The sequence below is a fragment of the Elgaria multicarinata genome, chromosome 3 (genome assembly GCF_023053635.1).
Source record: "Elgaria multicarinata webbii isolate HBS135686 ecotype San Diego chromosome 3, rElgMul1.1.pri, whole genome shotgun sequence".
NCBI lineage: Eukaryota > Metazoa > Chordata > Lepidosauria > Squamata > Anguidae > Elgaria > Elgaria multicarinata.
The window spans coordinates 161,924,069-161,996,157 of record NC_086173.1 but is presented as its reverse complement, the minus strand read 5'-3'; the positions used below and the strand labels follow the sequence as shown (position 1 = coordinate 161,996,157).

Below are 72,089 nucleotides of genomic sequence, written 5' to 3'. Positions count from 1 at the left end.
ATTTGATATGTTTAAAAACAACTTAAACAAATGCTTACATCTGCGTAAGTTTTAAAGATGAAAACATCAAAATTGGCACAGTAATACATATTAATGAGAGCTTTAAGCATACCAAATTTGAATCAGATTGGGTCATAAGTTGATTTTTTATGATTTTTTACATTTCCCCACTTTAAACCCTTTTCCTGGTATGCAAAGGATCTTAGGAGCGCTGCCTTAAGATGTGATTTAGCTAACAACAACAACAACAATGGCGACAACTAAACGCTGTAGAGGTAATTCGGGGGAAACAGGTACGTGGGAGGAAGCCTTAATTGCTTGGAAAGCCATGACGTGGGTTCATGATGGCACAGTGTTGATTATACGACACAGCAGCAACCGTGCCAACTCCAGTGCTTCCTGCTGAAGCTGCGGGAAAAAAATAGTCAGGAACTTATCCTGACTCTTTTCTCTGGAGTGAGCTGAGGACATGTGAAACAACATCAAGACAGCCGCTTGCAGCGGAGGCACGGACAGGAGGTGCCTGGTAGAAGGTGACTTTTGCCTTCCCCCAGGAAGAGGGCAGGGGTGGCTCTGGTCCATTTATGGCCTCCCAGAAACCCCACACTCCCTCCTCAGCATTGGGATTACCCAACACCACCACAGGGGAGGGAAACTCTGGGGTTTCCGAGGGACCCAGAGCCATGAATACATCTGCCCTTGAATGCTCGTTGTACTTAGATTTAAGAAGTTAATGCACTGACTCTCTGATTGGTGAGCTTAGAGATGACACCACTTTGAAGAAAATTGTATCATTATTAGCAGGAACAGATATATTGAACTGCTAAGTATGCCAAGCTGGCCTCAGGAGGGGGTAAAGTTCTTAATTTGTCTAGTGCAAGTATATGCCCCTAGAATTACTTTTATCAATACTTATTAGTTCTATTGCATACTCGTATGTTGCTATTACTGATTTATTCCACCTTATTTTAATTATTGTTTGATCATGTGCCTGACTTATTTTTCATGGCAGTGTGGGGTGATTAGTACATAATCAATTCATATTTATATTCATCCGAAAAGCGACTGCAGGAGAGGACAATTGGGAGCCTAAAAGTTGCCACAAAGGGGAAGAATTAACTATTTTTCTCCACCCTGTAAACTGGATGTTAAGCACATGCAGATAGAAGCTGTTGCTTGGCCTCGTAGATCCTGGATATTCTGTTCTGCAAACTTGCATTTCTTCCACAAGGTGTGTAAAGACACACACTCACTGTAAACTGGGGGCTTCCACTGGGTGAGCACGATATAATGGATGAAAGTGAAGATGACAATAGGGTGACCCTATTTGGGAACCCAAAAAAGAGGACACCCTGGGGGTGAAGTGGTTTGCTCGGGCCTCTGGAAAGGGTGGCATTCCCCCCTCCACCACCTTAAAGGTCCCAATTGGAGCAGAGGAGGGGAAAGTGTGTTATTTCCACACACCCCACTGCTGCAATTGGGGCCTTTTCTATAATGTCTGGGAATGACACACATTCCCTTTTAAGGCCCTGATTGGAACACTGGGGGGGGGGGTGTTGATGCACTTCCAGAAAGCGCGTCATTCCCTCCTGCCGTGCTAATGGCGGGATTAAAAGGGAAAACATGTCTTTCCCAGACATTATAGAAAATTACCAAACTCCCCCAACACCCAGTCTCTTCCCAAAGTTTCAGCCCTCACCTCAAGCCAAAACAAGAAGTGTGCTATTCTTTTCTTCTTTTCTTCCCCCAGGTGTTTTAAATCAGGTTGTCTCCCTATCCAAGGTTTCCTCCTGCTGTGAACTACAATTCCCAGCAGCCCTTGTAACCCCAAGAAGAATGGCCAACAGCTGGTCTTTATGAAGTGAGCAAAAGTTGTTAGCAAAAGCTCAAGGAATATGAGACCTTGAATACTGACAGCAGAGCTCCAAATTTGGCTTCTTTGTTGCCCTTGGAAGTCAACTCACTGGCTTAGTTCAAATGACACACTAATCAAGGGTTGTTTCCCATTCTGGTCTTATTACCCCCCTCCCAAATTAATTAGTGTGTCGTCTGAACTCAGCCACTGACTGCTTTTGTGCATGCGGTTTCCTCACTTGCAGGGGCAGCTGTTTAGCTTCTGATCTTTAATCCTCGGCTACTTGGGGTGATCCAGGTTAGTTCAAGTAGGACCTCACACCTCCAAAGAAAACAGAAGCAGAGATGGGGTGCTCTGTGGCTAGAAGGGAGGGAGGAATTTGGCCAGGAAGACTAGCAGGTACAGAGTGAGGCATTGTGCAAGCTTTTGAATGGAAAATTGTAGTGGAAAATCAATTTTGTACTGATAATGATCAAAAGTTTATCAGAGGGTAGATGATGAATGCAAGAAATTACTCAACAATAAGTTTCTGGAAGCCAAATCTGTGTGCTTCCCACTTGCCATTTGCCTCACCCAGTACATCTTATCACCTTCCTAGAGAAGAAGGCTCTTAATGGTTACTAGTCCTGATGGTTCTATGCTACCTCCAGTATCGGGGCAGTAAGTCTACGTGCACCAGTGGCTGGGGAACATGGGTGGGAGGGTGCTGTTGCACCGTGTCCTGCTTGTGGTTTTCCTGTGGGCAGGTATTTGGCCACTGTGTGAATAGAGTGCTGGACTAGATGGACCCTTGGTCTGACTTGATGTTCTCGTTGTTGTCGTCCCTATTATTACACCTAAAACCATGGCTTTAACCAAGGTTTTTTTTTGCCTTATTCACCATGGTTAAAGCTGTATTTTAAGGTGTTTTCTGAACAAGGCCAATAACACTAATTCAATAGCGCAGTGTACGGGTAGGTTCATGTCGGGAGAGGCCTGCTGGATCAGACCAAGGTCCATCTCGTTCATCATTCTGTTCACACTGTGGCCAACCAGCTGCGACCAGGGACCCACAAAGCAGGACATGGGTGCAACAGCACCTTCCCGCCCATGTTCCCCAGCAACTGGTGCACACAGGCTCACGGCCTCAGATACCGGAGATTGCAGTGCCTGTCTCACATTAAGCAGTCACACCAGATGACCTTCTGAGGACTTTCAGTGGTGGGCTGGAACATAGGGGAGGATGTGCTCCCTAAGGTACCTTGGACCAAGACCATGTAGGGCATTAAAGATTCTTTTTGTTCCTTCTTTAGTACAATGCAAATCTTGTGAGGCAGCCCATGGAGGACAAAGAGACCCCTGGCCCCAGCTCCAAGAGAGCATCAGAAGGAAGCGGGGAAGCTTCTCGTGATCTCCAAGTAAGACCCTGCCTCACTGTGCTGTACCTGTGGGGCCCAGGGGTCTTGATTCCCATTCATGTTTTGGCCAGGAAAGGGGCCAGCAGCTTCTCTTGGGCTGTGTAAAATGGTGACTCTCTTGTTGTGATTTTGGGCATCAATGTGTGTTTTTTAAATTTGTGCTGGGAAAACTTTGGCACCTTGGGGGTCTTTCCTGCGAGCTTTTACTCCCTCAGCTTGGTCCCACTCCTCATTTTTGGAGGGTAAGGAAGGATTTGTTTTTAATCTTTGAGGTCTGGGGTTGTTGAAACTCCTTCCTGGGCCATGGCTCCTTTTCCCCTTCCTTCGCCTCAACTTTCCCCTCGCTCCTCAGGAGGAAGCAACTGAGCAGGGAAGAAAGAGGTATGGCTTTAGACTCCCCTTGCCAATGGGAGAGGAGCTCAGAGAACTTAAAACTGGATAAATCCAGGGAAATCCTGACAGTTGGTCACTGCGATGCCACCACCTCTCACACAAGGCTTTGATGCGCACACCTCCCTCAGGCTAAGCCCCACCACTGAAACACCTAAGGTAGAAAGAAAAGTATAACTTTTCCCTTATAGCAGAGGGAAAAGGTAAGGAGATTTGGAAAAGGCTTTTCTGTGACTATAGCAGGTTGAAGGTTTAATGTAATGTGTTTATTTATGAACCAATAGAGCAGGAGACGCAGCCAAACTGACGCGTGGTTTGGTGGTAGCAAAATAAAGAACATGTTTATTGTAGTTTACAGTTCTTAGTTCCTTCAAATTCTATTCTTAATTCTTAAGAATACTGATAATAACCAATCTAATAATAACAATCCTTAGTCCCTATGATCGTATTTTCACTCACTCCTCACACAGCTCCTGACAAGAAATCACACAGCTAAACACATCTACTCTCCAAACCCAATCACCAGCCGAACCCCTCAGACCACTCAGCTCCCCCGTATATAGACTCCTCCCCCTCCCCACCAGCCACACCCACTCAGCCCAACATTCTGTACTCTCTAGACGTACTCATCCAGACATTCCTAAGGGAATAGAAACGTGGGTAACTCCACAATCACCCTAGGCTAGATAGACCCATGGTCTGTCTCAGTAGGAGGCAGGTTCTTGTGTTGTGCTCCCTACTGATGTAATGTCACTCCACTCTCTAAGAGGTCCCATCCACTGTCGCAAGAGGATTTGGAGGCAAAGGCTGCAGATTATCCCAAAACAGAACTTGCTCCATCTGACTGCAAGTGGAGGCTCACACAACTGCTAACAGAGGAGGAGGAGGAAGTCGAGGATGATGGAGAGGGAAGCCTGCTGGGTAAGGATGGATCATGCCTTTTTAATTCTGAGATCAAGGATGGTCTTGAGGCTCATTCTGGTCCATGGCTCTTTTTCTCTCTCTTCAGGAAGCTCATAAAAGGCTTCATCCCACATACCCATTTCCCTCGAATTATCCCCATAGCATAAAGCTGTCGTTGTTGTTGTTAGCAAAATCACATCCTGGGTGGCGGCACTCCTAAGATCCTTTGCATACCAGGAAAAAGGTTTAAGGGGGAGAAATGTAAAAAATCATTAAAAACCAACAGGTGACCCAATCCGATTCAAATTTGGTATGCTTAAAGCCCTCCCTAATATCTAGTACTGTGCAAGTTTTGATGTCTTTATCTTTAAAATGTACTGATGTAAGCATTTGTTTCATTGGTTGTTTAAACGTATCAAATCCTCCTCCTGCGCCCCCAGCGGCCGCTCAGAGAACAACAAATGATTTGCTCTTAAAGGTATAGTAAAATCGGACAGTTCTTTCAGCTAAGAAGCACAATTAAAGCAGGAGGCATGGGAGTGCTTCACTGTCAAAGCAGATTATAAACTGGAAAACTTCGGAGTCCTTTGCATGCAATTTGCAGTGATTGCGCAGTATAACAGTGGTGTGATGAAGCTATTAGAGTTCATCTTTCATAAGAAAACAGGGAATGGGGGAGGATTGTGGAAATACTCCTTGCTGTTTTCTAGCTCATCCTCTCTCTGCTGGGTGGGAAATAATTTAGAGGGAGAAAATGACACCGAGACACCTGGGGTGAGTGTTTTGGGGCTTTATTTCACCTTTGGATTCTCTCCTTATTCCAGCAGGTGATGGGCAGGAGAGGGGGAATGAAGATGGAGGGTTAGAAGGACCTGTGGAAAGAGAAGTGGAAGGTGATTTGGGGAATCGAGATGGTTCAAGGAGGCGAGAAGGAATCCACACCGGGGAGAAACTGTGTGAAAGCTCAGTGTGTGGAAAGATCTCCAGACCGACAGGTTTCGTACAGAAAACAGGCCCTATACTTCGGAGAGGGGCAACTGCTTTTGTCCCAATGGGCCCACTTGCCCCAGTGCGGCATGTCAGTGCCCACATGCCAGTGGCCGATTTGGTCACAACCCCAAATAGCAGGGACTTTACCACTCTCTCTGTCACATCCCACCGATTTGTCCAGCCCACTCCCTCAACTACGCAACCCATTTACACACAACATCCCCTTTTGCAAAGGACCAATTCTTTCAGCCAATTAATTCGTACCCACTGCACAAGGATGCAGACGGCTCCTTCATCCTTGACATTCATTCGCTCAAACACCCCATCAACACTCTCTGCTCATATGATGCCTCCAGTCATTCCCACATCCATACCTCCCATTCAGACACGTGCCGAGATGACCCCTATTTCTCTTGCTGCACAGGGAGAGGGACTGCCCCTTTCTCCGGCCACTGAGAGGCACGCAAGCAATCTGGCTGTAGAGGAAGAGACCGGGCCTCTTCACCAGGCCAGAGTACCTTGCTCCATGGGTCAGGGCTTTGGGGGCGGTGGAGAGGCCTCCATCGAGAACTCAGGCAGCGGTGTGTTGGGACCACAGAGAATGAATCCAGCCAGCACTATGGTGGTTCCCCAGATGTCACAGCTTATTACACATCAAAGCCTTCACACTGAGGTGACACCATATCAGTTCCTGGATTTTCATAACTATTCCAAAGCAGGGGGGCATGCCTGCCAATTTTGTGAAAAGGTTCTCAAGACAAAATCAGCCCTTATTTCACATCAAAAAACTCACAATGTGACAAATCAATGCTTAGAGTGCGGAAAAAAATTCAGGTGGCAATGCGAGGTTATTCTACACCAAGGGACGCACTCTGCTGAGAAAACATATGAATGTGTGCACTGTGGACGGCGATATGGAAGTAGCCAACTGCTCTCTAGACATCAAAGGAGAGTGCACACAAATGCTCCGAGCGGAGTAAATGATTCACTTGCAGAAGAAACATTGTAAGACATCAAAGAACCCCTTGCAGGCGAGTGATGATAGATATACTTAGCGTGCAGGAAGAGCCTTGATGATAATTCATGCCTTGCTGAACATTGGAGAACTTACACCAGGAGGAAACCACGATAGAACTGTTTGGAACATGGCACAGACTTCAGAAGAGCACATCTTATTTCACATTAAATCAAAAAATGCATGGGGCAAAATATCCCCTCTGTTACCTCCCACTACACTTGGATAATTGACTGAGGCTGTGCATCAATTGTCAGTTCTTCCTGAGCCTTCAAAGGTTATTGAATGAAGCAGGGGCTTTTTAGTGGTGGTCTTATGTGGAACTCCCTGCCGGAGGATTTGCTGCATTCACGTGTGGTTGGAATTGCTTGTATCAGCTGTATGTTTTTAATGGTTTTAATAATAAAAATGTTCTCACTTTCATGACAAGCTGAAGAAAATCCAGAAAAGAAATGTTTTCCCCACAGCCAGAGCAAATGCTGCTACCATTGTTGTTTTTTGAAATCAGGGCATCCTTTCAGCGGAGAGGCTTTATGCTCAAACTATAGTTCTGGCTTTTATTCTAATTTTGTTCATATCTGCGCTGTTATATATCAGGGAAAGTGAGTTGATCTCAGAGGAGGAGGAGATCTTTGGAAGGATGTAAACTGTGACTGTAGCTATTGCTCCTTTTGGGATGCATATTATGTTTGTAATGGTTTTGGGGTTTTCTGTTTTTGTTTTTACTCATCAAGTTGAACACCTTTCTTTCTCACTGTAGTTCCCTCCCTTTTAAATCTTTGCCATATTAACTAGGGTGACCAACTGTCAGGATTTCCCCGGATTTGTCCTGGTTTTTGTTCTTTCGATAGTGTCAGGGGAGATTTTCTATAATTTTCAATAATGTCCTGGAATGACACACCTTCCCCTTTAAGGCTGCCATTAGCACGGCAGGAGGGAATGACATGCTTTCTTGAGGCACATCAGTCCCCCACCCCGAGCTCCAATTGAGGTCTTAAAGGGGAAAGTGGGTCATTCGTGGACATTATAGAAAAGGCCCCAATTGGAGTGGATGGTGGTGGTGCAGAATGAAATCCTTTCCCCTCCTCCACTCCAATCGGGTTCTTTAAGATGGCGGGGGAATAACGTACTTTTTGCAGGACTCAGAAAGCTGCTTCCCCCCACACACACTAGGTGTCCTCTTTTTTGGTTTCCCCAAAATGGTCACCCTAATATTAACCATGGAAAGATAGGATAAGGAATGCCACCTATTTCAGCAGCCTGCCCAACTCATGTGAACGCACATTCCAAAGAATCGTAGAATAGCAGAGTTGGAAGGGGCCTACAAGGCCATCGAGTCCAACCCCCTGCTCAATGCAGGAATCCACCCTAAAGCATCCCTGACAGATGGTTGTCCAGCTGCCTCTTGAAGGCCTCCAGTGTGGGAGAGACCACAACTTCCCTAGGTAACTGGTTCTATTGTCGCCCTGCTCTAACAGTCAGGAAGTTTTTCCTGATGTCCAGCTAGAATCTGGCTTCCTTTAACTTGAGCCCGTTATTCCGTGTCCTGCACTCTGGGAGGATCGAGAAGAGATCCTGGCCCTCCTCTGTGTGATAACCTTTTAAGTATTTGAAGAGTGCTCTCATGTCTCCCCTCAATCTTCTCTTCTCCAGGCTAAACATGCCCAGTTCTTTCAGTCTCTTTTCATAGGGCTACTACTGCTCTAAGTGACAGGAAGACCCCAGGTCCAATTCATGCCACCTACATTTTTAAGAATCAGGGGCTGGGAATGAACTTGATCCATCTGAAAACCTGGAGAGATATTGGGAGATGACAGTGGTGGGCAATTCAGGTGTTGCCTTAGACAAGGGTAGGCAGTACATGCAAGCAGGAAGGTTTTTTTTTTATTGTTATTACAGTCAGAAAAGACACTTTATTGTATACCCTGGAAAATGACCCACATGTTTGGCTTCTACTTGTCCGCATAGCTTCAAGGGACTTTAAATCAAATGCAGACTGATGGAAGTAAAAGGGCACCATGCTCGCTTATGAAATATAGACAGGCAATGCTCCAATGGTTGTAGGGAGATAGAGGATAGTCCCCATTTTATCTTGGAGCTGTCTAATAGCTTCATCACACCAAGGTTATACTGTGCAATCACTGCGAATTAGGTGCAAAGGACTCCGAAGTTTTCCAGCTTATAATCTGCTTTGACTGTGAAGTACTCCCGTGCCTCCTGCTTTAATTGTGCTTCTTAGCCAAAAGACCCAACCTATTTTGCTACTACTTTTGGAGCGAATCATTTGTTGTTTTCTGAGCGGCCACTGGGGGGCGCAGGAGCAGGATTTGATATGTTTAAAAACAACTTAAACAAATGTTTACATCTGCGCAAGTTTTAAAGATAAAAAACATCAAAATTGGCACAGTAATAGATATTAAGGAGAGCTTTAAGCATACCAAATTTGAATCAGATTGGGTCATACGTTGATTTTTTACATTTCCCCCCTTAAACCCTTTTCCTGGTATGCAAAGGATCTTAGGAGCACTGCCTTAAGATGTGATTTAGCTAACAGCAACAACAATAGCGACAGCTAAACGCTGTAGGGGATAATTCGAGGGAAACAGGTACGTGGGATGAAGCCTTAAAAGCTCGGAAAGCCATGGGGTGGGTTCGTGGTGGCGCAGTGTTGATTATACAACACAGCAGCAATCGTGCCAACTCCGGTGCTTCTTGCCGAAGCTGCGGAAAAATAATAGTTGGGGACTTACCCTGACTCTTCTCTCTGGAGTGAGATGAGGACATGTGTAACAATGTCAAGACAGCCCCTAGGCCTCACTCCGGAGTTGCAGCGGAGGCACGGCTGGATGGTTCCTGATAGAAGGTGACTTGATATTGGTCACCTTCCCTCAAGAAGAGTGTGGGGGTGGCTCTGGTTCCTTTATGGCCTCCCAGAAACACCATACTCCCTTCGCAGCATTGGGATTACCCAACACCACCACAGGGGAGGGAAACTCTGGGGTTTCCAACACAGCACCAACCCAGCGCCATGAAGACATCCGCCCTTGAATGCTCCTTGAACTTAGATTTAAGACGTGAATACACTGACCTACTGATTGGTGAGCTTAGAGATGACACCATATTAAAGAAAATTGTATTATTATTAACAGGAACAGATATCATATTGAACTGCTAAGTATGCCAAGCTGGCCTGAGGGTGGGGGTGGTAGAAGTTCTTAATTTGTCTTCTGCAAATACATGCCCCTAGAATTACTTTTATCAATACTTATTAGTTCTATCGCATGCCTGTGTGTTGCTGTTACTGCTTTATTCCACCTTATTTTAATTACGTTTGATCATGCGTCTGACATTTTTCATGGCTGTGTGGCAAAGCCTGGATGGTTAGTAAATAATAAATTTATATTCATATTAGTCCAAAAAGCCACTTCAGTAGTAGACAATTCGGAGCTAAGAAGTTGTCACATGGGAAGAATTTTCTCCACTTTGTAAATTGGATATTAAGTAGGGTGACCATATTTTGGAAACCAAAAAGGAGGACAACATGGTCGGCCCCCAAGGGGGCGTGTCCAGTACCAAGGGGGCGTGCCCACCCAAACATAGCCTTGGTCACATGACTGATTTTACAGCACACATTTAAGACAAATCTGTTCTACAAAATAATTTTAAAACCTCAATTTTTAAAAAATTCCTAAAAAAACCAATGGATGAATGGATCTGTTTCAAATTTGGTATGGCTAAAGCTCTACCTAAAACCTATCATGGTGCAAAGTTTCATCTCTTTATCTTTAAAAATTACGATTTTAAAATAATAATTTTAAAACCTCAATTATTAAAAAATTCCTAAAAAATCAATGGATGAACGGATCTTTTTCAAATTTGGTATGACTAAAGCCTTTCCTAAGAGCTACCATCGTAGACTCTCAGCCCAACCCACCTCATAGGGTTGTTGTTGTGAGGATAAAATGGAGAGGAGGAGGAGGAGGATTATGTACACTGCCTTGGGTTCCTTGGAGGGAAAAAGGCGGGCTATAAATGCAATAATAAATAAATCGGCCTGAAATCCTGGAGGGCCATTGCTAATTGTAGAAGACAACGATGGGCAAATAGGGTCAGTTGGTCAGTTGATGAAGGTAAATGACCAGCATATCAGAACAATTAGCACAATAAAATACAGTTAAAAGGGAGAGATTAGAAGTGGGACTATATGAACGGTGATGAAAGAAAACAAGAGAAACCCAGCTGAAGAACCTTCAATAAAGTTGATTTATCACCTCTCTTTGACAGAGGATGGCTGCTGCACGCAATATAGCTGCTTTCGCCTGGGCAAATAAGGTGTGACCTGTGACCACGGCAAACAATGGCTGAGTTCGGATGACCTGCTAATTGTTTCCCATTCTGTTCCTATTACCACCCCCAGTTAATTAGCGTGTCATCCGAACTCAGCCAATGTGTCCTGACAGAAGATTTTCAGGGTCAAAGTACACATGACATGTAAGCATGATGGCCTTTTCCTGGAGGAGAAGGCAATCATAGAATCATAGTATAGTAGAGTTGGAAGGGGCCTATAAGACTATTGAGTCCAACCCCCTGCTCAATGCAGGAATCCACCCTAAAGCATACCTGACAGATGGTTGTCCAGCTGCCTCTTGAAGGCCTCTAGGGTGGGAGAGCCCACAACCTCCCTAGGTAACTGGTTCCATTGTCGTACTGCTCTAACAGTCAGGAAGTTTTTCCTGATGTCCAGCTGGAATCTGGCTTCCTTTAACTTGACCCCATTATTCCGTGTCCTGCACTCTGGGAGGACTGAGAAGGGATCCTGGCCCTCCTCTGTGTGACAACCTTTTAAGTATTTGAAGAGTGCTATCTTGTCTCTCCTCAATCTTCTCTTCTCCAGACTAAACATGCCCAGTTATTTTAGTATCACTTCATAGGGCTTTGTTTCCAGATCCCTGATCATCCTGGTTGACCTCCTCTGAACATGCTCCTGCTTATCTGCATCCTTCTTGATTTGTGGAGGCCAGAACTGGGCGCAATACTCTAGATGAGGCTTAGCCAGGGCCGAATAGAGAGGAACCAGTACCTCACGTGATTTGGAAGCTATACTTCTATTAATGCAGCCCAAAATAGCATTTGCCTTTCTTGCAGCCATATCGCACTGTTGGCTCATCAATGGCTACTGTTGGCTCATATTCAGCTTGCGATCTACAACAATTCCAAGATCCTTCTCATTTGTAGTATTGCTGAGCCAAGTATCCCCCATCTTGTAACTGTGCATTTGGTTTCTATTTCCTAAATGTAGAACTTGGCATTTATCCCTATTAAATTTCATTCTGTTGTTTTCAGCCCAGCACTCCAGCCTATCAAGATCACTTTGAAGTTTGTTTCTGTCTTCCAGGGTATTAGCTATCCCACCCAATTTTGTGTCATCTGCAAATTTGATCAGCGTTCCCTGCACCTCCTCGTCCAAATCATTAATAAAAATGTTGAAGAGCACTGGGCCCAGGACTGAGTCCTGTGGTACCCCACTCGTTGCCTCTCCCCAGTTTGAGAAGGTTCTATTGACAAGTACTCTTTGAGTCCGATTCTGTAGCCAACTGTGGATCTACCTAATAGTTGTTCCATCTAGCCCACTTTTAGCTAGTTTGTTAATCAGAATATCATGGGGCCCTTTGTCAAAAGCTTTGCTGAAGTCAAGATATATGATATCCAAAGCATTCCCACAGTCCACAAGGGAGGTTACCCGATCAAAAAATGAGATCAAATTAGTCCGACAGGATTTCTTCCTGACAAATCCATGTTGGCTTCTAGTAATCACTGCATTGATTTCAAGGTGTTTACAGATTGACTTCTTTATAATCTGCTCCAGAATTTTCCCAGGGATGGATGTCAGGCTGACTGGTCTGTAGTTCCCAGGTTCCTCCTTTTTGCCCTTTTTGAAGATAGGGACAACGTTAGCCCTCCTCCAGTCGTCCGGCACCTCACCCATCATCCATGATTTTGCAAAGATAATAGACAAAGGTTCTGAGAGTTCTTCCGCTAGCTCCTTCATTACTCTATTCCTAATAGCTACCTCCAGTATCCGAGGCAGTAAGCCTGTGTGCACCAGTGGTTGGGGAATATGGGTGGGAGGGTGCTGTTGCAACATGTCCTGCATGTGGGTTTTGAACCCCATTTTTCAGGCTTCCCTCAATGCCCCTGCAGGCTTCCTGCTGCCCACTGTGGCTCCCCTCACCTATTCTGCCTGGCTTCCTGTCGTTCACGGGACATGAACATGATAGAAACAAAAGGTCTTCACTTTGTCCACTATCCAATCTGAGTCCTACATAGAGAAGCCCCATTAACATTTATTTAAGCACGACTCACTTAAGTCTCATCCATGTCAATGGGTCTACCCTGTGCAGGACTGAAATTGGACACCCCCTTTGTTTTGAAGCAAGTCAAATGGCAGCACAAAATGGTGTTCATAGAAAAAACTAAAAATGGAGAGCTTCCCCGGACCAACCCGCAGGCTTTCTTTCTAGTTCACTCGCTCGGGCTTCCTGTTGCTCATGAAGGTGGTGGCAGCACATAGTTAAATTATGGACCTCACTGCCACAGGATGTAGTGATGGTCACCAATCTGGATGGCTTCAAAAGGGAGTTGGATAAATTCCTGGAGGCAAAGGCAATCAGTGGCTACTAGCCCTGATGGTTGTGTGCTATCTCCAGTATTCAGGGCAGTAAGCCTATGTGCACCAGTTGCAGGGGAACATGGGTGGGAAGGTGCTGTTGCACCATGTCCTGCTTGTTCAACTCTGGCCGATGGCTGGTTGGCCTCTGTGTGAACAGAGTGCTGGACTAGATGGACCCTTAGTCTAATCCAGCAGGGCACTTCTTATGGATAGCAGCCAAAGTTAGTCTCAGGTAGAGCAGACCCTTCCATTTCACTGCAGAAATGACCAACACCTGGCCCCATTTAAATGAGCAAAGACATTGAGGTGAGAAGTGAGGATTGGAAGGAAGGAGGAAAACTATAAATCCCTCTTTGTATCCAGCAAGAACTCAGCCAACAACACAGTCTGAATATCCAGAAGAGAACTTCAGGGTTGGGCCTTTCCACCCAGGTTTGTTTATTTGGAATTTAACTCACTGGCTGCTCTGTTGCAGATGTTCTTCCTCACCTGGGGTGGTTGCTGCTTTGTTCCTGGTTGTGGCTCCGTCCTTGGCTGTAGACCTTCCTTGGCTTTTGGGGAGATATTGGTGAGTTCAAGGAAGATTGTGCCTCTCTTAAGTAAAACAAAGCAGAGTTAGGGAACTCCCTGGTTAGAAGGGAGGAAGATGACCAGCAAAGCAAGGAACTACAGGAGGAGTCACCACTCCCATGGCAGCATGAGAGGTGAAAGTAACTTAATTTTTTTACTTACCTCTGTGTAAGCCCACGCATCCCTAAGTTGTGTTAGAAACATGGCTTATGAGGGGGAGGGATTAGCTTTTCCCTCACTTACTGTTTTACCAAAATTTCATCCCCCCACACTGGGATGATGGTTATTATAAAAATAAACATATCTCTAATTTAATTAGGGCTTTGAGTGCTTACAAGAAGGTCAGGTAGTCACCATAGGGAACATCTGGCTTGACCCTAAAGTGGAGCTTTATCCTGTCTCCTGGGTAGAGAAAGGATCTGGTCATACTAGGCAGGGCTCCTGCAGCTTTAACAGTTGTGATGAAAAGGGAATTAAAGATACAGGAGCCCTGTACTCCTTTTCATGTGATCACCCTACAAATGGACATGAAATCCATTTGGATTCCACCAATAATGTAGAAAACGTTAAAAGAGAAATTAGGGATTTGGATTTGATAGTGATAGAGTAAGCAAAATAATAATATTGTCACATACTTTTGCTGGGGAGGATATTGGAAAACATTTTATTTTTGTTGTTTTTTGGTGGTTTTTTTTTAATTGCTTGGTTCGGTTTCTCTCTCCCTCTCCCTCTCCCTCTCCCTCTCTCTCTCTCTCTGTGTGAGTGTGTGTGTGTGTGTGTGCGTGTGTGTCTGCCTATATGTATTATATTTTGCTCTGAAGTGTCTTTCATTTATTGGTGTTTGGAAAAAATAAAAAAGGATTTTTTAAAAAGTAGCCCTGTCCTCTTTTCCATATGGTGACCCTAGTTAATTGACTCCCTTCCCTCTTTTTCATCTCCCACATTTCTCTAGTCCAGGGTATCAGTTCCTTGGGATTCTCTTGTTTCTCCAGCTGACAAAGAGTCGATGAACAGAGATGATGGGGAGGAAAATAAGGCAGAAGAACAAGGACAGGAGGGGCCACGAGAGTCATCGGTGTTGGGAGTACGAGAGAACCTTTCCCAATGTGGGGGACTGGAAGCTGCCTCAGCAAGTTTGGAAAGAGCAGAAGGTCAGCAGGAAATCCACCCAATGGAGGAAGCGGAAGGCCACAGTCAACTCAGAGTCAGAGCTACTCGCAGGAGGAAGAAGAATTTATCCAGTGTGGAGATGCAACATCATTCTCAGAGGATTAATCCCCAAGAGCTGTTAGGTAAAGTTGCCTAATTTGACTTCTACTGACTTTTTCAAATACATAGTACAGCAACCAAAACTGTTTCCACCTATAATCTAATCTAATCTAATATAATAATACCACCAGCTTTATCTCTGCTGCTGGGGTTCTCTTACTTCTCCAGTAAATAGTCGATGATAAGAAAAGATGGGGAGAAATATAGGGTAGCACATCTAGAATTCTATTGGAAGCACAACTGTCTCAGTTGAGTGTGAATGGCAGTGTGAAATAGTTGCAATAAGGTCACCTAGAGTAGGTCATCCTTCAGCGATCCTGGATGAACCATCACAGGGAGTCAGAGTATGCTGTTCATTCCCTGGGATCATAGAATCATAGAATAGCAGAGTTGGAAGGGACCTACAAGGCCATTGAGTCCAACCCCCTGCTCAATGCAGGAATCCACCCTAAAGCATCCCTGACTGATGGTTGTCCAGCTGCCTCTTGAGTGGGAGAGCCCACAACCTCACTAGGTAACTGATTCCATTGTTGTACTGTTCTAACTGCCAGGTAGTTTTTCCTTTAACTTTAGCCTGTTATTCCGTGTCCTGCACTGTGAGAGCATCGAGAACAGCTGCTCAGTCCGTAGGAGTTAGTTTCCAGGAACGAACGGTGGCCAGGAACTCTATGTGAGGAGAAAAGTAGTTTAGATGAGTGGTCTTCAACTGGTGGGTCGTGACCCAAAAGTGGGTTATGAGATCAGTCCAAATGGGTCATAGCAAAGCTGTTGCCACCATGTTGGGCATGGAGGAAATTGTGAAAGTGAGTCCCATGTTGGGAATCCAAGGTGGGTCTTGGAGCTGGACCAGTTATGGAGCACTGGTTTAGATGAAAGAATTAGTGAAGAGAACACACAACATTTAGGAGTTTGTCATAAAAACAAACAAAATCCCCAGCCACTGTACATGCCAGGACTACAGTCTTGCATTTGGGACACAGGGACGAAGTGGGCAAATGAAGAGGGAAACAAACAAGCCAGGATTGAGAGCACAAACCAGGATTTGTTCAGTTGTCTACCAGACAACCCTTGGATAGGGCTACAAACCATGGGCCTTCATGGGCCCAGGCAGATGCATCCAGTACTGAGACTGACCCCTGTCTGAGTGCTCTGGAGCCTTCCGAGAGAAGTCCGGCCCCAGTCTGCCCTGACCTTGACCTTTCCTCTTCCCCCCTCCCAGCTGCATTAATGGCAGCCACCATTCACACAATGGGAGGAAATATGCTATTATTATTATTATTATTATTATTATTATTATTATTATTATTATTTAGTTACATTTATATACTGCCCCATAGTCCAAGCTCTCTGGTCCAGAGTGGAGGGAGAAAATATGCAATTAATCCAGACTTTGTTAAATTGCCTTTTTCTTTCCCACCCCCTGCACCAATGGAGCCCTTAAAGGAGTTATTAAATGGTCTTTTAAGCTCCCCATTGGTGGGGGAAGCGAAGAAATGCAATATCCCCAAGACTGGGGAAATCTCATTTTATTTTTGCATTTATATTGCGCCTTTTTCACTACAAGGAACCCAAGGCAGCATACTCCATTTTATCCTCACAACAACAACCCTGCGAGGTGGGTTGGGCTGAGCGTCTGTGACTTGCCCAAAAAATACTCAGTAGGATCTCCGGACTCCCAGTCCAATACTTTAGCCACTACACCACACTTGCTGGAGTGTAGTGGTGGTGGCCACCACTAGAGTCGAGGGGAAAATCCGCTATGTCCCCAACCAGTTGCTGGGGAACATGGGTGGGAGGGTGCTGTTGTACCATGTCCTGTCTTGTTGGTAACTGGCCAATGGCTGGTTGGCCACTGTGTAAACAGAGTGCTGGACTAGAAGGACCCTCGGTCTGATCCAGCAGGGCTCGTCTTATGTTCTTAACCTTGGGGAAATCACATTTCTGCTCCCCTGCTCCAATCAGGGCCTCAAAGACCCCATTAATGTGTCAGGGAAAGGCAGAGCCTGATTTCCAGGGCCTCCAGAAAGTGCACAACTCTCCTGGCACACCCGGAAATCACGTTTTGCTGCCTTAAAGGCGGTCTTCATGCACGATGAAGAGGACTTTTAAGGCCCTGATCAGCATAGTGGGGGAAGGAGGCAAAGCATACGTTCCGGGACCTTCAGAAAGTGCATAATTCCCCATCCGCACTAACGGCCCCAGAACAATGTTGTATCTAAACCCTGAGGCTTCAGAATTTTCTTTAATGTGTGGATTCTGATTCTGTGCTGTAAAAGATTGATTGAATCAGGAAACAAAGATGTTGCTTTACCCGTCTGGCAGATGAGCAGACACCGACTCCAGAGACCCTGTTTGGCCAACTGCAAATGGAAACAGATTGGGAGGCAGCATTGAAAGAAAAGCTAATGGTGAATGGGGTGGGCCATTGTGGGGATATCTGGCCCTCGCACATCTGCTGGGCTTCCATTTGCCATCAGAGTTGGGGGCTTTCCCCAGAAATTCAGGATATAGGTCAGGTTTTTTTGTTCATTTTTGCTTGGGTAAATTTACCTAAACAAGCAAAAACCTCATTCCTGCCAACAGATAACTTAAAAAATGAGGTGCTTTTACCCTATAATTGATCCCCCAGCTTCTCAACTCTGTTTTCTCTTATTGATTCCATCAGAGGATGTCCAGGTGAGTGAGGATGAGGGAAAACAACATAGAGGACCACCACCAAGAAGAACTAGAAGTGAGGAGGTCTGCAATCAGCCTCGAGAAAGGAAGCAGTCAGGAAACAGAATGCAGGGAAGGAAGGCTAAATGTGTTCCCTCTTTGAGTGGGGTCTCCCTTGAACCAGGAACACAGAAAAAGAGACCCAGAAAGTGCCTTGATGCACATTTGAGAATCAACACAGGGAAAGAACCCAGCCAAAGCTCAGAGCCTGTGAAAAGTGACCCTCTGAGCAAAAAATTGATGAAACATCCAAGGCTTGATGCCAGGGGAAAGACGCATAAATGTTTGGTGTGTGGAAAGTGTTTCAGATTGGATTCAGTCCTTAAAATACATCAGCGAATTCACTTAGGGGGGAAACTGCATAATTGTACAGAATGTGGAAAGAGCTTCACTCAAAAATTAAACCTAATCATACATAAACTGTACCATAGAATGCAGAAACCCTTCAAATGCAAAGAATGTGGGAAAAGCTTCAGTCAGAAAGTATACCTTACCATACATCAACGAATTCACACAGGAGAGAAACCCTACATGTGTAAGGAATGTGGGAAAAGCTTCAGTCAAAATGCAAACCTTAGAAGACATAAACGAATTCACACAGGGGAGAAACCCCATAAATGTGAACAATGTGGGAAAAGTTTCAACAACAAATCAAACTTTAATCGACATCGCATGTGCCATACAGGGGAGAAACCCTATAAATGTGAAGAATGCGAAAAAAGCTTCAACCGTATATCACACCTTAAACAACATCGCATGTGCCATACAGGGGAGAAACCCTATAAATGTGAACAATGTGGAAAGTGTTTCAGTCAGAGGTCAACCCTTAAGCAACATCGCATGTGCCATACAGGGGAGAAACCCTATAAATGTGAAGAGTGTGGAAAAGACTTCAATCGGAGCTCATCCCTTAACAGACATCAAAAAACTCACTCAGGGAAGAAATATTTTTAGTGGAAAGAATGCGGAAAGACCTTCAGCCTGATCTCATCCCTTCAGAGACATTGACGAATTCAACCAGGCGAGAAACCCTTTCAATGCAAAGACTGTGGAAATGGCATCAGTCAAAGCAACAACCTTAATGTGCACACACACACACACACACACACACACACACACACACACACACACACACACACACCCCTTTTCAGTGCTCTTCATGCACAGAAACATTCCATCCCAAGTCCCAAGTTATTAACCATCAGAGAGTTTATAAACAGGAGGCTCTCTAGAATTGCTCAGGGTGTGAGAAAAAGTTGATTTGTATAGTAAACCTTACCATACATAAGAATGGTTTTCATAAACAGGTGGTCTTTTGCTGTTAAAGACAAGGAATTCCATGTAACAGGGTCTTTTGAGTGGATGTGATACATGGATTACCCAACCTCCGTTTCATGTGCTTTATTAATAGTACATTTTAGTGAGATTATGCTTTTAATACCTTAATTGTACTTCCATATTCATAAGAAAATTTCATGGAAGGATATGCCTTATGAATGTGTAGAGATGCGTTCAGAGTTCGGAACTTACTGCAGTTTAGAGAATGCGCACAGGGAAGTCTCCATATAAACACATAAAAATATTTATTCACTTGTACAGAAAACTTTACGGAACATCTTGGTATCCGTACAGAGGAAAAGTCACATAAATGATCACACTGTAGGGGTTGTTTGGATGATGAATCAAGCCCCCGCGAACTTGCGATTGTGCACATTAGAGACATCCCATATGTGGAATGTGGTAAGTTTCAGTCTCTGTAAACACATTCTTTCTCATCAAAGAGGACACATTCCTGTTAGGACCTTCAAATATAAAGAGTTGATCAGCTGTGGTTCTGATTTGGGTATTGTTTCTTTAAATCTTGGAAGGTATCTGCATGAAGCAGGGCCTTTTAAGTGTTGGTGGCATTTAGGATTCCCTCCCTCAGGATAAATGGCTCACTGGCTGTTTTAGGCATTTTATGGAGGATGATTTTTACAGCTTAATATTCTATGTATGTGGTTCATTGATGGTATTAATTGCATGTTTTATCTGGATGTTTTTAGTATATTAATAGTACTGTATCATTTTATGAAATTTGGCTTTTGGAGAAACTTGAGAAAATAACTCCCCGCCCCCCCAAGTTGGAGAAATGCCAGCCATCTTGTTTTGTCATGGCAGCGTTCCCGTGGCAGCAGCCACACCAAGGAATGCTGAGATGGTGGTGAGAATTCTGAGAATTGGGCCAAGCTATAGAGGTTTAAATGGAAACGTTCGGGATTTTGAACTCACCCAGAGGAGAGAGGAAGAAGCGAAATGTTGGAACGGCTTCTGTTTTTTCTCCATTATGGAGTTGAACTGGAAACCTGGTAGAGTACCTGTTGCAGGCTATGAAAGTTTTAATTCATTTCATTAGTAATAAAACTGTGTATTTTATCTGTTATAGTCTTTATTGCTCCTTTTAAACAAAAATGGTCATAGGATGAACATTTAGAGTAGTGTTTCCCACAGTGTGAGTTGGCCACATCAAACATTGTGAGACACTTGGCCTGGATAGTCCATGTGTTAAAGCTTAGCCCCTATAAGAAGCGCCTTCCCAACTTGGAACCAATGATGCCATGGGCTGGCAACCCCCTGGTCACCACATGGAAGGGGAAACGGGCAAAATAAAGTCCCCACTCACCTTTTGGCTCTTTCCACACACCCTGAATGAGGAATGGGCTAATGGAACAACCAGGGGTAAAAGCATCTTGGTAACCTAACTTGACTTTGACTCTGTTCAGATGACACATTAAGCCACAGTGGTTAAGCGTTTTTGAGCTAACAAAAACGTGCTGTATTCTATTAAAATGTCCACACGAGAGCTTATTATTTTAAGAGTGCTGCTATTTCTTTTAAGCAATTGAATTGCAGCTGTATCAGGGCTTCCACGAGGGTAAGTCAGTCATAACAACGTCAGAACTGTCATACTGGATCAGACCAAAGTTCTATCTAGTCCAGCACTCAGTTCACACAGTAGCTGAACAGCTGTTGATCATGGACCCACAAAGCAGGACATGCTGCAAATGTACCCACACACCCATGTTCCCCAGCAACTGGGGTATCTAGGCATGCTGACACTGACACTGGAGGTAGCATATAGCCATCAGGACTAGTGACCATTGATAGCCTTTTCCATCTGGACCCACCTGTTGTAGCTCCCCACACTTGCTCTGTCTGACTCCCCATTGCACAGGGGACAAGAAGATGGCAGCAGCAGGAGGCCCTCTCTCGAGCAGACCCATTGAAATGAATGGGACTCAAGTAAGTCATGATTTCCATGGGTCTGGTTATGCAGCCAGCAAGAAACTGTGTACATAAAAAACAAAAAACTTGGCGGGGCTGGGCACCAGGGGCACGTGGGTGGTTTACAAGTGCAAGATGTGCTTGCTTACAATGGAGAATGAGGCAAATTAATGGAGGAGGAGGAGAGGTCTATCAGGGCCCATTAGCTGTGACGGGGGGAAAGAGTATCCATGGTCAGGTGGTGCTTTATACAACAAAGGAGTGGAGAATGCGGATAGGGAAACATTTTTCTCCCCCTCTCATAATACTAGAACCCAAAGGGATCATCTGATGAAGCTGATTCATGGGAGATTCAGGACAGATCAAAGGAAGGACTTCTTTACACAGCACAGAGTTAAACAATGGAATTCACTACCAAGATGAGGTGATGGCTTGGCTGATGATAATTTGGGAGCCAAAAAGGAGGACAATATGGCCACCCTCAAGGAGACGTGCCCAGCCCCCGAGCTGGAACCATCTTGACATGATCGGCCCCCAAGGGGATGTGGCCTTGGTCACATGTCTAATTCTACACTTTACAACAAAGATAAACCTGCTGTTCATCATATGCTAATGTTAAAATCACTGAAATGAAGAACAATGACACATTCAATGTATCAGGAATTCACATTTATTTTCAGTTGTTGTACAAGTTTTAAGACTCTTTCTCCCACTGTTCCCAGGAATATTTTTCAGTGGATCTTATTGCTTTTGCCCTTTCAGTACGATGAACCAAACCAGGCTTTATTGAAAGCAGAAGAGGAATGTTTTCCATGAACCTGAATTCTTGGCAGCCGCAGTTAGCTCAACCACAGCTGCACTTTGCATCGTCCCAAAAGTCTCAGAAGAAAGGGCCTTTTTTTGGCTTGTTTTGTAGAATTTATCCCCCATTTCCACAGGCTGTGCAAGATGGAGGCGAGAAGTAGTTAACAGAACGGTGAGCAAAGGATGAATGGGCACAGCCAGAATAGTTGCAACGAGATGGCAGTCCCTTCAAGCTGATATATCTATATCTTATATACACATCACCATCCTCATCAGCATCACAAAATGTACCTTTTAGAGTTGTCTTTCAATTCAGATTATGAAAATATACGTGACTTCTTTTAGCCTTTCCTAATCACAGCTGACAAAGTGTAAAGGAAAAAAAGGAGATTAGAAGAAGGAGAAGGCAAAACCCCCAAATAAAATCCGTCTCTTTCCCCGTCCTCCAGGGCCTCTTGGGCTGGGTGGGTGCAAGACTGAGTATCCGACTAAAGCCACACCCACAGTGGATGAAAACAAGGGGAGACCACCTGGGAGCATGGGTGGAGTGCAGCCACTTGAAGAAAAGGGGGGGGCAGATACAGCCACACACGTGTGGAGCTGGAATACAGGGCTGCACTCACTGTTGGCCCAGATGGGAGCTGCCAGGGCAGCTGAATCAATCAAGCCACGTGTGCGGAGTGTGGCTGCCGGCTGGACAAGGAGGGTAGTGTGGGCTGCGCTGGCTGAAAGCCTGAGCAGGGAGCAAGCCCAGGGAAGAGGTATGTGCCACGTGCTGCATCTAAGCAAAGAGATGATCTGGGCAGTCAAATCCCCATGTGCGTGCCACAGCTCAGAAAAAGGGGGGGCACACTGACTGGCCCAGCCTCCTCCTCCTCCTCCTCCTCCTCCTCACAACCTCCTTTGCCCATGGACTGTGGTGCTTGTCTCCGCCTCCTTCTCCACTGCTGGTTCACTGCCTCTGCAGCTGCTTCTGTGTCCTCCTCCTCTGCTGCTCCTCCACCAGTTCTCCTCCTCTGTCGCTTCTCTGCTGCTGCCAGGAGCGTTCACGGACCCACCCGCAGGCTTCCTTTCTAGTTCACTCCCCCAGGGTTCTTGTTGCTCGCAAAGATGGTGGCAGCGCATTGTTCAATTACGGAATTCACTACCAAAAGATGTAGTGATAGCCACCAATTTGAATGGCTTCAAAAGGAGGTTGGATAAATTCCTGAAGGCAAAGGCTATCCATGGCTACTAGCCCTGATAGTTGTGTGCTGTCTCCAGTATTGGAGGCAATAAGCCTGTGTGCACCAGTGGCTGGGGAACATGGGTGGGAGGGTGCTGTTGCACCATGTCCTGCTTGTTCATCCCTGGCCGATGCCTGCTTGGCCACTGTGTGAACAGAGTGCTGGACTAGATGGACCCTTGGTCTGATCCAGCAGGGCCCTTCTTATGTTCTTATGGATAGCAGTCAAATTTAGTCCCAGGTAGAGTAGACCCTTTCATTTCACTCCAGAAATGACCAACACCTGGCCCCATTTAAATGATCAAAGACATTGAGGTGAGAAGTGAGGATTGGAAGGAAGGAGGAAAACTATAAATCCCTCTTTGTATCCAGCAAGAACTCAGCCAACAACACAGTCTGAATATCTAGAAGAGAACTTCAAAGTTGGGCCTTTCCACCCAGGTTTGTTTATTTGAAGTTTAACTCACTGGCTGCTCTGTGGCAGATGTTCTTCCTCACCTGGGGTGTTTGCTGGTTTGTTCCTGGTTGTGGCTCCGTCCTTGGCTGTAGACCTTCCTTGGCTTCTGAGGAGATATTGGTGAATTCAAGGAAGATTGTGTCTCTCTTATGTAAAACAAAGCAGGGAATTCCCTGGTTAGAAGAGAGGAAGATGACCAGCAAGGCAAGGAACTACAGGAGGAGTCACCACTCCCATGGCAGCGTGAGAGGTGACAGGAGCTTATTTTTTTCCATGGCAGGATCTACACTACTGCTTTAAAACAGTAGTGGCAACTGTTGGGGCCCAGGAAACACTCCATATACAGTTTTCCAACCGTTTTCAAAGTGTTGTGTCCTGCTTGGTACAGGTCTGGCCCACATTTGCAGATGTGTTGGGGGTGTTCCTTTCACCAGGTTCTTTAAAAACAAACTATCTCCTAAGTATTTTACTTACCCCTGTGTAAGCCCACGCAGCCCTAAGTTGGGTTAGAAACACGGCTGTTCAGGAGGGGGTGGGATTTAAGCTTTCCCTTCACTTATTATTTCCCCAAAATTTATTCCCCTGCATTGTGATGATGGTTATTACAAAAATAAAGAACACATCTCTAATTGAATTGGGGCTGGGAGTGCTTACAGGGAGGTCAGGTAGTCACCATAGGGAACATCCGGCTTGGCCCTAAAGTGGAGTTTACTGCTGTCTCCTGAGAAGAGAAAGGATCTGGTCATACCAGGCAGGGCTCCTGCAGCTTTAACAGTTGTGATGAAGAGGGAATTTCATCAGGTTCTCCATATATACAAATGACACCTGCTGAAATTCCCTTTACTGTGCAACTGTTAAAGATGCAGGAGCCCTGTCCTCCTTTTCATTTGATCACCCTACAAATGGAAATAAAATCCACATGGGTTAAACCAGTAATGTAGAAAATGTTAAAAGAGTAATTAACGATTTCGATTTGATAGTGATAGAGTAAAAAAACCCAACCCATATTGTCACATACCTTTGCTGGGGGAATATTGGAAAACATTTTATTTTTGTGTGTTTTTTCTGTTTGCTTTTTTTGCTTTGCTTTGTTTGGTTTCTGCGAGTTTGCATGTGTGTCTGCGTCTCTCTGCCTATATGTGTTATATTTTGCTCTGTAGTGTCTTTCATTTATTGCTGTTTGGAATTTTTTTTTTTTTTTAAAAAAAGGAGCAATCTCCTTTTTTCCATAAGACCACCCTACTTTATTGACTCCCTCCCTTGTTTTTCATCTCCCACATTTCTCTAGTCCAGGGTATCAGTTCCTTGGGATTCTCTTGTTCCTCCAGCTGACGAAGAGTCGATGAACAGAGATGATGGGGAGGAAAATAAGGCAGAAGAACAAGGACAGGAGGGGCCACGAGAATCATCGGTCTCGGCAGTACGAGAGAACCTTTCCCCATGTGGGGGACTGGAAGCTGCCTCAGCAACCTTGGAAAGAGCAGAAAGTCGGCAGGAAATCCACCCAACTGAGGAAGCAGAACCCCACAGTCAACCCAGAGTCAAAGCTATTCGCAGGAGGAAGAAGATGTCATCCCGTGTGGAGCTGCAACATCATTCTCAGAGGATTAATCCCCAAGAGCTGTTAGGTAAAGTTGCCTAATTTGACTTCTACTGACCTTTTCAATTACATAGTACAGCACCCAAAATTGTCTTCAACTATATAATATAATATAATATAATATAATATAATATAATATAATATAATATAATATAATATAATATAACGTAACATAATAATAGAATACTACCAGCTTTATCTCTGCTGCTAGGGTTCTCTTACTTCTCAAATAGTCGATGATGAGAGAAGATGGGGAGAAATACAGGGTAGCAGATCTAGAATTTTATTGGAACCACAACTGCCTCAGTTGAGTGTGAGCGGCGGTGTCAAGTAGCTGCAATGAGGTCTCCTATAGTAGGTCATACTTCAGCGTTCCTGGATGAACCATCACAGAGAGTCAGAGTATGCTGCTCATTCCCTAGGATCATAGAATCATAGAATTGAAAGGGGCCTCTTAAGGCCATGGAGTCCAACCCCCTGCACAATGCACAAATCCACCCTAAAGCATCCCTGACAGATGGTTGTCCAGCTGCCTGTTGAAGGCCTCTAATGTGGGAGAGCCCACAACCTCCTTAGGCAACTTATTCCATTGTTGTACTGCTCTAACAGTCAGGAAGTTTTTCCTGATGTCCAGCTAGAATCTTGCTTCCTGTAAGTTGAGCCTGTTATTCCGTGTCCTGCACTTTGAGAGGGTTGAGAAGAGGTTCTTCTTCCTGGAATTGGTTTTCAGGAACGAGCAGTGGCCAGGAACTCCATGTGAGGAGAAAACGAGTTTAGATAAGTGGTCCTCAACTGGTTGGTCGTGACCCAAAAGTGGGTTATGATGAACCAGATGGGTCATAGCAAAGCTGTTGCCGCCATGTTGGGCATGGAGGAAATTGTGAAAGTGGGTTCCATGTTGCATGTTGGGAGTCCAAGGTGGGTCTTGGAGCTGGACCAGTTCAGGACCACTGATTTAGGTGAAAGAATTAGTGATGAGAACACACAACGTTGAAGTGTTCTTCATGGACTATTTTGCCAGGCTACAAAGTGGTGGGCAAGAGTCATAAAAACGAACAAAATCCCCAGCCACTGTACATGCCAGGACTACAGTCTTGCATTTGGGACAAAGGGACGAAGTGGGCAAATGAAGAGGGAAACAAACAAGCCAGGATTGAGAGCACAAACCAGGGTTTGTTCAGTTGTCTACACGACAACCCATGGATAGGGCTACAAACAATGGGCCTTCATGGGCCCAGGCAGATGCATCCGGTGCTGGGACTGACCCCTGCCTGAGTGCTCTGGAGTTTTCTGAGAGCAGTTGGGCGCTGGTCTGCCCTGACCTTGACCTTTCTCCTCTGCACCCCAGCTGCCTTAATGGCAGCCACAATATACACAGTTTGGGAAAATATGCTATTATTGTTATTGTTTTTGTTGTTATTATTATTATTATTCTTTATTACATTTATATACTGCCCCATAGCCCAAGCTCTCTCAGCCAGAGTGGAGGGAGAAAATATGAAATTAATCCAGCCTTGGTGAAATGCCCTTTTTCTTTCCCACCCCCTGCACCAATGGAGCCCTTAAAGGCTTTATTAAATGGTCCTTGAAGCTCCCCATTGGCGGGGAAGCGAAGAAATGCAATTTTCCCAAGACTGGGGAAATCTCATTTTATTTTTGCATTTACATTGCGCCTTTTTCACTGTGGTGCTTGTCTCCTCCTCCTTCTCCACTGTTGGTTCACTGCCTCTGCAGCTGCTGCTGTGTCCTCCTCCTCTGCTGCTCCACCACCGGTTCTCCTCCTCTGTCGCTTTTCTGCTGCTGCCAGGAGCGTTCACGGACCCACCTGCAGGCTTCCTTTCTAGTTCACTCCCCCAGGCTTCTTGTTGCTCGCAAAGATGGTGGCAGCGCATTGTTCAATTATGGAACTTACTGCCACAAGATGTAGTGATACCCACCAATCTGGATGGCTTCAAAAGGGGGCTGGATAAATTCCTGGAGGCAAAGGCTATCCATGGCTACTAGCCCTGATGGTTGTGTGCTATCTCCAGTATTCAAGGCAGTAAGGCTGTGTGCACTAGTTGCTGGGGAACATGGGTGGGAGGGTGGGGTTGTACCATGTCCTGTCTTGTTGGTCCCTGGCCAATGGCTGGTTGGCCACTGTGTGAACAGAGTGCTGGACTAGATGGATCCTCGGTCTGATCCATCATGGCTCTTCTTATGTTCTTCACCTTGGGGAAATTGCATTTATGCTCCCCTGCTCCAATCGGGGCCTCAAAGACCCAGTTAATGTGTCAGGGAAAGGCAATGCATCCTTTCCAGGGCCTGCAGAAAGTGCGCAATTCTCCTGGCACACCCGGAAATCACATTTTGCTGCCTTAAAGGCCATCTTCATGCACGATGAAGAGGACCTTTAAGGCCCTCATCAGCACAGTGTGGGGAGGAGGCAAAGCATACTTTCCGGGACCTCCAGAAAGTGCACAATTCCCCATCCACACTATTGGCCCCAGAACAATGTTGTATCTAAACCCTAAGGTTCCAGAATTTACTTTAATGTGTGGATTCTGATTCTGTGCTGTAAAACATTGATTGAATCAGGAAACCAAGATGTTGCTTTACCCGTCTGGCAGAGGAGCAGACACCGGCTCCAGAGACCCTGTGTGGCCAGCTTCAAATGGAAACGGATTGGGAGGCAGCATTGAAAGAAAAGCTAACAGTGAATGGGGTGGGCCGTTGTGGGGAAATCTGGCCTTTGCACATCCTTGGCCCTCGCACATCTGCTGGGCTTCCATTTGCAATCTCAGTTGGGGGCTTTCCCCAGAAATTCAGGATATTGGTCAGGTTTTTTAGTTCATGTTTGCTTTGGTAAATTTACCTAAACAAGCAAAAACCTCATTCCTGCCAACAGATAACTTTTAAAAAATGAGGTGCATTTACCCTATAATTTATTCCCCAGCTTCTCAACTCTGTTTTCTCTTTTTGATTCCATCAGATGATGTACAGGTGAGTGAGGATGAGGGAAAACAACAGAGAGGACCACCACAAAGAAGAACTCGAAGTGAGGAGGTCTGCAATCAGCCTCGAAAAAGGAAGAAGTCAGGAAACGGTATGCAGGGAAGTAGGGATAAATCCGTTCCCTCTGTGAGTGGGGTCTCCCTTGAACCAGGAAAACAGAAAACAAAGAGACCCAGAAAGTGCCTTGATGCTCATTTGGGAATCCACAGTGGAAAGGAACCCAGCCAAAGCTCAGAGTCTGTGAAAAGTGACAGTCTGAGCAAAAAATCCATGAAACTTCCAAGGCTTGATGCCAGGGGAAAGACGCATAAATGTTTGGTGTGTGGAAAGAGATTCAGATGGGATTCAGTCCTTAAAATACATCAGCGAATTCACTTTGGGGGGAAACTCCATAATTGTACAGAATGTGGAAAGAGGTTCACTCAAAGATTAAACCTTATCATACATAAACTGTACCATAGAATGGAGAAACCCTTTAAATGCAAAGAATGTGGGAAAAGCTTCAGTAAGAAAGCATACCTTACCAGACATCAACGAATTCACACAGGAGAGAAACCCTACATGTGTAAGGTATGTGGGAAAAGCTTCAGTCACAATGGAAACCTTAGAAGACATGAAAGAATTCACACAGGGGAGAAACCCTATAAATGTGAAGAATGTGGAAAGAGTTTCAGTCAATCATCAACCCTTAAGCAACATCGCATGTGCCATACAGGGGAGAAACCCTATAAATGTGAAGTGTGTGGAAAAGGCTTCAGCCAAAAATCATACCTTAAGCAACATCATAGGTGCCATACAGGTGAGAAACCCTATAAATGTGAAGAGTGTGGAAAAGGCTTCAATCAGAGCTCAAATCTTAAGAGCCATCAACAAAATCACTCAGGGAAGAAACCCTTTTTGTGTAAAGAATGTGGAAAGACCTTCAGTCACAGCTCGTCCCTTAAGACACATCAACGAATTCACACAGGCGAGAAACCCTTTCAATGCAAAGAATGTGGAAAGGGCTTCAGTCAAAGCAACAACCTTAATGTGCACAAACGAGTCCATACTGGAGAGAAACTTTTTCAATGCTCTGTGTGCAGAAAAACGTTCCTTCAGAAGTCCCAAGTTATTAAACATCAAAGTATTCATAAACAGGAGGCTCCCTAGAGTTGCTCAGGGTGTTGTGAAAAGGTTGACTTGACTAGCAAACCTTACAATACATGACAAAGATGTTCATAAACAGGAGTCCATAAGAATACACCTACTGTACTTCTAATTTTGATGTTGAATCCAGCCTTCATGAAAATTGTTTTAAGAAAATTGCTTAGACGGATATAGCTTTAATGCGTTCAGAGTTTGGAACTTACTTGCAGGGTAAAGAACGCACACAAAGAAGTCTCCAGATGAACATGTAAAAATATATATTCTCCTGAATTTGAGAATGCGCACAGAAGGGACATCCCATATGTGGGAAATGGTAAGTTTCAGTCTCTGCAAACACATTATTTCTCATCGAAGAGGACTCATCCCTGTTAGAATCTTGAAATAGAAAGAGTTGATCAGCTGGGATTTTGATTTCGATGTTGTTGCTTTAAATCTTATAAGGTAACTGCATGAAACAGGGCCTTTTTAGTGGTGGCAGCATATAGGATTCCCTCCCTCAGGTTAAATGGCTCTCTGGCTGTATTAGACATTTTATGGGGGATGATTTTTAGAGCTTAATATACTATGTATGTGGACCATTGGTGGTATTAATTGCATGTTTTATCTGCATGTTTTTAGTATATTAGTCCTATGGTACCGTTTATGAACTTTTTCTTTGGGAGGCACTTTAGAATCAGAACTTTGCCACCCAGTTGGAGAAATGCCAGCCATCTTGTTTTGACATGGCAGAGTTCTTGTGGCAGCAGCCACACCAAGGAATGCTGGGTTGGTGGTGAGAATTCTGAGAACTGGGCCAAGTTACAGAGGTTTAAATGGAAACGTTTGGGGATTTTAAACTCACCCACAGGAGAGAGGAAGAAGCGAAATGTTGGAACAGCTGCTGTTTTTTCTCCATTATGAACCGGGAAACTGGTAGAGTACCTGCGGCTGTTTTATAGACAGCCTTTGTAACTTTTAATATGTTTCATTAATAATAAAACTGTGTGTGTGTTTTATCTGTTACTGCCTTTATTCTATTTGCTCCTCTTAAACAAAAATGGTCACAGGTTGGAAATTTAGACTACCGTTTTCCGCTTAGTGAGTTGGCCACGTCACACATTGTGAGACACTTGGACAGGATTGTCTGTGCGTTAAAGCTAAGCTTTCATTAGAAACGGCTTCCCAACTTGGAACGAGTGATGTCATGGGCTTGCAACCCCTTGGTCACTGCATGGAAGGAGAAACGGGCAAAAGAATGTCCCCGCTCACTTTTTGGCTCTTTCCACACACACCTCTAACGAGCAATGGGCTAATGGAACAACCAGGGATAAAAGCATCTTGCTAACCTAACGAGACTTTGACTCTGTTCAGATGACACATTAAGCCACAGCGGTTAGGCATTTTTAGGCAACAAAATAATGCATTGTGTTAAAAAGAATGCAAGAGAGCTTTTTATTTTAAGAGTGCTGCTATTTCTTTTAAGCAATTGAAGTGCAGCCACATAAGGGTTTACATGGGGGTAAGTAAGACATAACATCATTTTTTTTTAAATAATTTTATTTTTCTACAATACTTAAACATACACATTACATCCTCTCATAAAGAAAAACAACAACAACATACTACATAATATTGAAACGTTGAATACATAATATCTTATCTAAATACATAATCAAAAACCCTACGGCCATACTACCTTGAACATGCCCGATCTCGTCTGATCTCGGAAGCTAAGCAGGGTCAGGCCTGGTTAGTACCTGGATGGGAGACATAACATCATAAGAACTGTCATGCTGAATCAGACAGAGGGTCCTCTAGTCCAGCACTCGGTTCCCACAGTGGCCAACCAGCTGTTGACCATGGACCCACAAAGCAGGACATGGTGCATCAATACCTTCTCACCCATGTTCCCCAACAACTAATACACATAGGCTTACTGCCTCTGATCCTGGAGGTAGCATATCGCCATCAGGACTATTAGCCATAGATAGCCTTCTCCACCTGGACCCACTGGGAGGGTTACTGCTGCCCTTTGTAGTTCCCCACATGCCCTGTCTGACTCCCCATTGCTCAGTGGACAAGAAGATGGCAGCAGCAGGAGGCCCATTGAAATGAATGGGACTCAAGTAAGTCATGATTTCCATGGGTCTGGTTATGAAGGACTAACCTTGTATGCTACCCTTGGTTTTGAATCACTCCCAGCAGCCAGCAAGAAAATGTGTTCTTAAAAACAAAAACTTGGAGGGGCACATGGGTGGTGTGCAAGTGCAGGATGTGCTCTCTTACAATGGAGAATGAGACAAATTAATGGAGGAAGAGAGGTCTATCAGGGCCCATTAGCTGTGACGGGGAAATAGAGCATCCATGGTCAGGTGCAGCATACCTCTGAATGTCCAGTGGTGGTTTATACAACAAAGGAGTGGAGCATGCGGATAGGGAGACATTTTTCTCCCCCTCTCATAGTACTAGAACCCAAAGGTGTCATCTGATGAAGCTGATTGGTGGGAGATTCAGGACAGGTCAAAGGAAGGACTTCTTTACACAGCACAGAGTTAAACAATGGAATTCACTGCCACAAGATGAGGAGATGGCTAGGCTGACCATATCTTGGAAACCAAAAGGGAGGACAATATGGCTGTGCTCTATTATTATTATTATTATTATTATTATTATTATTATTATTATTATTATTATTATATGACGATGAAGATGATGATGATTTTCATTTTTATACCACCCAATAGCTAAAGCTCTCTGGGCTTCAGGTTTTCCCTCCACCCAAGATCAAATTCCAGCAGTCCTTCAAAATCCAAAAAAATGACCAACACTTGGCTCCATTTAAAGGGCAGAGGCAGTGAGGTTGTTGAGAAGGGAGGATTGGAAGAAACAAGGGAAATTATAAATCCCTCTTTGTATCAAGCAAGAACTCAAGCAACAGCCCAGTCTGGATATCTGGAAGAGAGCTTCAAGTCCGGGCCTTTCCACTCGGCTTTGTTCCCCCCTAGAATTTCACTCTTCTGCAGGTGTTCTTCCTCACCTGGTGTGGTTGCTGCTTTGTTCTCGGTTGTTGCTCAAACCTTTGGGTGTGGATGGTGGATCTTCCTTGGCTTTGGGGGAGGTATTGGTGAGTTCAGGATTGTGCCTCTCCTAATTAAAATGAAGCAGAGTTTGGGAACTCCCTTGTTAGAAGGGAGGAAGAAGATCAGAAACCCAAGGAAGTACAGGAGGAGTCACCACTCCCATGGTAGAATGAGAGGTGAAAGGAGCTCATTTCTTTCTGGGTTTGAAGGCATAGGGGTGTTTTTTGCAGCAGACGCTCCTAAGGTCAAAATAAAACAATCTCCACAATTTTTTCCTTACCCCTGGGTAAGCACACACAACCCTACATCGCATAAGTAAAATGGCTGTAAGTCAGGGGGTGGTTGTTATAAAAATAAAGAATACTTCTCTCAAAATAATGAATAAGAATGTTTTGGAGAAGCCACAAACTACTCCTAGAATTAATTTCATCTTGGAATGTTTGTTTTTTTAAAGGTTGTTCCCATGAAATGATATTTTCCTGTTCCCCGTTGATCAAAGATAAGACTGTCAGGAACCTCACGTTAGCTATTGGACTCTGTCTCGGTGCCCCCAGATGATTGGCAGGAGCAGTTCCCCTCCCCCACAGAACTCCATTCTCAGGCTCCGAGGAGGAAATATCCATCTTGAATTATTTGCCTCCCTTCCCTGTTTTCCATCTTCTATATTTCTGTGCCTCAGAATAAGTTCCTTGGGATTCTCTTTTCTCTAGCAGAGCAAGAATGGATGAACAGAGATGATGGGGAGGAAAGTAAGGCGGGAGACCAAGAATGGGAGGGACAGGAGAACCTCAGCAGGTTTGGAAAGAGCAGAAGGTCAGCAGGAGACCATCCCAACAGAGGAAGCAGAAGACGCCGGTCCTTCTGAGGATGTAGGCATGGGCCCCAGACAACTCACAGTCAGCCCTATTTGCAGGAGAAGGAAGGTTTTGTCCCATATGGAGCTGCAACATTATTCTCACAGGATTAATTCTCAAAAGGTATTAGGTAAGGCTACCTGGTTCGACTTCTACTGATGTTTAAAATACGCAATACAGTACGTAAAATTATCTCTAAATCTCAATATAATATAATATAATACTACCAGCTGCACCTCTTTCTCTTCTGCTGGGGTTCTCTTGCATTTGCGATCTGAGTTGGGGGCTTTCCCCAGAAATCCAGGAAATTGGTCAGGTTTTTGTTTGTTTGTTTGCCTGGGTAAATTTACCTACACAAACAAAAACCTCATTCCTGACGACACTAAGCAACTGTCCCTCCCCTCTAATGGGCACTGTCAGAGGGAGGCGCATTTGCTTGGCAGCAGCTGTGACAAGGTGAGGGCGGGGGGGGGGAAGGGCCAAGGTGCTTCCCTCTCAGCTCCACCCTGTGGCCCACCAAACGCTAACCCTCATGGTCTCCTCACTGGTGTCCGTAGCACTGGCAAGATGAGCATGAGGGAGTGGAGGTCTGAGTGCTGTCCCAACTCACTCTGGTCAAGTTAAGCCAGGTCATGGACAAGCAAGCAAGGCAGAGTGCAAAGGGTGGAGGATGATCTGCCCAAGGGCAGGCCTGATCCCCTGGATGGATTCCTCTGACATCCCTAAATGGATCATGGAGGAAGGAAGGAAAGACAACTTAAAAATTGAGATGCATTTTTCCTATAATTGATCCCCCAGCTTCTCAACTCTGTTTTCTCTTATTGATTCAATCAGAGGATGTACAGGAGAGTGAGGATGAGGGAAACCAACATAGAGGACCATCACCAAGAAGAACTAGAAGTGAGGAGGTCTGCAATCAGCCTCAAAAAAGGAAGAAGGCAGGAAACAGTATGCAGGGAAGGAAGGATAAATCCATTCCCTCTGTGAGTGGGGTCTCCCTTGAACCAGGAAAACAGAAAACAAAGAGATCCAGAAAGTGCCTTGATGCTCACTTGAGAATCCACACAGGGGAGAAACCCAGCCAAAGCTCAGAGTCTGTGAAAAGTGACCCTCTGAGGAAAAAAACGATGAAACATCCAAGGTTCAATGCCAGGGGAAAAACACATAAATGTTTGGAGTGTGGAAAGAGTTTCAGATGTGATTCAGTCCTTAAAATATATCAGGGAATTCACTCAGGGGAGAACTGCATAACTGTACAGAATGTGAAAAGAGGTTCATTCAAAAATTAAACCTTATCGTACATAAAATGTACTATAGAATGGAGAAACCCTTTAAATGCAAAGAATGTGGGAAAAGCTTCATTCAGAGAGTCCATCTTACCATACGTCAACGAATTCACACAGGAGGGAAACCCTATATGTGTAAGGAATGTGGGGACAGCTTCAGTCAAAATGCAAACCTTAGAAGACAGGAAAGAATTCACACAGGGGAGACATCCCATACATGTGAAGAATGTGGAAAGGGCTTCAGTCAAAGCAACAACCTTAATGCACATAAAAGAATCAATACCGGAGAGAAACCTTTTCAATGCTCTTCGTGTACAAAAACATTTCATTACAAGTCCAAACTTATTAAACATCAAAGTATTTATAAACAGGAGACTCTCTAGAATTGCTCAGGGTGTGAGAAAAGGTTGACTTGTATAGCAAACGTTACCGTACATAAAAAGATGTTCATAAACAGGAGGCCATAAAATGCACCCACTGTACTTCTAATTTTGATGTTGAATCGAGCCTTCATGAACATGAGAACGCCCACACTCTATCTTCTTGGAACGTGGTAGAATGTTCAGATCTGTTCAGGGGAAATGTTTTTTTGGGAATTTGACTCAAACAAAACCGTTCTCTTCCCTCCTCCACCGGGGCCTCTTGTTCTGGGTAGGAGTGCTGCATGGGTGAAAGACTCAGCATCCGACTAAAGCCACATCCACATTGGATGAAAACAAGGGGAGACCACCTGGGAGCATGGGTGGAGTGCAGACACTTGTGTGAGAAATAAAGAGATATGTTACTTTTTCATTAATGCTATGCTAAAATATATATATATATCAAATATAATATAATTAAAAATATGTAGCTGAATAGCAGCCAGGCTAAAGTACTGTTATCTTTACTGAAAGATGGTTAAGGGACAGGAAACTGCTCAGACAGGTGTTTTAGCTTTTAGACTACTAGCCCTGATGGTTGTGTGCTATCTCTAATATTCAAGACAATAAGCCTGTGTGCACCAGTTGCTGGGGAACATGGGTAGGAGGGTGCTGTTGCACTGTGTCCTGCTTGTTCATCCCTGGCTGATGGCTGGTTGGCCACTGTGTGAACAGAAGTGCTGCTGGATGGACCCTTGGTCTGATCTAGCATGGCTCTTCTTATGTTCTTATGTTTTAAATTTGGTGCTTTTTATTTTTTTTTATAAAACATCTGTTCTTAAAAATCAAAGTTACCAATTGGGGTGTGTGTGTGCCAGTAGCTCTCTTTGCCTAAGGCACAAATTAGTCTGGCACCAGCCCTGACTAGATACAAAATGGTTTAAAGATGAAAGTACATCTAAGAACAGATCTGGATGAAATGTGCTATCAAGCAAATAACTGATTTGCTCCTGAATGAGCCTTTCAGTGAAATTTTAGAGAAATCTGCACTGCTGCTTTTAAGGCGTTTTAAAGCACTTTGAAAACGTTCATTTGAAAACTGTATATGCAGCGTGTTCTGGGCCCCAGCAGTTGTCAGAACTGTTGGGGGGGGGGCACCTAAGGGTGCTTTAGAGCAGTGGTGTAGATCCTGCCCAGGTGCTGGGAAGATATGCGAGGAAAGAGGGGCCTCAAAGAAGCCAAGGAGATGGACCTAAATGTTATTACTGTAAAAAGAAAAGCCATTTCCAAAACCAGTGCTGGCTGAGGCAGAGAAGTGGGGTCAAAGTAAATACTGTCCTGAGACACAAGCCCCAGAGCCTAGAGATGAGCAATCCTGAACCCCAAAAACTACACCCTCCAGTTTGGAGTGTTAGCATTTAACGGGGTTAAAGTGAAATTAAAGTTGAAACAAAACAACCCAAACCCCTACAATGAACTTACCAACTTGTAGAGAATGATTTATTGAAATGGCTGCGATGTGATTGTTCAGCAGCAGCCAGTGGCAAGTTTCCGCCTTGTCTGGGAGCAGGTGCTGCATCTGCTTTGTGTGTAGAAAGTTTTTTTTTTATCAAATCAGAGATTGACTTGATATGAATAGATATTGCATGGAAAATCCAGATAAATCTATTACCTTGAATCCAGGTATCTTGTTTTCTTTGTTGAGAGCAACATATCTGAGATCCACATGATTGAAAAGTTGAAATTTAAAAACCACTCCCAGGCAAGAGTGAGGTTGCCTTGATAACACCAGATTGCAAACAGGAAATGTTGTAGTTTCGTCAAGCTGACAGAAAAGAGGAAGTAGATACTTGTAATGGAGAATCATAGAATAGCAGAGTTAGAAGGGGCCTACAAGGCCATTGAGTCCAACCCCCTGCTCAATGCAGGAATCCACCCAAAAGCATCCCTGACAGATGGTTGTCCAGCTGCCTCTTGATGGCCTATAGTGTGGGAGAGACCACAATCTCCCTAATAGAGGTTGTGTTTGTTCTGTCCCAGGTATGAAGCATAAAATAGATTATTTTTGATAAAGCAAAGGGCTTGTCTATAAATATCCACACTAATGTTCAATGTTCAATTTGCTACATAGCTAGACTAATATGTAAACCTAAGAATTTCAAGACAGCTGTGGGAGGCCCAATGGCCAAATGGCCCTCTCATTGAGAAATTGTTTGAAAGAATCTTAATTTCAAAAATATAGTTGTCAAAGAAAGATAGAAAAATAGTGTGTGGATATCTTATGGTGTTAAGCCAATTGCATCCTGAGACTTAATTAAGAATTATGTAATATGTATTGAGTTTTTAAAAGTAATTGAATTTACTAATGCTGTAGAGAGACTTGAATGTTCAGTTACCTTAACTACTTTTGTTATGGTAAAATAACTGATTCCTCATTTCCCTTTCCCAAAATGCCACCCTTGGGTGATTTTTAAATGATTTAAATTGAATAAAATAGACCCCCTGTTCCCAGGTGGGAGAGAGAGGTCCCATTTGCCTATTTGGGTGGGGTCGGTTGCTCAGGGTTGGGGACAGGCCCTAGCTGCTGGTTAAAAAAAAAACCAAAAAACAAAAAAACCAGGCGCTTGACACACACACACACACCTCTTGTTTCTCCTTCCCCACAGCTCAGTGGGAAACCAGGAAGAGAAATAAGAGGTAAGAAGCTTGCCCATTAGAAAGAATGTCAAGCGCCAAAAAAGGGAAACCGGGGAGGGAATGGTTAATCAGTATTGGTTGAGGATGGTAGAGTATGTGACAAGAAAGTTTCAAGATTCATTGCTAAGAGAATCATGTGATGGTAAAATTTGCAAGGTTGATGGGTTCACTCACCCATCTGGGCATGTTGGGAGGGCAGAGAGAAGGATCAGTTGTGACTGTTCTGAGCCTTTTCCCTTACATTGCCAGGTGGGGGGAGAGAAACCTTTGTATAAAGTGATTTTTTGTGTACCGCCATTCTTTCCTGTCTTAAAAATAGACTGAATAGAAGACAGAGTGATTTATAATTAGAACCATAAGATTGTTTGACGAGAAATCCCAAACTAATGAGTGTGTAAGAAGATTTCTTCACAGGTTTTTCACAGCACCAGACCTAGAAGCCACAGGTCTGCTGCCTGATGTCAAATTAAAAAAAGAAAGTTATAAGCTGGAAGCAAGAGAGTTTGGACCCTTGTTCCTGACTGACCACTGTAGTTGTTCAAAGCACATGAACAACTGGCAAGTATTTGACTGTCCAACACATATAGAAATGTTTAGAGAATCTAAGACTGTCTCTATCAAGGAAGAAATAATCTGTTGTGTTCTAAGCCTACACAGACTGATAGCCCAAATCTAAAAGGTCCAAGCAACATATGTGAAAAGCTGAACCTTGGATGCCATGGAAGTGATCCAGATGACCCATCTGTACCAGAGACTGAGAGTTGTCCAAATCTGATTGAGAGGTTAAAAGACGAAGCAAGCTGCCAGGAGGAAGTTGGAAAGCCCCCTGTGAGCACTAAAGACAGGTGTCCAGTGGAAGGAGATTGCTGAAGAGCCCCCTCCATGGAACGACATCTGGTCCATCAGCAAGGCTGTCTTTGTAAACTCAGATCAGAGATATTCCTGAGATAATGAGGCATAATAATCCTCGCAACGAAAAGTAAAACGACTTAGGATAATGCCATGGCATTCTTTAACAGTGAGAGTGTGTGCATAGAGATAAGAAATGGTCTAAGAACATGTGGTCCAGTCAAGAATACATCTTTATATACTGTGGTGAAAAAGACAACACAGGATGAATAAAGAGGAGGGATTTGTGAGAAATAAAGAGATATGTTACTTTTTCATTAATGCTATGCTAATATATATATATATCAAATATAATATAATTAAAAATATGTAGCTGAATAGCAGCCAGGCTAAAGTACTGTTATCTTTACTGAAAGATGGTTAAGGGACAGGAAACTGCTCAGACAGGTGTTTTAGCTGTTAGACTATTCAGTTGAAGTAAAAGAGAATAATACGGAACTTGTGGTTAGACTAGTGGTCAGAAGAAGTGACAAAACTGGAACATACATCTGTTGTTTTTGAACTCATGACTTTTGAGGTTACCCGATGGGTGAAGGGATGATAAAGAGCAATAAAGTGGGTAGGCCCAGACCAATCAAACCCATATTTGGACATAAGTAAATAGGGGTGGGTGGAATATTAAATGAAAAGAAAAAGCAAGTAATCAAAGGCGGGACAAAGATGCGTGCCGGGATAGGCTGTAACCCCACAAGTCTCTGACCAATCATGAGACGGGGAGGGACCTCTTCGGCCCGGTGTAGGGTATAAGATGTCTTGACATGTGCTTGGACGGTGTGCCTACTTTGCTGGACACCCAGACTTGCAATTCTGTATCAATAAAAAGAACAGAGTGCTTTCACCATTGTCCTTGAATCTTTATTTCAAAACGCATTTCTAACACTTGCAAAAAGGGGGGGCAGATACAGCCATGCACGTGCGGCACTGGAAACGAGGCCTGCACTCACTGCTGGCCAAGATGGGAGCAGCTAGGGCAGACGAATCAATCAAGCCACGTGTGCGGTGTGGCTGCTGGCTGGACCAGGAGGGTAGTGTGGGCTGCGCTGGCTGAAGGCCTGAGCAGGGAGCAAGCCCAGGAAGCGGCATGTGCCACGTGCTGCATCTAAGCAAAGAGATGGACTGGGTAGTCAAATCCATGTGCGTGCCACACTGACTGGCCCGGCCTCCTCCTCTTCCTCACAACCTCCTTCGCCCATGGACTGCGGTGCTTGTCTCCGCCTCTTTCTCCACTGCTGGTTCCCTGCCTCTGCAGCTACTTCTGTGTCCTCCTCCTCTGCCGCTCCTCCACTAGTTCTCCTCCTCTGTTGCTTCTCTGCTGCTGCCAGGAGTGTTCATGGACCCATCCGCAGGCTTCCTTTCTAGTTTACTCCCCCAGGCTTACAGTTGCTCGCAAAGATGGTGGCAGCACATTGTTAAATTATGGAACTCACTGCCACAAGATGTAGTGATGGCCACCAATCTGGATGGCTTCAAAAGGGAGTTGGATAAATTCCTGGAGGCAAAGGCTATCCATGGCTACTAGCCCTGATGGTTGTGTGCTGTCTCCAGCATTGGAGGCAATAAGGCTGTGTGCACCAGTTGCTGGGGAACATGGGTGGGAGGGTGCTGTTGCACCATGTCCTGCTTGTTCATCCCTGGCCGATGGCTGGTTGCCCACGTTGTGAACAGAGTGCTGGACTAGATGGACCCTTGGTGTGACCCAGCAGGGCACTTCTTATGGATAGCAGCCAAAGTTATTCCCAGGTAGAGTAGACCCTTTCATTTCACTGTAGAAATGACCAACACCTGGCCCCATTTAAATGAGCAAAGACATTGAGATGAGAAGTGAGGATTGGAAGGAAGGAGGAAAACTATAAATCACTTCTTGTATCCAACAAGAACTCAGCCAACAACACAGTCTGAATATCCAGAAGAGAACTTCAGGGTTGGGCCTCTCCACCCAGATTTGTTTATTTGGAATTTAACTCACTGGCTGCTCTGTTGCAGATGTTCTTCCTCACCTGGGGTGGTTGCTGCTTTGTTCCTGGTTGTGGCTCCGTCCTTGGCTGTAGACCTTCCTTGGCTTTTGGGGAGATATTGGTGAGTTCAAGGAAGATTGTGCCTCTCTTAAGTAAAACAAAGCAGAGTTAGGGAACTCCCTGGTTAGAAGGGAGGAAGATGACCAGCAAGGCAAGGAACTACAGGAGGAGTCACCACTTCCATGGCAGCATGAGAGGTGAAAGGAACTTATTTTTTCCCATGGCAGGATCTACACTACTGCTTTAAAACAGTAGTGGCAACTGTTGGGGCCCAGGAAACACTCCATATACAGTTTTCAAACCATTCTCAAAGTGTCGTGTCCTGCTTGGTATAGGTCTGGCCCACGTTTGCAGATGTGTTAGGGGTGTTCCTTTCACCAGGTTCTTTAAAAACAAACTGAAACTATCTCTGAAGTATTTTATTTACCCCTGTGTAAGCCCATGCAAGCCTCAGTTGGGTTAGAAACATGGCTGTTTAGGAGGGGGTCGGATTTAAGCTTTCCCTTCACTTATTATTTAACCAAAATTTATTCCCCCCGCATTGGGATGATGGTTATTATAAAAATAAAGAACACATCTCTAATTGAATTGCAGCTAGGAGTGCTTACTGGGAGGTCAGGTAGTCACCTTTAGGAACATCTGGCTTGGCCCTAAAGTGGAGCTTTCTCCTGTCTCCTGAGAAGACAAAGGATCTGGTCATACTAGGCAGGGCTCCTGCAGCTTTAACAGTTGTGGTGAAGAGGGAATTTCAGCAGGTGTCCTTTGTATATATGCAGCACCTGCTGAAATTCCCTCTTCATCACAATAGTGAAAACTGCAGGAGCCCTGCTCTCTTTTGTATCTGGTCATACTAGGCAGGGCTTCTGCAGCTTTAACAGTTGTGATGAAGAGGGAATTTCACCTGGCTTCGCATATATACAAATGACACCTGCTGGCATTCCCTTTTCTGTACAACTATTAAAGATACAGGAGCCCCGTCCTCCTTTTCATTTGATCACCCTACGAATGGAAATGAAATCCATATATAGGTTCAAGCAGTAATGTAGAAAATGTTAAAAGAGTAATTAGCGATTTGGATTTGATCGTGATAGAGTAAGAAAAAACCCAGTATTGTCACATACCTTTGCTGGGGAGAATAATGGAAAATATTTTATTTTTGTGTGTTTTTTCTGTTGTTGTTTGCTTTGCTTTGTTTGGTTAATGCATGTTTGTGTGTGTGTGTGTGTGTGTGTGTGTGTGTGTGTGTGTATCTGTCTGTCTGTCTGTCTGTCTGTCTGTCTGTCTACCTATATGTATTATATTTTGCTCTGTAATGTCTTTCATTTATTGGTGTTTGGAAAAATAAAAAAGGATTTTAAAAAAAGGAGCCCTGTCCTCTTTTCCATAGGATCATCCTACTTTATTGACTCCCTCCCACGTTTCTCTAGTCCAGGGTATCAGTTCCTTGGGATTCTCTTGTTTCTCCAGCTGACGAAGAGTAGATGAACAGAGACGATGGGGAGGAAAATAAGGCAGAAGAACAAGGACAGGAGGAGCCACGAGAGTCACCGGTGTCGGGAGGACAAGAGAACCTTTCCCCATGTGGGGGACTGGAAGCTGCCTCAGCAACCTTGGAAAGAGCAGAAGGTCGGCAGGAAACCCACCCAACGGAGGAAGCGGAAGGCCACAGTCAACCCGGAGTCAAAGCTATTCGCAAGAGGAAGAAGATGTTATCCCGTGTGGAGCTGCAGCATCATTCTCAGAGGATTAATCCCCAAGAGCTGTTAGGTAAAGTTACCTAATTTGATTTCTACTGACTTTTTCAAATACATAGTACAGCACCCAAAATTGTCTCCAGATATATAATATAATATAATATAATATAATATAATATAATATAATATAATTCTACCAGCTTTATCTCTGCTGCTGTGGTTCTCTTACTTCTCCAGTAAATAGTTGATAATAAGAGAAGATGGAGAGAAATATAGGGTAGCACATCTAGAATTCTGTTGGAAGCACAACTGCATCAGTTGAGTGTGAACGGCAGTGTGAAATAGCTTCAATGATGTCTCCTAGAGTAGGCCATCCCTAAGCGATCCCGGTTGAACCATCATGGGGAGTCAGAGTATGCTGCTCATTCCCTAGGAGTTGGTTTCCAGGAACGAGTAGTGGCCAGGGACTCCATGTAAGGAGAAAAGTAGTTAAGATGAGTGGTCTTCAACTGGTGGGTTGTGACCCAAAAGTGTGTTATGAAGTCCGTCAAGATGGGTGATAGCAAAGGCATTGCCACCATGTTGGGCACAGAGGAAATTGTGAAAGTGGGTTCCATGTTGCAGGTTGGGAGTCCAAGTTGGGTCTCGGAGCTGGACCAGTTATGGACCACTGGTTTAGATGAAAGAATTAGTGATGAAAACACACAATGTTGAAGAGTTCGTCATAAAAACAAACAAAATCCCCAGCCACTCTACATGCCAGGACTACAGTCTTGCAGGAGCATTTGGGACACAGGGACGAAGTGGGCAAATGAAGAGGGAAACAAACAAGCCAGGATTGAGAGCACAAACCAGGGTTTGTTCAGTTGTCTACCAGACAACCCTTGGATAGGGCTACAAACCATGGGCTTTCATGGTCCCAGGCAGATGCATCCGGTGCTGGGACTGACCCCTGCCTGAGTGCTCTGGAGCCTTCCGAGAGCAGTTGGGCGCCAGTCTGCCTTGATCTTTCCCCTTCCCCCTTCCCAGCTGCACTAATGGCAGCCACCATTCACAGATTGGAGTGGAAATATTATTATTTACATTTATATACTGCCCCATAGTCCAAGCTCTCTGGTCCAGAGTGGAGGGAGAAAATATGCAATTAATCCAGCCTTGGTGAAATGGCCTTTTTCTTTCCCACCCCCTGCACCAATGGAGCCCTTAAAGGCTTTATTAAATGGTCCTTTAAGCTCTCCATTGGTGGGGGAGGGGGGAGAAATGCAATTTCCCCAAGACTGGGGAAATCTGATATTATTTTTGCATTTATATTGCACCTTTTTCACTACAAGGAACCCAAGGCGGCATACTTAATCCTCCTCCATTTTATCCTCACAACAACAACCCTGCGAGGTGGGTTAGGCTGAGCGTCTGTCACTGGCCCAAAATAACCCAGTAGGATCTCCGGACTCCCAGTCCAACACTTTAGCCACTACACCACACTGGCTGTATTGTAGTGATGATGTCCACCACTTGGTTGGAGGGAAACATCCGCTATGTCCCCAACCAGTTGCTGGGGAACATGGGTGGAAGGGTGGGGTTGTACCATGTCCTGTCTTGTTGGTCCCTGGCCAATGGCTGGTTGGCCACTGTGTAAACATAGTGCTGGACTAGATGGACCCTCGGTCTGATCCAGCATGGCTCTTCTTATGTTCTTAACCTTGGGGAAATTGCATTTATGCTCCCATGCTCCAATCGGGGCCTCAAAGACCTGGTTAATGTGTCAGGGAAAGGCAATGCCTGCTTTCCAGGGCCTCCAGAAAGTGTGCAATTCCCCATCCACTCTAATGGCCCCAGAACAATGTTGTATCTAAACCCTGAGGCTTCGGAATTTACTTTACTGTGTGGATTCTGATTCTGTGCTGTAAAAGATCGATTGAATCAGGAAACCAAGATGTTGCTTTACCCATCTGGCAGATGAGCAGACACCGGCTCCAGAGACCCTGTTTGGCCAGCTTCAAATGCAAACAGATTGGGAGGCAGCGTTGAAAGAAAAGCTAACGGTGAATGGGGTGGGCCGTTGTGGGGAAATCTGGCCTTCGCACATCCACTGGGCTTTCATTTGCAATCTGAGTTGGGGGCTTTCCCCAGAAACCCAGGAAATTGTTCAGGTTTTTTTGTTCGTGTTTGCTTGGGTAAATTTACCTAAACAAGCAAAAACCTCATTTCTGCCAACAGATAACTTAAAAAATGAGGTGCACTTACCCTATAACTTATCCCCATCTTCTCAACTCTGTTTTCTCTGATTGATTCCATCAGAGGATGTACAGGTGAGTGAAAATGAGGGAAAACAACATAGAGGACGACCACGAAGAAGAACTAGAAGTGAGGAGGTCTGCAATCAGCCTCGAAAAAGGAAGCAGTCAGGAAACAGTACGCAGGGAAGGAAGGATAAATCCGTTCCCTCAGTGAGTGGGGTCTCCCTTGAACCAGGAAAGCAGAAAACAAAGAGACCCAGAAAGTGCCTTGATGCTCATTTGAGAATCCACACGGGGGAGGAACCCAGCCAAACCTCAGAGCCTGTGAAAAGTGACCCTCTGAGCAAAAAAACGATGAAACATCCCAGGCTTGATGCCAGGGGAATGACACATAAATGTTTGGTGTGTGGAAAGAGTTTCAGATGGGATTCAGTCCTAAAAATACATCAGCGAATTCACTTCGGGGGAAAACTGCATAATTGTACAGAATGTGGAAAGAGCTTCACTCGAAGATTAGACCTTATCGTACATAAAGTGAACCATAGAATTGAGAAACGCTTTAAATGCAAAGAATGTGGGAAAAGCTTCTGTCGGAAAGTACACCTTACCAAACATCAACGAATTCACACAGGAGAGAAACCCTATAAATGTGAATCGTGTGGAAAAGGCTTCAACGAAAAATCACACCTTAAGCAACATCGGATGTGCCATACAGGGGAGAAACCCTATAAATGTGAAGAGTGTGGAAAAAGTTTCAATGACAAATCAAACTTTAATCGACATTGCATGTGCCATACAGGGGAGAAACCCTATAAATGTGAACAATGTGGAAAGTGTTTCAATCAAAGATCAGCCCTTAATCGTCATTGCATGTGCCATACAGGGGAGAAACCCTATAAATGTGAACAATGCGAAAAAAGCTTCAACTATAAATCACACCTTAAACAACATCGCATGTGCCATACAGGGGAGAAACCCTATAAATGTGAAGAATGTGGAAAGAGTTTCAGTCAAACATCAACCCTTAAGCAACATCGCATGTGCCATACAGGGGAGAAACCCTATAAATGTGAAGAATGTGGAAAGTGTTTCAGTCAAAGATCAGACCTTAAAAATCATCACAGGTGCCATACAGGGGAGAAACCCTATAAATGTGAAGAGTGTGGAAAAGACTTCAATTGGAGCTCATCCCTTAAGAGACATCAAAAAACTCACTCAGGGAAGAAACATTTTTAGTGTAAAGAATGTGGAAAGACTTTCAGCCTGATCTCATCCCTTAAGAGATATTGACGAATTCAAATAAGCGAGAAACCCTTTCAATGCAAAGACTGTGGAAAGGGCATCAGTCACAGCAACAACCTTAATGTGCACTAAAAAATCCATACTGGAGAGAAATGTTTTCAATGCTCTTCGTGCACAAAAGCATTCTGTCCCAAGTCCCAAGTTATTAACCATCAGAGAGTTCATAAACAGGAGACTCTCTAGAATTGCTCAGGGTGTGAGAAAAGGTTGACTTGTATCGTAAACCTTACCGTACATAACAAAGGTTTTTATAAACAAGTGGTCTTTTGCATCTCAGAAGGAATTCCATGTAACAGGGTCTTTTGAGTGGATGTGATACATGGATCACCCAACCTCCGTTTCATGTGCTTTATTTAATGTACATTTTAGTTAGATTAAGCTAAATTATAATTGTCACATCAATTATCACACTGTAGGGGTTGTTTGATGATGAATCTAGCCCCTGTTAACTTGAGATTGTGCATAGGAGAGACATCCCATATTTCAGTCTCTGCAAACTCATTCTTTCTCATCAAATAGGACACATCCCTGTTAGAACGTTCAAATATAAAGAGTTGATCAGCTGGGATTTTGATTTGGGTGTTGTTGCTTTAACCCTTGGAAGGTATCTGCATGAAGTAGAGCCTTTTTAGTGGTGGTGGCATGTAGGATTCCCTCCCACAGGCTAAATGGCTCATCAGCTGTTTTAGGCATTTTATGGGGGATGATTTTTACAGCTTAATGTTCTATGTATGTGGTTCATTGATGGTATTAATTGCATGTTTTATCTGAATGTTTTTAGTATATTAATAGTACTGTATCATTTTATGAAATTTGGCTTTGGGAGAAATTTGAGAAAATACCCCCCCCCTAAGCTGGAGAAATGCCAGCCATCTTGTTTCAACATGGTAGCGTTCCCGTGGCAGCAGCCACACCAAGGAATGCTGAGATGGTGGTGAGAATTCTTAGAATTGGGCCAAGCTATAATGGTTTAAATGGAAACGTTGGGGGATTTTGAACTCACCCAGAGGAGAGAGGAAGAAGCGAAACGTTGGAACGGCTTCTGTTTTTTCTCCATTATGGAGTTGAACTGGAAACCTGGTAGAGTACCTGTTGCTGTTTTTTAGACAGCTTATGTAACTTTTAATTTGTTTGATTAGTAATAAAAGTGTGTTTGAATTTTATCTGTTATAGTCTTTATTGCCCCTTTTAAAGAAAAATGGTCACAGGTTTAAAATTTAGACTACTGTTTTCCTCTGAGTGAGTTGGCCACATCAAACATTGTGAGACACTTGGCCTGGATAGTCCGTGTGTTAAAGCTAAGCCTCTATAAGAAACGCCTTCCCAACCTGGAACGAGTGATGCCATGGGCTGGCAACACCCTGGTCACTGCATGGAATGGGGAAACAAGCAAAATAAACTCCCCGCTCACCTTTTGGCTCTTTCCACACACACCCTGAATGAGCAATGGGGCTAATGGAACAACCAGGGGTAAAAGCATCTTGCTAACCTAACGAGACCTTGACTCTGTTCAGATGACACATTAAGCAACAGTAGGGTGACCATATGACCGGATTTGCCTGGATTTGTCAAGGTTTTTGATGTCAAATCCTGGAGGGGGAGTGGAAATCTGGATTTTTCCAAAGAGCAGCTCTAAAGGGAATTAACTTAAATGCTTATAATACTGTCATTTTTTAAGATAAAGACATGAAACTTGGCACAATGGTATCTCTTCAAACGGGCTTTAGTCATACCAAATTTGAAACAGATTCGTTCATCCATTGATTTTTTAGGATTTTTTTAAAATTGAGGTTTTAAAATTATTATTTTTAAAATCGTCATTTTTAAAGATAAAGAGATGAAACTTTGCACCATAATATGATTTAGGTAGAGCTTTAGCCACACCAAATTTGAAACAGATCTGTTCATCCATTGATTTTTTAGGATTTTTTTTTTAAAATTCAAGGATTTTATATATATATATATATATATATATATATAGATAAAGAGATGAAACTTGGCACCATAATTGCTCTTAACAAGGACTTTAGCTATGCCACGTTTGAAACAGATCTGTCCATCCCTTGAGTTTTAGGATTTTTTTTAAAAAGTTTGAGGTTTTAAAATTATTTTTTTAAAAATGACATTTTTAAAAGATAAAAGGCTGAAAGTTGGCACCATGATAGCTCTTAAGGAGAGATTTAGCTATGCCTGGTTTGAATCAGATCTGTTCATCCATTGTTTTTTTTAGGATTTTTTTAAAAGTTCAAAGTTTTAAAATTATTGTGTTTTAAAACTGCTAGAGCCATATCCTTCAAACTCAGGTTGTCAAACCTCCTCTTTGGGGTTTTGCATATTGAGCAGTTTCAGCCCTTGACATTAAGTGGATCTCCAGTCTTTAGGTAAACTGCTACAACACCCACCCTAATGTTAGAGTAGAGAAACTTGTGACAATTATACACAAGCCTTTTTCAAAAAATTGAAATTAAAAAAAGCTAGCCATCCGGCTGGCCAGTAGCAAACCCTGTTAGCAACAACAGCAGCATGCAATGAGTGAAGATACAGTCAGAAAAGATATTTTAGGGAAGGGGAGAATGTAACACACAAAAGATAGCAAAAGCTTCAAAGTACAGCAAAACCTACAAAAGTAGGAGTGAGTGAAGTTAATTTCAGATACATTGAATCTCTCACTTGTTCTTTATTTCAGTGATTTTAACATTAAGATGTTATGTAGATCAGATTTGTCTTAAATGTGTGCTGTAAAATCAGACATGTGACCAAGGCTATATTCGGGTGGGCACGCCCCCTTGGTACTGCACACGCTCCCTTGGGGCCCGACCATGATGTCCTCCTTTTTGGTTTCCAAAATATAGTCACCCTAAGCATCAGTGGTTAAGTGTTTTGAGCTAACAAAAACATGATGTATTCTACTAAAAAGATGTGTGTGTGTGTGTGTGTGTGTGTATGTATGTGTACGTGTGTTCTACCGGTTCTGGATGGGACTGCACTCACTCTGAAGGAGCAGGTTCCATCATCTTTTAGATCCATCATTGTCACTTGAGGCTCAGGTGACCTCAGTGGCATGGAGTGACTTTTACAAACTTGGGTTGGTGGCCCAGCTACGCCCCTATCTGGACAGGGAACATGGCAGTTTAGGAGAGGGTGGGATTTAAGCTTTCCCTTCACTTATTATTTTACCAAAATTTATTCCCCCCACATTGGGATCATGGTTATGATAAAAATAAAGAACACATCTCTAATTGAATTGCAGCTAGCAGTGCTTACAGGGAGGTCAGGGTGTCACCTTAGGGAACATCTGGCTTGGCCCTAAAGTGGAGCTTTCTCCTGTCTCCTGTGAAGAGAAAGGATCTGGTCATACTAGGCAGGGCTCCTGCAGCTTTAACAGTTGTGAGGAAGAGGGAATTTCACCAGGAGTTGCATGCATTCAAATGACACCTGCTGAAATTCCCTTTTATATACATCTGTTAAAGATACAGGAGCCCTGTCCTCCTTTTCATGTAATCACCCTACAATTGGGCATGAAATCCACATGGATTCAACCAATAATGTAGAAAATATTAAGAGAGAAATTAGAGATTTGGATTTGATAGTGATAGAGTAAGAAAAAGCACATACTTTTGCTGGAAAGAATACTGGAAGAACATTTTGGTTTTGTGTTTTTTCCTGGTTTTCTTTTCTTTTTTTTCTTTTTTTTGTTTGCTTTGATTGGTTTCTGTCTGCCTGCCTGTATGTATTATATTTTGCTCTGCAGTGTCTTTCATTTATTGGTGCTTGGAAACAATAAAAAAGATTTTTTTAAAAAAGGAGCCCTGTCCTCTTTTCCATATGGTCACCCTAGTTATTTGACTCCCTTCCCTGTTTTTCAACTCCCACATTTTTCTAGTCCAGGGTATTAGTTCCTTGGGATTCTCTTGTTTCTCCAGCTGACGAAGAGTAGATGAACAGAGACGATGGGGAGGAAAATAAGGCAGAAGAACAAGGACAGGAGGGGCCACGAGAGTCAGCAGTGTCGGGAGTACGAGAGAACCTTTCTCCATGTGGGGGACTAGAAGCTGTCTCAGCAAGTTTGGAAAGAGCAGAAGGTCGGCAGGAAATCCACCCAATGGAGGAAGCGGAAGGCCACAGTCAACCGAGAGTCAAAGCTATTTGCAGGAGGAAGAAGAAGTTATCCCGTGTGGAGATGCAACATCATTCTCAGAGGATTAATCCCCAAGAGCGGTTAGGTAAAGTTGCCTAATTTGACTTCTACTGACTTTTTCAAATACATAGTACAGCACCCCAAATTGTCTACAACTATAATATTATAATATAATATAATATAATATAATATAATATAATATAATATAATATAATATAATATAATAATACTACCAGCTTTATCTCTGCTGCTGGGGTTCTCTTATTCTCCAGTAAATTGTCTATGATAAGAGACAATGGGGAGAAATATAGGGTAGCACATCTGGAATTCTGTTGGAAGCACAACTGCCTCAGTTGAGTGTGAACGGCAGTGTGAAATAACTATGATGAGGTCTCCTAGAGCAGGTCATCTTTCAGCGTTCCCGGATGAACCATCACAGGGAGTCAGAGTATGCTGCTCATTCCCTAGGATCATAGAATTATAGAATAGCAGAGTTGGAAGCTACAAGGCCATCTAGTCCAACCCCCTGCACAATGCACGAATCCACCCTAAAGCATCCCTGACAGATGGTTGTCCAGCTGCCTGTTGAAGGCCTCTAATGTGGGAGAGCCCACAACCTCCTTAGGCAACTTATTCCATTGTTGTACTGCTCTAACAGTCAGGAAGTTTTTCCAGATGTCCAGCTGGAATCTTGCTTCCTGTAAGTTGAGCCTGTTATTCCGTGTCCTGCACTTTGAGAGGATCGAGAAGAGGTTCTTCTTCCTGGAATTGGTTTTCAGGAACGAGCAGTGGCCAGGAACTCCATGTGAGGAGAAAAGGAGTTTAGATAAGTGGTCCTCAACTGGTTGGTTGTGACCCAAAAGTGGGTTATGATGAACCAGATGGGTCATAGCAAAGCTGTTGCCGCCATGTTGGGCATGGAGGAAATTGTGAAAGTGGGTTCCATGTTGCATGTTGGGAGTCCAAGGTGGGTCTTGGAGCTGGACCAGTTCAGGACCACTGATTTAGGTGAAAGAATTAGTGATGAGAACACACAACGTTGAAGTGTTCTTCATGGACTATTTTGCCAGGCTACAAAGTGGTGGGCAAGAGTCATAAAAACGAACAAAATCCCCAGCCACTGTACATGCCAGGACTACAGTCTTGCATTTGGGACAAAGGGACGAAGTGGGCAAATGAAGAGGGAAACAAACAAGCCAGGATTGAGAGCACAAACCAGGGTTTGTTCAGTTGTCTACACGACAACCCATGGATAGGGCTACAAACCATGGGCCTTCATGGTCCCAGGCAGATGCATCCGGTGCTGGGACTGACCCCTGCCTGAGTGCTCTGGAGTTTTCCGAGAGCAGTTGGGCGCCGGTCTGCCCTGACCTTGACCTTTCTCCTCTGCACCCCAGCTGCCTTAATGGCAGCCACAATACACACAGTGGGGGGAAATATGCTATTATTGTTATTATTATTATTATTATTATTATTATTATTATTATTATTATTATTATTATTTACATTTTTATACTGCCCCATTGCTAAAGCTCTCTGGTCCAGAGTGGAGGGAGTAAATACGCAATTCTTCCAGCCCTGGGGAAATCACCTTTTTCTTTCCCACCCCTTTCACCAATTGAGCCCTTAAAGGCTTTATTAAACGGTCCTTGAAACTCCCCATTGGTGGGGGAGGGGGAGAAATGCAATTTCCCCAAGACTGGGGAAATCTCATATTATTTTTGCATTTATATTGCACCTTTTTCCCTCCAAGGAACCCAAAGCAGCATACATAATCCTCCTCCATTTTATCCTCACAACAATAACCCTGCAAGGTGGGTTGGGCTGAGCGTCTGCCACTGGCTCAAAATCACCCAGTAGGATCTCTGGACTCCCAGTCCAATATTTTAGCCACTACACCACACTGGCTGTAGTGCAGTGGTGGTGGTCACCACTAGAATGTAGGGAAAAATCTGCTATGTCTCCAACCAGTTGCAGGGGAACATTGGTGGGAGGGTGCTGTTGTACCATGTCCTGTCTTGTTGGTAACTGGCCAATGGCTGGTTGGCCACTGTGTAAACAGAGTGCTTGACTAGATCAACCCTCGGTCTGATCCAGCATGGCTCTTCTTATGTTCTTAAACTTGGGGAAATCACCCAGAGAGCTTTGGCTGTGGGGTGGTATATAAATGTAATAAATAAATAAATAAATATATTTATGCTCATATGCCCCAATCAGGGCCTCAAAGACCCAGTTAATGTATCAGGGAAAGGCAATGCCTGCTTTCTGGGGCCTCCAGAAAGTGCGGAATTCTCCTGGCACACCCGGAAATCACGTTTTGCTGCCTCAAAGGCCATCTTCATGCACGATGAGGAGGACTTTTAAGGCCCTGATCAGCAAAGTGTGGGGAGGAGGCAAAGCGTACTTTCTGGGACCTCCAGAATTTGCGCAATTCCCCATCCGCACTAATGGCCCCAGAACAATGTTGTATCTAAACCCGAAGGCTTCGGAATTTACTTTAATGTGTGGATTCTGATTCTGTGCTGTAAAACATTGATTGAATCAGGAAACCAAGATGTTGCTTTACCCATCTGGCAGATGAGCAGACACCGGCTCCAGAGACCCTGTTTGGCCAGCTTCAAATGGAAACGGATTGGGAGGCAGCATTGAAAGAAAAGCTAACGGTGAATGGGGTGGGCCGTTGTGGGGAAATCTGGCCTTCGCACATCCGCTGGGCTTCCATTTGCAATCTGAGTTGGGGGCTTTCCCCAGAAATTCAAGATATTGATCAGATTTTTTTGTTTGGGTTTGCTTTTGTAAAAATACCTAAACAAGCAAAAACCTCATTCTTGCCAACAGATAACTTAAAAAATGAGGTGTATTTACCCTATAATTTATCCCCCACCTTCTCAACTCTGTTTTCTCTTATTGATTCCATCAGAGGATGTACAGGAGAGTGAGGATGAGGGAAAACAACATAGAGGAGCACCACCAAGAAGAACTAGAAGTGAGGAGGTCTGCAATCAGCCTCAAAAAAGGAAGCAGTCAAGAAACAGTATGCAGGGAAGGAAGGATAAATCCGTTCCCTCTGTGAGTGGGGTCTCCCTGGAACCAGGAAAACAGAAAACAAAGAGACCCAGAAAGTGCCTTGATGCTCATTTGAGAATCCACACAGGGAAGGAACCCAGCCAAAGCTCAGAGCCTGTGAAAAGTGACCCTCTAAGCAAAAAATCGATGAAACATCCAAGGCTTAATGCCAGGGGAAAGACGCATAAATGTTTGGTGTGTGGAAAGAGTTTCAGACGGGATTCAGTCCTTAAAATACATCAGCGAATTCACTTAGGGGGGAACCTTCATAATTGTACAGAATGTGGAAAGAGGTTCACTCGAAGATTAGACCTTATTGTACATAAAGTGTACCATAGAATCGAGAAATGCTTTAAATGCAAAGAATGTGGGAAAAGCTTCAGTCAGAAAGCATACCTTACCAGACATCAACGAATTCACACAGGAGAGAAACCCTACATGTGTAAGGAATGTGGGAAAAACTTCAGTCAAAATGCAAACCTTAAAAGACATAAATGAATTCACACAGAGGAGAAACCCTATAAATGTGAACAATGCGAAAAAAGCTTCAACCGTAAATCAAACCTTAAGAGACATCAACAAAATCACTCTGGGAAGAAGGCACATTCTGCCATGCCCAGCAAAGCCTGGGCATGGGGAGGGTTTTGTGGGCGGGGCAAGCCAGAGACGTGGCCACCCTGCATTGGCAGGGCCACTGGGGACTGGGAGGGGTTGGGGCCCTTTATCAAGAGATGCCCGACCCCTCCAAGCCCTCTTGCCCTCGTGCTCCACGGCTCCCTCCCTCCCTCCCTCCCTTGAGCCTGGGGGGGCAGGGGTTGGGGGTGACAAGGGAAGGTCTCCCTACCCCTGGTTGGGGATGGACAGCAGGGTGGCGAAACTGAGTGCCACCGGCTGTACCAGGAAAGCTCGCCCTTTCACTTAGGAAGGCCTGCAAGCAGGCCTGGCTGGATGCCTTAGGAGAACCCCCTTTGCAGATCTTGAATAAAAGTGGCCCAGTTTAATTCCAGCACTTGTGTCGTCTCTCATTTCTTGCGTCCGTCCCACAAAGATTTTTAGTGTAAAGAATGTGGAAAAACCTACAGTCTGATCTTATCCCTTAAGAGACATTGACGAATTCACACAGGTGAGAAACCCTTTCAATGCAAAGACTGTGGAAAGGACATCAGTCAAAGCAACAACCTTAATGTGCACAAAAAAAATCCATACTGGAGAGAAATGTTTTCAATGCTCTTTGTGCACAAAAGCATTCCATCCCAAGTTATTAACCATCAGAGAGTTCATAAACAGGAGACTCTCTAGAATTGCTCAGGGTGTGAGAAAAGGTTGACTTGTATAGCAAACCTTACCGTACATAACAAAGGTTTTCATAACCAGGTGGTCTTTTGCATCTCGGAAGGAATTCCATGTAACAGGGTCTTTTGAGTGGATGTGATACATGGATCACCCAACCTCCGTTTCATGTGCTTTATTAAATGTACATTTTAGTTAGATTAAGCTTTTAATACCTTAATTGTACTTCCATATTCTTAAGAAAATTTCATGGAAGGATATGCCTTGTGAATGTGTAGAGATGCGTTCAGAGTTCGGAACTTACTGCAGTTTAGAGAATGCACACAGGGAAGCCTCCATATAAACATGTAAAAATATATATTCACTTGTACAGAAAAGTTTAAGGAACATCTTGGTATCCATACAGAGGAAAAGTCACATAAATGATCATAGGGGTTGTTTGGATGATGAATCAAGCCCCTGTGAACTTGAGATTGTGCACAGGAGAGACATCCCATATGTGGAATGTGGTAAGTTTCAGTCTCTGCAAACACATTCTTTCTCATCAAAGAGGACACATTCCTGTTAGAATCTCCAAATATAAAGTGTTGATCAGCTGGTATTTTGATTTGTGTGTTGTTGCTTTAAATTTTGGAAGGTATCTGCATGAAGCAGGGCCTTTTTAGTGGTGGCAGCATGTAGGATTCCCTCTCTCATGGTGAATGACTCATTGGCTGTATTAGACATTTTTTGGGGGATGATTTTTACAGCTTAATATTCTATGTATGTGGTTCATTGATGGTATTAATTGCATGTTTTATCTGAATGTTTTTAGTATATTAATAGTATTGTATCATTTTATGAAATTTGGCTTTGGGAGAAACCTGAGAAAATAACTCCCCCCCCCAGCTGAAGAAATGCCAGCCATCTTGTTTTGACATGGCAGCGTTCCCGTGGCAGCAGCCACACCAAGGAATGCTGAGATGGTGGTGAGAATTCTGAGAATTGGGCCAAGCTATAGAGGTTTAAATGGTAACGTTTGGGGATTTTGAAGTCACCCAGAGGAGAGAGGAAGAAGCGAAATGTTGCAGCGGCTTCTGTTTTTTCTCCATTATGGAGTTGAACTGGAAACCTGGTAGAGTACCTGTTGCTGTTTTTTAGACAGGCTATGTAACTTTTAATTTGTTTGATTAGTAATAAATCTGTGTTTGTATTTTATCTGTTATAGTCTTTGTTGCTCCCTTTAAACAAAAATGGTCACCGGTTGAAAATTTAGATTACCGTATTTCTCTGAGTGAGTTGGCCACATCAAACATTGTGAGACACTTGGACTGGATTGTCCATGTGTTAAAGCTAAACCTCTACAAGAAGCAACTTCCCTACCTGGAACGAGTGATGTCATGGGCTGGCAACACCCTTGTCACTGTCCCCGCTCACCTATTGACTCTTTCCACACACACCTTTAACGAGCAATGGGCTAATGGAACAACCAGAGATAAAAGCATCTTGCTAACCTAACTAGACTTTGACTCTGTTCAGATGACACGTTAAGCCACGGTGGTTAAGCGTTTTGAGCCAACAAAAATATAATGTATTCTATTAAAAAGTACACAAGAGCTTATTATTTTAATAGCGCTGCTATTTCTTTTAAGCAATTGAGTTGCAGCCTCATGAAAGGGGGACGTGGGCTGTGTACAAGTGCAGGATGTGCTCAGTTACAATGGAGAATGAGACAAATTAATGGAGGAGATCTATCAGGGCTTATTAGCTGTGAGAGGGGAAAAGAGTATCCATGGTCAGGTGGTGGTTTATACAACAAAGGAGTGGAGAATGCAGATAGGGAGACATTTTTCTCCCCCTCTCATAATCCCAGAACCCAAAGGGATCATCTGATGAAGCTGATTCATGGGAGATTCAGCACAGATAAAAGGAGCGACTTCTTTACACAGCGCAGAGTTAAACAATGGAATTCACTATCAAGATGAGGTGATGGCTAGGCTGACCATATTTTCAAAACCAAAAAGGAGGACATTATGGCCACCCTTAAGGAGACGTGCCAAGCCCCCAAGCTGGAACCATTGTGAGATGACCGGCCCCCAAGGGTGTGTGGCCTGAGTCACATGTCTAATTCTACACTTCACCAACCAGTGATTTATTATGGTTTTAATTTTTGTCAACCACTCAGAGAGCTTTGGCTATTGGGCGGATTTTTTTTTTAGTAAATAAATAAATAAATAAATAAATAAATAAATAAGACAAACGTACTGAACATAATATGTTAATGATAAAATAACTGAAATGAAAACAAGTGAGACATTCGATGTATCAAGAATTCACATTTATTTTAGTTGTTGTACAAGTTTTAAGACTCTTCCTCCCAATGTGCCCAGGAATATTTTTCAGTGGATCTTATTGTTTTATTTATTTATTTATTTATTTATTTATTTATTTATTTATTACATTTTTATACCGCCCAATAGCCGAAGCTCTCTGGGCGGTTCACAAAACCCTCTCAGTACGATGAACCAAACCAGGCTTTATTGAAAGCAAAAGAGGAATATTTGCCATGAACCTGAATTCTTGGCAGCCGCAGTTAGCTCAACCACAGCTGCACTTTGCATTGTCCCAAAAGTCTCAGAAGAAAGGGCCTTTTTTTGGTTTGTTTTTTAGTATTTATCCCCCCATGTCCAAAGGCTGTGCAAGATGGAGGCGAGAAGTAGTTAACAGAACGGTGAGCAAAGGATGAATGGGCACAGCCAGAATAGTTGCAAAGAGATGGCAATCCCTTCAAACTGATATATCTATATTTTATATACACATCATCATCATCATCAGCACAAATTGTACCCTTTAGAGTTGTCTTTCAGTTCAGATTATGAAAATATACGTAGGGGTTCTTTTAGCCTTTCCTAATCACAGCTGACAAAGTGTAAAGGATAAAAGGAGATTAGAAGAAGGAGAAGGCAAAACCCCCAAATAAAATCCGTCTCTTCTCCCCTCCACCAGGGCCTCTTGTGCTGCGTGGGCGCAAGACTGAGCATCCGACTAACGCCACACCCACGTTGGATGAAAACAAGGGGAGACCACCAGGGACATGGGTGGAGTGCAGCCACTTGATAACGATTGGGCAGATAGAGCCACACACGTGCGGCACTCGAAACTAGGGCTGCACTCACTGTTGGCCCAGACGGGAGCTGTCAGGGCAGCTGAATAAATCAAGCCGTGTGTGCAGTGCGGCTGCCGGCTGGACAAGGAGGGTAGTGTGGGCTACGCTAGCTGAAGGCCTTGGTAGGAGCAAGCTGAGGCAAGCCATGTGTGGCATGCACCACAGTTGGAAGAGTGGGTGCTGCAGGCCTGAGCAGGGAGCAAGCCCAGGCAAGCGGCCTGTGCCACGTGCTGCATCTAAACAAAGCGATGGACTGGGCTGCGTGCCACAACTCAGAAAAAAGGAGGGCACCCGGCCAGGGACAAAGCAACCTTTGTGCACTGCCTCCGGCTTCTTCCTCCTCCCCCTCCCCCTCTCCTTCGCCCATGGACTGTGGTGCTTGTGTCCTCCTCCACCTCCTCCTCCTCCTTCTTCTCTACTGCTCCTCCACCACTTCTCCTCCTCTGTCGCTTCTCTGCTGCTGCCACCCGTTCTCCTTGGGTCTCCTCCTTTGCTGCTGCTTCTCCTTTGCCACCGCTTCTCTTCCGCGTTCCACTGCCAGTGCTGACTTGCATAGCAAACCTTACCGTACATAACAAAGATGTTCAGGAACAGGGGGACATGAAAATGCCCCCACTGTACTTCTAATTTTCATGTTGAATCCATCCACATGAGAATGCACACACACACTATCTCTTTGGAACGTGGTTGAATGTTCATATCTTCCACACACTTTACAGGAAAGAATCCAAATGCTTTCTCATCTGATCATCACAAGATTAGTTCATTATCAGTTAGAACCCTGTTTATGGTGGTCTTTTGCATCTTGGAAGGAATTCCATGAAACAGGGTCTTTTGAGTGGATATGATGTACAGGTCACCCAACTTCCATTTTATTGGCTATATTAATAGTATGTTTTAGTGAAATTAAGTTTTTAATACCTTAATTGTACTTTTATTGTTTTAAGAAAATTAAATAGTAGGATATAGCTCATGTATGTGTAGAGATGCATTCAGTGTTCGGAACTTACTGCAGTTCAGAGAATGCACACTGGGAAGTCTCCATATAAACACGTAAAAATATATATTCACTTGCACAGAAATCCTTACGGTACATCTTGGTGTCTGTTCAGGGGAATGTCACATAAATGTCACATAAATGCTCACACTATAGGGGTTGTTTGGTTGAAGAATCAAGCTCCCTGAACTTGAGAAAGTGCACAGGAGAGACATCCCACATGTGGAATGTGGTAAGTTTCAGTGTCTGCATTGATGGTATTAATTGCATGTTTTATCTGAATGTTTTTAGGATATTAGTCATATGGTACCATTTTATGAACTTTTTCTTTGGGAGACACTCTAGAATCAGAACTTTGCCACCCAGTTGGAGAAATGCCAGCCATCTTGTTTTGACATGGCAGAGTTCTTGTGGCAGCAGCCACACCAAGGAATGCTGGGTTGGTGGTGAGAATTCTGAGAACTGGGCCAAGTTACAGAGGTTTAAATGGTAACGTTTGGGGATTTTAAACTCACCCAGAGGAGAGAGGAAGAAGCGAAATGTTGGAATAGCTGCTGTTTTTTCTCCATTATGAACGGGGAAACTGGTAGAGTACCTGCGGCTGTTTTATAGACAGCCTTTGTAACTTTTAATATGTTTCATTAATAATAAAACTGTGTGTGTATTTTATCTGTTACTGCCTTTATTCTATTTGCTCCTCTTAAACAAAAATGGTCACAGGTTGGAAATTTAGACTACCATTTCCCGCTTAGTGAGTTGGCCACGTCACACATTGTGAGACACTTGGACAGGATTGTCTGTGCGTTAAAACTAAGCTTCGATTAGAAACGGCTTCCCAACTTGGAACGAGTGATGTTATGGGCTTGCAACCCCTTGGTCACTGCATGGAAGGAGAAACGGGCAAAAGAATGTCCCCGCTCACTTTTTGGCTCTTTCCACAAACATCCTTGATGAGCCACGGGCTACTGGAACAACCAGGGATAAAAGCATCTTGCTAACCTAACGAGACTTTGGCTCTGTTCAGATGACACATTAAGCCACAGCGGTTAGGCATTTTTAGGCAACAAAATAATGCATTGTGTTAAAAAGAATGCAAGAGAGCTTTTTATTTTAAGAGTGCTGCTATTTCTTTTAACAATTGAAGTGCAGCCACATAAGGGTTTACATGGGGGTAAGTAAGACATAACATCATGAGAACTGTCATGCTGAATCAGACAGAGGGTCCTCTAGTCCAGCACTCGGTTCCCACAGTGGCCAACCAGCTGTTGACCATGGACCCACAAAGCAGGACATGGTGCATCAATACCTTCTCACCCATGTTCCCCAACAACTAATACACATAGGCTTACTGCCTCTGATCCTAGAGGTAGCATATCGCCATCAGGACTATTAGCCATAGATAGCCTTCTCCACCTGGACCCACCGGAAGGGTTACTGCTGCCCTTTGTAGCTCCCCACACATGCCCTGTCTAACTCCCCATTGCTCAGGGGACAAGAAGATGGCAGCAGCAGGAGGCCCTCTGTTGAATAGACCCATTGAAATGAATGGGACTCAAGTAAGTCATGATTCCCATGGGTCTGGTTATGAAGGACTAACGCCGCCGGGGCGCGTCAGAAGAGCCGCCGAGTGGGAGGGGGAATTATTCGAATGGAAGAACACGTGAGGGGGAAGCGGCTGGAGCAGCGTCTTTGAATGGGGTAGAGATTCTTCCTCAGGCGGCGCTGCCTAGCTCACAGTATACACAGTAAAGAAAGAGGTGCTTCTTTTAGGTACATCTTTAAAAAAGGCGCCTTCGCAACGACGTGTAGATCTGGCCCAGGTGTTCTTCCTCACCTGGTGTGGTTGCTGCTTTGTTCTCAGTTGTTGCTCAAACCTTTGGGTGTGGATGGTGGATCTTCCTTGGCTTTGGGGGAGGACTTGATGAGTTCAAGATTGTGCCTCTCCTAATTAAAATGAAGCAGAGTTAGGGAACTCCCTTGTTCGAAGGGAGGAAGAAGATCAGAAACCCAAGGAAGTACAGGAGGAGTCACCACTCCCATGGTAGAAGGAGCTCATTTCTTTCTGGGTCTGAGGGCATAGGGGTGTTTCTTGCAGCAGACGCTCCTAAGGTCAAAATGAAACAATCTCCTCAATTTTTTCCTTACCCCTGGGTAAGCACACACAACCCTACATCGCATAAGTAAAATGGCTGTAAGTCAGGGGGTGGTTGTTATAAAAATAAAGAATACTTCTCTCTTTGAATTGAGGCTGTGAGTGCTCACACAAAGGTTAGCGACTCCTCTTAAAAAACATTGGATTTGGCCCTAAAGCAAAATTTTATCCTGTATCCTGAAAAGAGAAAGGAAAAATAAGACTTGGTGGGTTTTGTACTTGGGAATGCAACTTTTAATTGATTAATCACTAAGGGCATAATACTGTGCATGGCTGGTTAGGGCATGCTGGGAGTTGGAGGATATTATTCTGTCTAAGCACGCATAGAATTGCTGTCTAAGGCAAGGTCTACACCACTGCTTTATAATGGTTTATAACAGCAGTGACAACTGTTGGGGCACAGGACAAACCCCACATACAGTTTTCGAAATGTTTTCAAAGGGTTATATCCTCTTGGTGTAGATCTCCTCCAAGACTGTTTTAAAACCTTTGGAACTGCGGTTCAATGAGGGCTGAAATCCAGGGCTCTTCACTCCAGGGCTTCCCTGAATCACCCAGGGAGAAGTAGGTGGTCAGGACAGGAGTAAATAAGAGAGGCCCCAGCATCTAGGCCGGCATGGGCAAGCTGGGGACTACTGAGGCAGACATTGGGCACTGCAGCACCCATCTGTCCTGTTTTTAGAAATAGTTTTGGACTCTTTCTCTCCCTGCAGGAAGTTATGGGAAACTTCCAGATATAAGCACTTCATGGCAAAAGCATGAATAAGAATGTTTGGAGAAGCCACAAACGAAACCTGGAATTAATTTCATCTTGGAATTTTTGTTTTTTTAAAGGTTGTTCCCATGAAATGATATTTTCCTGTTCCCCATTGATCAAAGATAAGATTGTCAGGAACCCCACGTCACTATTGGGCTCTGTCTCGGTGCCCCCAGATGATTGGCAGGAGCAGTTCCCCTCCCCCACAGAACTCCATTCTCAGTCTCCGAGGAGGAAATATCTTTCTTGAATTATTTGCCTCCATTCCCTGTTTTTCATCTTCTGTATTTCTAGCCCAAGGAATAAGTTCCTTGGGATTCTCTTTTCTCTAGCAGAGCAAGAATGGATGAACAGAGATGATGGGGAGGAAAGTAAGGCGGGAGACCAAGAATGGGAGGGACAGGAGAACCTCAGTAGGTTTGGAAAGAACAGAAGGTCAGCAGGAGACCATCCCAACAGAGGAAGCAGAAGACCCCGGTCCTTCTGGGGATGTAGGCATGGGCCCCAGACAACCCACAGTCAGACCTATTCGCAGGAGAAGGAAGGTTTTATCCCATATGGAGCTGCAACATTATTCTCACAGGATTAATCCCCAAGAGGTATTAGATAAGGCTACCTGATTCGACTTCTACTGATGTTTAAAATACACAATACAGCACCTAAAATTATCTCTAAATCTCAATATAATATAATATAATATAATATAATACTACCAGCTGCACCTCTTTCTCTTCTGCTGGGATTCTCTTGCATTTGCGATCTGAGTTGGGGGCTTTCCCCAGAAATCCAGGAAATTGGTCAGGTTTTTGTTTGTTTGTTTGCCTGGGTAAATTTTCCTACACAAACAAAAACCTCATTCCTGACAACACCAAGCAACTGTCCCTCCCCTCTAATGGGCACTGTCAGAGGGAGGCGCATTTGCTTGGCAGTAGCTGTGACAAGGTGAGGGCGGGGTGGGAAGGGCCAAGGTGCTTCCCTCTCAGCTCCAACCCTGTGGCCCACCAAACGCTAACCCTCATGGTCTCCTCACTGGTGTCCGTAGCACTGGCAAGACGAGCATGAGGAAGTGGAGGTCTGAGAGCTGTCCCAACTCACTCTGGTCAAGTTAAGCCAGATCATGGACAAACAAGCAAGGCAGAGTGCAAAGGGTGGAGGAGGATCTGCCCAAGGGCAGGCCGGATCCCCTGGATGGATTCCTCTGACATCCCTAAATGGATCAGGGAGGAAGGAAGGAAAGATAACTTAAAAATTGAGATGCATTTTTCCTATAATTTATCCCCAAGCTTCTCAATTCTGTTTTCTTCTATTGATTCCATCAGAGGATGTACAGGAGAGTGAGGATGTTGGAAGACAACAGAGAGGACCACCACCAAGAAGAACTAGAAGTGAGGAGGTCTGCAAACAGCCTCAAAAAAGGAAGCAGGCAGGAAACAGTATGCAGGGAAGGAAGGATAAATCCGTTCCCTCTGTGAGTGGGGTCTCCCTTGAACCAGGAAAACAGAAAACAAAGAGATCCAGAAAGTGCCTTGATGCTCACTTGAGAATCCCCACAGGGGAGAAACCCAGCCAAAGCTCAGCGTCTGTGAAAAGCGACCCTCTGAGGAAAAAAACGATGAAACATCCAAGGTTCAATGCCAGGGGAAAAACACATAAATGTTTGGAGCGTGGAAAGAGTGTGATTCAGTCCTTAAAATATATCAGGGAATTCACTCAGGGGAGAAACTGCATAACTGTACAGAATGTGGAAAGAGGTTCATTCAAAAATTAATCCTTATCGTACATAAAACGTACTATAGAATGGAGAAACACTTTAATTGCAAAGAATGTGGGAAAAGCTTCAGTCAGAGAGTCCATCTTACCATACATCAACAAATTCACACAGGAGGGAAACCCTATATGTGTAAGGAATGTGGGGACAGCTTCAGTCAAAATGCAAACCTTAGAAGACAGGAAAGAATTCACACAGGGGAGACATCCCATACATGTGAAGAATGTGGAAAGGGCTTCAGTCAAAGCAACAACCTTAATGCACATAAAAGAATCAATAATGGAGAGAAACCTTTTCAATGCTCTTCGTGCACAAAAACATTCCGTTACAAGTCCAAACTTATTAAACATCAAAGCATTCATAAACAGGAGACTCTCTAGAATTGCTCAGGGTGTGAGAAAAGGTTGACTTGAATAGCAAACGTTACCGTACATAAAAAGATGTTCATAAACAGGAGGCCATAAAATTCACCCACTGTACTTCTAATTTTGATGTTGAATCCAGCCTTCATGCACATGAGTACGCACACACTCTATCTCCTTGGAATGTGGTAGAATGTTCAGATCTGTTCAGGGGAAATGTTTTTTTGGGGAATTTAACTCAAACAAAACCCTTCTCTTCCCTCCTCCACCGGGGCCTCTTGTTCTGGGTAGGAGTGCTGCATGGGTGAAAGACTCAGCATCCGACTAAGGCCACACCCACATTGGATGAAAACAAGGGGAGACCACCTGGGAGCATGGGTGGAGTGCAGACACTTGCAAAAAGGGGGGGGCAGATACAGCCATGCACGTGCGGCACTGGAAACGAGGCCTGCACTCACTGCTGGCCAAGATGGGAGCAGCTAGGGCAGACGAATCAATCAAGCCACATGCGTGGTGTGGCTGCTGGCTGGACCAGGAGGGTAGTGTGGGCTGCGCTGGCTGAAGGCCTGAGCAGGGAGCAAACCCAGGAAGCGGCATGTGCCACGTGCTGCATCTAAGCAAAGAGATGGACTGGGTAGTCAAATCCATGTGCGTGCCACACTGACTGGCCCAGCCTCCTCCTCCTCCTCCTCCTCCTCACAACCTCCTTTGCCCATGGACTGTGGTGCTTGTCTCCTCCTCCTTCTCCACTGCTGCTTCACTGCCTCTGCAGCTGCTTCTGTGTCCTCCTCCTCTGCTGCTCCTCCACCAGTTCTCCTCCTCTGTCGCTTCTCTGCTGCTGCCAGGAGCTTTCATGGACCCACCTGCAGGCTTCCTTTCTAGATCACTTCCCCAGGCTTACAGTTGCTCGCAAAAATGGTGGCAGCGCATTGTTAAATTATGGAACTCACTGCCACAAGATGTAATGATAGCGACCAATCTGGATGGCTTCAAAAGGGAGTTGGATAAATTCCTGCAGGCAAAGGCTATCCATGGCTACTAGCCCTGATGGTTGTGTGCTATCTCCAGCATTGGAGGCAATAAGGCTGTGTGCACCAGTTGCTGGGGAACATGGGTGGGAGGGTGCTGTTGTACCATGTCCTGTCTTGTTGGTACCTGGCCAATGGCTGGTTGGCTACTGTGTGAACGGAGTGCTGGACTAGATGGACCCTTGGTCTGATCCAGCAGGGCTCTTCTTATGGATAGCAGCCAAAGTTAGTCTCAGGTAGAGTAGACCCTTCCATTTCACTGTAGAAATGACCAACACCTGGACCCATTTAAATGAGCAAAGACATTGACTTGAGAAGTGAGGATTGGAAGGAAGGAGGAAAACTATAAATCCCTCCTTGTATCCAACAAGAACTCAGCCAACAACCCAGTCTGAATATCCAGAAGAGAACTTCAGGGTTGGGCCTCTCCACCCAGATTTGTTTATTTGAAATTTTCACTCACTGGCTGCTCTGTTGCAGATGTTCTTCCTCACCTGGGGTGGTTGCTGCTTTGTTCCTGGTTGTGGCTCCGTCCTTGGCTGTAGACCTTCCTTGGCTTTTGGGGAGATATTGGTGAGTTCAAGGAAGATTGTGCCTCTCTGAAGTAAAACAAAGCAGAGTTAGGGAACTCCCTGGTTAGAAGGGAGGAAGATGACCAGCAAGGCAAGGAACTACAGGAGGAGTCACCACTCCCATGGCAGCATGAGAGGTGAAAGGAGCTTATTTTTTTCCATGGCAGGATCTACACTACTGCTTTAAAACTGTTTATAACAGTAGTGGCAAGAGTTGGGGCCCAGGAAACGCTCCATATACAGTTTCCAAACCATTTTCTTTTTTTTCTTTTTTTTTTCTTTTTTTATTAAATTTTTATTCATTTTCAACACTATATAAACATAGATAAACATTACCAAAATATAACTGAAACAAAACACAATAAGAAAAAAAAATCAAATATCTGCTGCATACATATTGAATGATTGTTGAGTACAAATATCAAAAACTATTACATATACCTTATCATACTACAACATCTTCGTTCTTAACATAAAAGTGCACCCCCCACCTCGGGATCATTCTTGAGTCCAAAATCTAATCGTTTCTTCTGCTGGTGGTTTCCCACTTCCCTTAGTAAACACAAACACTAGGAACTGTTTCCAAATTCCTTCGAACTCATTTATTTTAGTTACGCCTTTTCTCCACTTAATATTACATGTCAGTTTATCATTAATGGCTATGTCCCATACTTCTTTGTACCATTCCTCAATAGAATATTCCCCTTGGACCTTCCAGTTCCTAGCTACCATCAGTCGTGCTGCAACCAACAAATTCGATATCAGCTCTATAGTTCCTTTTCCACACTTTATATCTTCAAATAGTGACAGCAATGCTATTTTTGGTGTTTGTTCTATTTTCATTCCCACTATTTCTTCAATTTCTGAGAACACCATCTTCCATAATCTTTGTACATATTTGCATTGCCACCACATATGTAAATACGTTCCTTTTTCCCCACAACCTCTCCAACAATTTGCTGAATGTTGATCACTTATCTTATTCAATCTAACCGGGGTTAGGTACCACCTCCATAGGATTTTAAAATAATTCTCCTTTATTCTTACTGATAAACTTCTCAACACTCTTTGTTTCCATAGTCCCTCCCAGCTCTGTCGCCCTATTTGTATCTTCAAATCTGATTCCCAAACCATTTTCTCTGTATTCTCTCTAAACTCCTTCTCTAACAATATTTTATATATTTCACTCATTAATCCTTTTGAAACTATACTCCCTCCTTTCCCTTCCTCCTTACTTACTACTAATTCTTCAAACCTCGTCATCTTTCTGCACATTCTATTATCTTTAATCCACTTTTTATTCCATTGCTCTAATTGACCATATTCTAGCCAAGATAGCTTCTTCTCCTTTAACAAATTTTCCATATCCTCTCTTGTTTTAATATCTCTTACCCAATCCTTTAATCTTATTTTATTTTTCTCTTTTAATATTTTACATAATCTACCCTTTAGATCCTCTGGGAAATTCTTTAACATTATTATCGGTGCTAAGGGAGAGTTGCTCGGAAGCAGCTTCCCTTTAAATTTACTCCAAATTTCCCATTGAGTCCTCAGGAGTGGATTATCTATACTTCCAACCCACTTTCTTCCTCCGTCTTTAAAAAAAACATTCTCCAAATTCATCTCTACCTTATTTATGGTTTTTTCTTCCATCCAATATAAATCTCCTACTCCCTTAATTGCTTCTACAACATATCTTAATCTATTTGCTACGTAGTATAATTTTATGTTTGGGAGACCCATTCCCCCCTTTTTTTGGCTTAGGTACCAATTATTTTTATTCACTCTTGCTCTCTTTTCTCCATTACAATATTTATTAATAATATTTTGCCAACTTTTTATCTCGGTTTCTGATATTTTTATAGGTAACATTCTAAATACAAAATTAATTTTAGCTAATATCTTCATTTTTATTAAGGCTATTCTTCCGAACCAAGATAAATTTAATCTTTTATATTTCTCCAGTTTCTCTAATACCTCTTTCTTTAACCTCGTTAAATTTTCCTTTTCAAGATTCTCTAAATTTTTTGTAATTTTAATTCCCAAATATTTAATCTCATTCTTAACTTTCAATTCCATTCCCTTAAATTCCCAATCCTTTTCTTCCTTCTTGGTATAGTTAAACAACATCATCTCTGATTTAGACCAATTTATTTTTAACCCTGTAATTTCCTCAAATTCCCTCAACTGATATTTAATTCTTTCTAATTTTCTTAATGGATTCTTAATGGTCAATAAAGTGTCATCCGCAAACATGTTTAACTTTATTTCCCTTACCTCTCCAATTCCTTCTAACTCTTCATCCTCCCTTAGTGCCTTCGCCAAAACTTCCATAACCATTACAAACAGGACCGGCGAGAGCGGACATCCTTGTCTTGTTCCTCTGGCTAGTCGTATCTTTTCAGTAAGTCCGTCATTTACCACCACTACCGCCGTATTTTGGGAATATAGCTGTTCTATTACATTTTTAAATTTATTTCCAAATCCCAATTTATCTATAATACTCTTTAGTGCCTGCCAGCTCACACAATCAAAAGCTTTAAAAATATCTAATGCCATAATACCTGCCTTAATATTTGCTTTTTTTATTACATTTATTACATTTAAAACTCTACCCACTAAATTATGCATATGCCTTCCTACCACAAACCCACATTGATCTGCTCCTATATATTCTGCCAAAAATTTATTTAGCCGTTTGGCCATAATAGATGTAAAAATTTTAGCATCCTGATTTATTAAAGAAATAGGTCTATAAGAATCAGGATTAGTCAAATCTTTATCTGGTTTTGGGATCAGAATTATCACTGAATGTTCCCATGATTCAGGTATCTTCTCTCCTGATAATATCCTATTATAAAGTTCCATTAATTTTGGAACTAAACAGTCTTTGAAGACCTTATAATATTCTGGACCCAAACCATCTGCTCCCGGTGATTTACCAACTTTTAACTTATCAATAACCTCTTCAACTTCTCTTTGAGTTATTACTGACTCCATTAACTCCTTATATTCTAATTTTATTCCCTTCTTTATAAACCTTCCAATATACTCCTCCACCTTTTCTTGTTGAATTTCTTTACCCTTATACAATTCCTGATAGAATTCCTGAAAAATTTTTATTTTAGCTTTCATTGCATGACAATAATTCCCTCGGCTATCTTTCAACGTTTCTATCCCATTCCTCCCTTTTTCTTTTTGTGTGAGCTTGGCAAGCAACCTCGAGTTCTTATCACTGTTTTCAAAATATTCCCTTTTCATATACATTAAATTCTTTTGAATCTCTTCTATATTTAAATTTTCTAATTGTTTCTTCTTAGCTTGTATTTCCACTAATTTATATTTATCTTTAACTCGCCAATATCTTTCCTCCAAGTTTTTAATTTCTATCTCTAACTTTTCCTGTTCTGCACGTTGTTGTCTTTTTAAACTACATGTTTCTCTAATACAGATTCCTCTTGCTACAGCCTTCATGGTGTCCCAAATGACTGACCCAGCTGTTCCTCCTTTTTCATTAATTTCCCATGACTCCGACAGTTCCTTCCGAATTTTATCTACTATTTTATTATATTTCAATATCTTTGTATTCAGCTTCCATCTATATGCCTCTTTATAATCTTTCTTAACTGTAAATTCTAGACTTAACAAGGCATGATCAGTTACTTTTATTACCCCCATTTCCATTTTACAAATCCTCGTTGCAAAATCTTTTGAAACAAATATATAATCTATCCTGGAGTATGTATGATGAACTGGGGAAAAGTATGAAAATCCAGGCCTATTCCCGTTAAGTAAACGCCACGAATCTAAATAATCATTTTCTTTTACTAATTTATTCAATATAGTCATATTGTTCCTCTTTTCAGCATTAGTGGGATTTGACCTGTCCCGTTTATTATCCATAACCATATTAAAATCCCCAGCTAATATAACATACCCCTCCTTAAATTCTTCTATTTCTTTAAACAACTTTATAAAAAACTCTCTATGCCTCTCATTTGGGGCATAAACATTAATCAAAGTATAGACCTTTCCCTCAATTTTACCTTTTAACATAAGATATCTGCCCTTATCATCCTTTTTTACTTCTTCTAATATAAACCCACTTTTTTTTGAAATCAAAGTGGCCACTCCATTTTTTTTCGATGTCCCTAATGACTTTTCATAATAGGCTAACCACTTTAATTTTATCATATTCGAATTCTCGGAGCCTTGGTGTGTCTCTTGGACCATTATAATATCTGATCCCTCTTTATTAAGCATTTGTTCTATTCTCTTCCTTTTCACGACTGCCCCCAAACCTTTAACATTGAGTGTTGATACCTTTATCTTTTTATCCATAATCACCCTTTTGAAATCTCTTCCGATCCCTTGTGCTCAGCAGTTCAAACTTGCTTACATAAAAAAACAAACTCCATACATAAAACCCCCACCCTCCTACCCCAATCCCTCCTCTCCTACCTTCCCCCCCTCCCCACCCCCCCACTCTAATCCCCCCCCATATCCCCGTGAGTCTAGTACTCCAGCCATCTACTTTAAAGGGGGGGGGAGGCAGTGCTGCGCCTGGCCGGCAGGTTTCTATATTAGCATTTCTATTTGCAATTATCTCCAAACATAATTAACAATTCTCTTACTCTCCAGATGTCCTAGCCTCATTCCCTCCTCCACCCACTCCAGCCCCATTTGCTTCCCCATCCAGACCCAGCCTCTTCAGCAATTCTTTACCTTGATCCAATGAGGTTACTCTGTGTTCCCTCCTCCCATATGTAAATCTTAAGAAAACCGGGTAACCCCATGCGTATGGAATTTTGTTCTGCATTAACATTCCAGTTATTGGTTTAATACTCCGTCTCCAATTTAATGTATGTTGAGAAAGATCATTATAAATTTGCACTGCTTTGCCTTTATATTGTAACTGGGTCAAAGATCTCAATTCTTTCATGATTTGCTCTTTTTTATAATAGTTACCAAATTTCACCAAAATATCTCTAGTCCCTTTGTAGTTTTGCCCCCCCACGCGGTGGACTCGGTCCAGATCCGATCCATCTATTGGGATGTCAGGCATCAGCTCTTTGAACCAGTTCAGAATGATTTCTCTAAGATCTTCTCCTTGTATCTGCTTCAGCTGCTTTATTCGAATCGAAGATCTATGAGACTGGTCTTCCAAGGCGATCAGACGTAATTCCCATTCCTTAAATTGAATATTTGTTGATTTTTCAAAGGCCTCTTGCTTCTTCTGGTCCAATTCCGCTTTTGCCTCTATCTCTTTGATCTTATCCGAGTTTTCTGCGGTCTTATCCGAAAGAACACGCATTTGTTGTCTAAATTCATTCATTTGCAGATCCATTTTTTTAAAAATGATGATATTCTCTACAATAACTGCCTTAATTTCTGCTAGGGAGGGAAAGTTGCTGTCCATTGCTTTTCCCCCTTCAGCCATATTCTTTTCTTTATTTGGTACTGTATCCAAAGAAACTGGGTCTATAACTTCGTCTTCCTGGTCTGTTCCAGGGGCTGTATCTTCCAGGTGGGAGAGGTGGGTTAAATTATGATTTGAAGGTTTCTTTTTTTGTATATTCAACTTTTCCCACTTCTTAATCTTTTTTTTAATGTTGGACATAGGACCCTTCTGAGTAGGGCATAAATCCTAGAGCCCCCACTTCCTTAGCAACTTTTACTGGCTTCTCTTCTATGTGCCAAACACACCACCTTCTTCCCGAGGGGGAGGAAATATATTCAGTTCACAACAGCATTCACTAGAGGGGATCAGATCCAATCATTCACAGTTTCTCAAAATCCCACATCTCCCTCACAGAATGCTGTTTCTTCCCCTTCACCCCCCCCTTCTCGGCACACCGCAAACAGCTTCCACTTTCCACTTTACAAAGATTACAGCAAACAACTTCAAAGCCAGTATTTCAATCTTTCCAACTTAAGATAAAGGATGAGAAGTGAGGATCGCTGTAAATCAGATCAACGTCTAACAAGCATAAGTTCTTTCTTTTCAAACTGCGACATCAATCATGTTACTTTCGGTTTCGCCTCTGCAGTTTATAAAGACATTCCGTCAAGCTCACCTCATCCCATCGGCTCTTCTCAACACTTTCCAGCTCCGATAGCTTTTATAATCATTTCCTGTCGTTTGCTCAAAGATTTATGCCCATTAGAAAATAGATAATTGCTTTTTCCGGCAACGCCGCTCAGAGCCTCAGAAGAAACCTGCCACCGCCATGGCTGCCAAGCTCCGCCCTCCAAACCATTTTCAAAGTGTCATGTTGTCTTTGGTATAGGTCTGGTCCACATTTGCAGATGTGTTAGGGCTGTTCCTTTCTCCAGGTTCTTTAAAAACAAACTGAAACAATCTCCTAAGTATTTTACCTACCCCTGTGTAAGCCAACGCAGCCATAAGTTGGGTTAGAAACATGGCTGGTTAGGAAGGGGTGGGATTTAAGCTTTCCCTTCACTTATTGTTTAACCAAAATTTATTCCCCCCCATTGGGATGATGGTTATTATAAAAATAAAGAACACATCTCTAATTGAATTGCAGCTAGGAGTGCTTACAGGGAGGTCAGGTAGTCACCTTAGGGAACATCTGGCTTGGCCCTAAAGTGGAGCTTTCTCCTGTCTCCTGAGAAGACAAAGGATCTGGTCATACTAGGCAGGGCTCCTGCAGCTTTAACAGTTGTGGTGAAGAGGGAATTTCAGCCGGTGTCATTTGTATATATGCAAAGCCAGGTGAAATTCCCTCATCATCACAACTGTTAAAGCTGCAGTAGCCCTTCCCTCTTTTGTATCTGGTCATACTAGGCAGGAGGAGTCACCACTCCCATGGCAGCACAAGAGGTGAAAGGAGCTTATTTTTTTCCATGGCAGGATCTACACTACTGCTTTAAAAGAGTAGTGGCAACTGTTGGGGCCCAGGAAACGCTCCATATACAGTTTTCAAACCATTTTCAAAGTGTCGTGTCCTGCTTGGTACAGGTCTGGTCCACATTTGCAGATGTGTTAGGGGTGTTCCCTTCACCAGGTTCTTTAAAAACAAACTGAAACAATCTCCTAAGTATTTTACCTACCCCTCTGTAAACCCACGCAGCCCTAAGTTGGGTTAGAAACATGGCTGTTTAGGAAGGGGTGGGA

General features: G+C 43.6%; 1 protein-coding gene across 1 annotated transcript; it reads left to right on the top strand.

The window, feature by feature from the left end:
* Positions 1-41,924: 41,924 nt before the first annotated feature.
* Positions 41,925-45,610, top strand: LOC134395710 (zinc finger protein 501-like). Its single transcript, XM_063121872.1, has 2 exons — positions 41,925-42,210; positions 44,436-45,610. Exons 1-2 carry the CDS (start codon positions 41,925-41,927, stop codon positions 45,608-45,610), a joined length of 1,461 nt encoding a protein of 486 aa, XP_062977942.1.
* The last annotated feature ends 26,479 nt before the right edge of the window (positions 45,611-72,089 follow it).

Bases quoted from the DNA above. Each gene is read 5' to 3' on its own strand.
- LOC134395710 (XM_063121872.1), top strand. From the start codon at position 41,925: ATGAACAGAGACGATGGGGAGGAAAATAAGGCAGAAGAACAAGGACAG. The intron at 42,211-44,435 runs GTAAAGTTACCT...TGATTCCATCAG, and splicing joins TAATCCCCAAGAGCTGTTAG to AGGATGTACAGGTGAGTGAA.